Genomic DNA, 72089 nt, shown 5'->3' with positions numbered 1-72089 from the left:
AAAAATATTAGTAGGCAGATAAAAAAAATCTTAGGACTCAATATTGTGTAATTTTATTGTCAAATGTAATAAATAAAAACGCTTTTATAACAATGGGTGAATTTTTAAATTGTTGTTAAAAATTGTTTACAGACAATCTGAGCTATTAAGTATAAAGCTCAACTGTAAACAAACAAGTTCGCCCTTTTTATTTAAAATATTTTCTTTGAGTTAGTGATTTTTCAGCAATCAAACATGTTCTTATATCAACAAAATTTATTAGCATTATCAATAAATTATTTATTTTTGTAACTTAAGTTTTTTTATGAATTTAAATTTTTGATAAATTAATACTAATTTGTGTCAATTTTATGTCCTTGTAACCATATGAGTTTTACGACTAATTAATAGTATTCCTTACGTTTCCTGTAAAATCGAGAAAAACACAAAAAAAAAAGCAACCACAAATGAAACTTCAATTTTGTTTGTGTTAGTAGTCAAGGATAAAATAGTTGTGCTTTTTTCATTGTTAGATATAAGAAATAAACAATAGAGTACATAAACTAATTTTAAAAACTGGATATTATTTTTATATGTACACAAAGGTTAAAAAAAATATTTAGTTAACAAAGATCTAACAAAATCAACAAACTCCAATTTTGAAGTTTTCTTAAAAGACTTTTTGTTGAAAAAAGTGAGAGTAGGCTAAACTTTGAACAAAGTTATAATAGCATATTTTTAGTTTGCTTGAAATTGACACACACAATACACCAATCGATAAAGTTTTTTAAAGTACAATTTTTTTATTTTTTTACTCCGACATTAACTAAAATAGTTTAATATTAATAAAACAATAATATACCATGAAATTGCAGTACAATAGTCAAAAATTTCGTATTGTTTTTGTTTGTAACTTTTTGAAAAGAGAAAGAAAGATAGAAAATGGTCAAGTATGATTAAAGTTAAAACGTTTATTAAAGTGTTTAAATAACACTTTTAGATAATTGATTTTCTTGCATTCATTCTACTTTGTATATACATTTATTTTTGTATTTTATCATATGTTTTTTTTTGCTAAATTAAACAAACAAACGTTTACATCGTTTTGAATACTAATGTATCAACTCTTCTCAAAATATTCGTTCCAGTCTTTTTTGACCTGTTGTGGACTTAACTTCTGTTGTTGGACTTAAATTATAAAATAATTTTCGAACTAATTTCTAAAACTCTTTTATAATACTAATGAGCCTTTGTTACCTGCTAAAAAATAAAATAAAAATCCTAATAGAATTCATGGGATATTGACTGCAAATTATAATATTATACTTCAAAAAATTAATTTGACTAACTTGCAGACAACACTTTTATGCTATTTTTATTGTTACTGTTTAATAATAAAAAATTTTGCTCAAAAAGCTTAATTTTAGCATCTGTAATATTACTTATTTTAAAATGTATTAAAATAGAAGAAGCTACTACATATTAGATAATTAATAGTTTTATATTCATATAAACTTTTTATTAAATTAATTGATTCTAAATTTAGAAGAAATGGTTAGCTTTTTTTTTAAGAATATAGTAAAACAATATCGATAAACGATTAACTTTAAAAATAATTTTAAAGATGTTTTTGCATCTTATTTATTTTTTATACTTTTTTGAGTAGGCGTTTTATATTATTTAGATAAGTTTATTTAATTCAGTTTAATAATAATTAAATTTAAATCATAAATAACTAATAAACAAACTACAAACTAAAAAAAGAACAAAAATATTTTAAAGAGTGCGAAATTTCAAAATCATATTTGAAACTTAATGTTTTTAATAACATATAGTGTGATTATATGTTGATTTTTTTCGTAAATATGAAAACGATTTAGCTAGTTAAAACCTCTAAACTAGCGGTTCATAACCTATTTTTACCACCTTTTGGAAGGTCATTACCAAATTTACTTCAAATTTATTATTATATTGTTTATTGTGCAATGTTGGACTCAGGCATCAAAACCTGAGCCACTTAAACAGGACACACAAAAAGAGAAAAAGAAAATAAACTTATATTCAAAACTTTAAGATAAATTATATATATATACAAACATAATTTAAATGAAAACACAAAGTTAAACACTATATGATAAACAAATGATCTAAATTGAAAATTCAGTTCAAAAAATTCAAATTTATATATTACTTAGTACACACAGTAAAGAAGTTTGTCTAAAATCATGGCTTATAAAACAAAATTCATAACTACAAAATATATAAGTAAACTAATAGTTTGTAGGGGGGAGGCGTAGGGAAACGAATATTTTTTCTTTTGTTACAGTGTAAAATTAATGAATTTTACTGGTATTTATCGTATTTAAATCAAATCTTTTTAGCTTTAAACGAAATTGTTCTACCCTCTCACAAGATACTATATCCTGAGGTAGTCTGTTCCACATAGCTTTTGCTCTGTGAAAAAATGCGCCTTGCCACTGACTGTTTTGAAAATCATGTTTACATTTTATTTTCAAATTATTTCCTCTTAGTTGATATTTATTTTGGGAAAAATTAAAAAACTGTTTAAAAAAACTTTTATATTTGCCATTGATAATTTTGTAAACAATTAGTAAATCAAATTCCCATCTTCTATATTCCAGTGGTTTCAAGCCAAATTTAATCATTCTATCATTATATGACGTGTAAGATATGTTGCAACGACTACAAATATGACGGGTAAAACTCCTTTGCACAGATTCAATTTTGTTAATATCTTTTTTTAAATGGGTTGACCAAATTTGGGTACTAAACTCAAGTTTAGGGCGAACGTATGTTTTAAATAGTTTTGTCAGAATTGAAGCAGAATTAGTTTTAAAACTTTTCAATATTTGATAACATGTAGTTTTTGCAATCTTATATAAATAGTTGATATGTTCATTCCATTTCAAATCTTTGGAAATTTAAATTCCTAAATCTTTAAAAACTTTAATTTCTGGTAACTTGATGTTATTGATTAAGAGGTCAGTTGGAGAAGATTCTTTTTTGTTAATGGTTAGAATTTTACATTTGCTAGGATTTAAGTTTAGTTTTCTTGTTTTTAACCATATGTAAATATTATCTAAAGATAGTTGTAACGAAGTATTTGACTGACTAAAGATTTTGGCATCATCTGCAAATAAGCTTAACTCACTTTTAATATTAATGTTTGAACAAATATCATTAATATAAATTAAAAAGAGAAGGGGACCAACTACACCACCTTGTGGTACTATACTGTAGATTGTTAAAGAGTCAGAAAGCGTATTATTGATGAGTACTCTTTGTGATTTATTATTTAAAAAGTTATCAAACCAATCAATTAAGCTTTCATGTAGCCCATACTGATTTAAAAATTTTAATAATCTTTTGTGTGATACTGAATCAAAGGCTTTTTGAATATCCGTATAAACTACTTTAGTAAATTTATTTTCGAGGTAAGGAAGTAACCAAGAATGTAAGCATGTTAACAGTTGAATGGTTGATGAGCGGTTTGGAACAAAACCAAACTGTTTGTTAGTTAATAATTTGTTATCAAAGAGGTGATTGAGAATTTTTACAGATACAATATGTTCATAAATTCTTGAAAAGCCACTTGTTAGAGATATGGGTCTGTAATTTAATGCATCGTGTATACTACCTTTCTTGTGCACAGGAATAATAAAAGATGTTTTCCATTGTTTAGGAACAGCAGATAGTTCTAGAGAGCAATTAAATATTAATGAAAGTGGAAAAATTATTGATTGGATAACATGCTTGATATAATAGGGTGGAATGTTTTCTGGCGTTCTTATGATTTTATCTTTTAAGTGGTTAATTGAACTTATAATGTCTTCATAGGTTATGAAAAAATTTTGCATCTTACTGCAATTCTTTTGGGGTAGCTTAAAAGACTGGTAACTCTCGTCTTTTTTAAAAACTTTTTGAAAATTTATGTTAAAAAGTGTTGCTATTTCAAAATCTGAGGTTACTGTTTTGTTTTTATCATTATCATATAAGAGATGTATGGAATTATTTAACTTAAGTTTAGATTTCACGTAGCTATAAAGCTTTTTTAAATTTGGGTTTTTGCAGAATTTGTTTTCATATTCAAAGTTGTATTTTTTAACAGCTAATTGATATTCTTTAGACTTGTTTTTGTATTTTATCAAAAGTGATTTATTTGTCTTAATTTTTTTGTATAGATTCGCTTTTTCTTTTAATAACTTTTTAATATGAGATGGATATTTTTTACTTTTGTTATTTTTAGAAAAAATTGGAACAAAACGTTTGACTGAGATTTGGATTGAGCTAATGAATTGATCGTAGAAATGCTGAGATTTTCTGAATTTTTAAATAAAGAGGTCCAATCAATTTTTGACAGGAAATCATTGATGCTTTCAAAATCTGCTTTTTTATAGTCATATGAGACTTCTTTAGCAATAGGTATTATTTTGTTTTCAATTTTAATTGTTAGTGAAAGCAAGTTATGATCACAAGTGTTTGTTAATGGAAAATTAGTTGAGTGTGATATGATTCTATCTAGACCAAAATAATTGCAAATTATGAGATCGAGAATGTTACCATTCTTATGGGTTGGATTTTCAATTACTTGGGTTAAAAAATTGTCTGTACAAAAATCAAGAAAACACTCATGGGGTTTATTGAAATCTGTGCTAGGAATCCTCCAATCTATATTTGGCATATTAAAATCATCAAGAACATAAAAAGAACACTCTTTTGGAAAAACCATTTTAATCATTTTGATTACATTTTGAACAGTCAGTGCGCATCTCGCAGACAGTGGAGGAAGGTAGACACAACAAAATTTTAATTTCATCTTTTTTAAAATTACATCTACACATAGGTATTCAAAATTGATGTTGCTAGTAGAGATAGAATCGTTTTTAACTTTAATAACTTTAAGCGAATTTTTGAAAAGGATAGCAACACCTCCACCCCTACTAGACCTATCACTTCGGTAAATGTTATAGTTAAAAGGACACACTGTGGCATCGTTGACCTTATTAGTCAACCATGTTTCAGTCAAAAATAATAAATCAATGTTATTTAAATTTATATAGTTCTCTAGAATATAAAATTTATTTAAAACAGATCTTATATTAGTGTAACAAACTTTTAAAAAGTTGTTGTTACAATTTATATAGGAAAACTTGTTAGTGTTAAAATTAATCCTATCACTTAATAAGTTTATACCCGTTGACTCACGATTTCCTCCACTAATCCCAGATGTCCTGGGAGCGGTAACGAAAGGGCTGTTTTGTCAGTTCAACTATCTTGTTGTTCCTTATAACATATTTTATGTCCAATTTATTCTCATCAGCGATGGCTTGCTTTATTTTAACTTCTTTTCTCAATGTTCTGAAAGCTTCAATTTCCAAGAGAGTTCTGTCAGGGTTGATGTAGATTTTTGATTCAATTTCACCATTAAACATTTTCAAATCTCTCAGTCTTAACAGTCTGTGTTTGGATGCTAAATTGTTTAATTTGACTATAATTGGTCTGATTTTGTTAGCTGCAATTTTACCAACTCGATAAAGTGACTTAAACTCTTCTTTTTTCATTTTATTTTCTCCTAATACTTGTTGAATAATTTTTAGATCATTTTTGCAACTTTCTAGTGCATTATGAGTTGGATTTTTACTTTCTGGAATGTTAAATATTATTACATTTAAAGCCTTTTTTTCTTTCAGTTTTTGTTCATTTTCAGCATCTATTTTTTCTGCTACTAAATTTAATTTGGTACTAATGTTTGTGATAATTTCTGTTGGTTCACTTTTCTGCATAGCATCAGCATATTTGGAGAATTTAGTTACTTTTTAAATTTAGAAGAAAAATCAGACTTAAATTCTGAGTAACTTTTTTGTAATTCTGTAATTCTATTTTCTATATTGTCTATTCTCTTACTGCTGAATTCATCTTTTTGAATCTGATCAGTTTTATTTTCAATAATTCTACTTTTTTCATTATAATCTTCCTTCAATTTAAGCATCTCAGCTTGAAAACAACTAAATTCGTTGTCCTTCTTACTTCCAATGGCAATCAGTTTTTCTTCCAGCTGTTTCCCAATTTTGGAGGACTCAACCAATGCTTTAATTTCAGCTTCAACAGACATTTACTTTTTTATATTACAAAACCTTATTCAATATATTTGAAATTTAGAAAATTGTGTTTAACTTAGACTATGTTTTTGGGACTTTAATAAATATTAAAAATTGTAAAAATTAAAGAGTTTATTAAACTTTAAGAAAACTACAGTTAAACACTACTTAGCTAAAAACTTATAGTCAAAGTTATTTATCTCTTAAATTTACCCAAGGTTGCGAATCGCTGCACTAAACCCCCTATGTTTAAAAAACGTACTACAAGCCTAAATATTTCCTATAATTTTAGAATTTGTTACATGGCATTTTTATATCAAGGCTCTAGAAACAGCCTTGATATAAAAATGTTGATCTTATAAAAGGGTATTTCTCTGTAGGCAGCTACGAATTTGCAATTGACCTTATAAAACAGTTGATTAAGATCGACCAGCCCTTGAATTTCGAAGAACGAGATATTCTGTTTAAAATTAATTTTGGTCTAAATAGTTCTTTATACAGTCAATACCAAATGTTATCAATTGCAAATCTGAGTGAAAAGATGCGTTTTGACCTGAAAGAAAAAACTAAATTAGCAGTTTACGGGATTATGAACGAGGCACTTGAGCTTGTTAACAGTTGTTGGATTGAGAAAGATGAAGACCCAAAATCAATCCTTGATTACAAATATTTCTGAGGGTTGCAACACTTTTGGAGATATATGGTTTCACAGCATAACCAAAAGCAACACGAAAGTGAAAGAAAAAAGGCGCTGAAATACTTTGAAGAAATTTCACAAACTCCAGATGATGTGTTAGAAGCAGCACATCCAACAAGACTCAGAGCAGCGGCATATGAAGCACTTTTGCTCCCAACTTTCAATGACAAGTTTTTAAAATCCAAAGAAGCTCATATTAAAGGCATGCAAGGATTTCAATGTTTAACAAAAGACTTGAAGGGTTACGCAAACCGTGATCTAGATCGTTTGTTGAATGATATGGAGTTTTATAAAGCGCAAAAAGAAGATAATTTTTTGTGAATGGTTGTATTTTTATGTTTAATAATTTACCCTTTTTTTATTACTAAAATTCTTTGTTTGTGATGTGACCTGAGTTCTATGAAAAATAATCTTTATACAAAATCAATGTCGTTATAGACTATTTTAGTTTGAGTTTAATCTTATTACTACCCTAACAACTAATTTGGTTGTTAATGATAATATACTACTTTAAATACCGTTTTAATATAAACTGGACTGACACTACTCAGCTAACAATAGATTAACATTAATGTTTTATCTGGTCTAGAAACTAACATTTATTTTGACTTGTTCCTTTACAGCATTTTTACAACTACACGAAATTTACACAAAACTTCAATGTAGACAAGTTTTAGTCTGTTGATATATAATTAAGTTAATAGCTTACTTATATAACAAAACATTTCAGCCATAGTTTACATTATTACTATGCAACCTTGTTTTAAATTACTTTCTTGTATTTTACTTAAAAGGTAAGTTTTTCGACAATTTTTATGTTAATCTTCACTTATTAAGTTTGATATTACTTGAACTCAAGATAATGAATGTTTGCAAATTTTATTTGGTATTGTCGATTTAGAACGACTTTAAAACAGAAGCAATATGCTAAATTAAGATAAAAAAAATGAAGGTATGTTAGACTTAAACATTCGACAGTATTTGGAGCATAAAATACGAAAACAATTAAAATGAAAATTCCAGTAGACGTGATTTGTGTTGAATTTTTTACAATGATTCTTTTTTTAGGGCAAAAAACAGGGGTTCCCAACCAGGGGTGCTCGCACCCCTTGGGGGTGCGAGGCAGCATTCCAGAGGGTGCGAGATGGCTTTTCATTTATGTATGATAAATAAGGAGACTTTCACTATCTAATAAAGTTTACAAAGTTAAAAAGTACATTGTATTATGAAAAGAAGTTGGCGCTAATTTTCTGAATAAATTAATTTTAGTTATATATCATAGAGCAAGAGCGCTTTTCTAGAAGTTAATTCATTTTATTAATTTCATATAATAGCTGTTAGTTTAGAATTAACATTTCAGTAAAGCTTTCTTAGAGTTTTACACCTGTGAATTTTAATCATCTATTATTTAAATATTTTATTTTCTTAACTGACCATTAGTTGTTTAAAACAGTTTATGAGCTAGCATCTATTTTAATTGAAATACTTTATTAAAAATTAGTATCTTAAGCAGGTTTTTTATTAGCTGTTAAGAACAGGTTCTGTTAAGTCTATTACATTTATAATGTAATCTTCATTAAAGTAACTTCTAATAATTTTAAGTATTTTTTAAAACAGTTACTTCGAACTTATTTTACTTAATGAATTATTTTCAATTATATTACTTATAAAAAGATCTTTTTATAGCTAATTACAAAAGTTTTAATTTAGGGAATTTTTTTGACCGAAATATGATGCTACGCCACTGTTGTAAGCATGCAAACTTTTTTAGTATTTGCTTATATACATATATTTTTCAATTTAAGACTTTTAAATATTTTAACTTTAAAAAATCTTAACTCAAACTCTTATTATTTTGAAATCTCCTAGCTGCTAGTTCTGAAAATAAAACATCACATAAGCTTAACTTAAAACAGATGATTTTTACTTTTTAAGTACACATATTCATAACAAAATGTATAAAAAGTTTATTTTTAATTTTAAGCCTAATATTTTAAAATCCAGTGCTTTTTCCTCACTTCTAATATATTTTTAAATCTTAAAAAACTGAATGAAAAAGACATAGGCTGAAGCATTTTTTTTGTATAAATTAAAAAATAGATAAAACTTGTTCGAATATAGTTTATTATATTTCTAAATTTCCAAGTATTTTGTTTTTGTTAATATAGTACACTATCATAAAAATTAAAATACAAATTATTAATTAATAAAAACAATGATTTTATAATCAAATTATTAATAAATAATAATAGCATACAGTACTAGGGGTGCGAGATCAAATGAAGAGACTTTAAGGGTGCGGGGCATCAAAAAGGTTGGGAACCACTGGCTTAAAAGATTGTTTTTCATTTCGAACATTCTGTATAGTTTTTTTTTTACTGTGCTCAGTTTACAAGATAACTGTAAGCTAAAAAATACCAAATAAGTTGGTAACATTTTTCGTGCATTTACAAACAGTAAAATTTAAAAAATACAAATTAGATCGGTAAGAGATAAGATGAATAAATTATTACTGTAAAAAAAACAAAATGTTTTGCTATAAGTATTAAATTTACACAACTATAAAAAATTTAATTAAGAAGTAATTTAAAAGTTTTTGGTTTTTAATAAAAAAAGTTAAGTTGGTACAGCAAACACTGACCCTTTGAACTTATGATACTATAAGTAAGATATGGTGTTTTGCCTGCTACTATCTTTAATTAAATTTTGATTTTCTAAATTGTTATTTATATTTAAAGCTATGAACAGCATCATATAAAGTACATGAACATTTAAGTAAAAAACTAAGTAACTAAACTAAAAGTTTTTGTTGTCAGCTTAGTATGTAACTATTTTGTTTGTATATAGTATATTAAAATGTTCCTAGAGTCTAGTTAGAGGCATAAATACTCATTTAGTTTATGTTATGAGGCATAGTTTTTTAAACATAGTAATTATAAGTTTATAATAGTTTGATGTAACCTAATTATGTATATTTTGTTGAAATTTAGTTTTAAAGTTTGTAACAACTTGAGTACTTTTTCTCACGTACAAAACTAACTCAGTAGGAATAGTTCAAAAGAATTGGTCGTTTATTTTTATGTTAACCATTAACTTGTTTCATAAATCAATTGAACTAAAGGTTTCAACAAACAAGTAAAATTTAAAAATTAAAATGACATAATTAATTTATAAAATACTATAAATTTGAAAACTTAAAACAGAAAAACAAAAAGTCATTAGTATACTCAAAAGTTTTTAATTTGTATAACTTTTACAACATTATTAATATTTTAGTAATAATTATCTTAGTATTTTACTATGTTTATACCAAGGCCGTAGCGTGGAAGGGATACTAGAGCATGCATGCATCCTAAAAAAAGTATAGAATGTATATTTTAAATATTAAGCATTTAGTTTCTATGCTTTACTTATTTTTTACTTCTCAGATGTATGTAGTGAAAAAAAAATTAAACGAAATTTTAATTACCAAGTATATATAGCCATTGCGTAGAAATAAATGGTTTTGATGAAAAACTCCATAAGGTTTTTTTTTGATTACATAAACTCCATCCAAATTAATATTTAGAAGTGCTGACCGATGTTTGTGCACTGTTATAGTATTACAGTTATAATCGACTTTTTAAAATAATATAATACATAACTCTAGTAAAATTAAATTAAACTTTAAAAAAAGGAATAATAAAAAAAAAACAACAATAAATTAACAAAATAATAAAACAAAATTAATATAATTAAATAAACAAAGATTAAACAGTGAATACTGTGAACATCATATTAACCTCACTCATAATGACTAAGTTACACTTTAGTAAAATTAAAATTTTAATAAAAGTAGTTTTTTATTTACTTATAAAGTAGACAAAAACTATAAATGTTTCAACTACTAGAGTGATAAGCTCATTAAGTTTTTTATAAAATTATTCTACTAGTTTTTTTACTAATTTACATAAAAATTATCTTTAAAACTTATAATTTCTATCAGTTAGTTTTTTTATTACAAGCAGTTATGAAAAAAAGTTTAACTACAGCATTACTAGTTAAAGGATCAAAATTTTAGTAAGTTTAAATGAAGTTAAAATAATATTTTTTAATAATTAAAAAAGTATTTGGTTATTAATATTTACTGTTACAAAAGAAAGGTCTCAGAATTCAATATAAATAAAAATATCATCTAAAACAAAAAAAAAAGATTTATTTTTATTTTGGTAATAAATTTTCGATAGGTGATATTTTTAAACGTTTGCTTTCTAAAAACTGCTTAGAACGTTAAAAAAAATGTCTAAAAACTTTAAATAATTTGATTTTAGAATAAAGGTAAAAGTAGATTAGTTGTACTTTTTAAGAAATTCTGAAGAAAAAAAACTGACCAGTAAAAATTTGCATTTTTTATAGATTTCTTGTTAAAGAAACTTTAATAAAACTAGTTTTATCTCAAGATTGCCACATACTTAAGATTCTCAGGACACTCAGGATATATATTGATGTTTTTTGAAAATATCAGATGACTTAGTAAAGCTTAAGATAACACAGGATATTTTTTGTTGTTTTTATTTTTAACTTGAGCCTATTAAGGGTTGATATGTTTAATAAAAACAATTAAGACAGTTAAACACTTTTTAAAAATTTCAGGACTTTTTTTAAATAGATATAATGAGATTGATTTGTATTTTTTGTTGTTTTCTAACTAATAAAGTCAATTTTTTTTAATTACGAAAATATCTTTAAAAAACTTAAAAATAGTCTTAAAGTTGGGCAACCCTAATATCTTGAGTATTAATTTATTTTTATTTTTTATAAAAAGTTTGTTATGGTATTTGAAGAATTAAATAAAAAACTACTTTGATTATCTTAAAGATTTCGATATAAAAAGCATAAAAAGTAGTATCCGTAATAATATATAGAAAGTAGCAAATTAAAAGAATAAAACTAATAAGCTATTTGTCGAAGGTTTAAAAGATTAAGTTCTAAAATAGCATACCAACACCAAAGGTTTCTATTACTTAAGAATGCAGTTTAAAGGTTAAAAAACTCTTGTTCATTTCTAGTACAATATTGTTTCTATTATATCTTTGCTTCTTCAAGTTTTTACAGATCTATAAATTAAAAAAGCTTAAATATTTACACAATTAAGTAAACAAAAAATCCATTAATTCTAATATTTCTTAAATTTTTCTAACATATAATTACCATTTTTCAATTAAACATTTTATTTTCTTTAAATGTTAATTGTTATAGTCTTTTTTAATATAGTATTGATTTATTAGGTTTTTTACAAATATTAGTTTTTTAAGTTTACAAATAAGGAATTATTATACATTTTTTAGTTAACTAGTATAATCAAAGTATTAAAAGCTAAATCTGACTAAATTTTACATTCTGTTTTTCTATTTATTTAAAATAATTTTATTTTTTAGACTAAAATTTAGATTTAAATAAATAAAATTGAATATATTATTATGAAATTTTTTTTACAAATTTTCTAAAACCTTTAAAATTCTTAATATGCAATTAGTGAACTATTAAATATATTAAATAAATAAATATTTTTTAATTTTACCTATTCAAAGCAAAGTCTGACAAAACTCTATATTTTATATTTTTTTGTATTGAATACTGTTTGGATTTTTTTAAAGATATAACATGTTTTATAGAAGTATCTTTTTGACAGGTATTATTACCTGTAGTTTATTTTGCAAAGCTTTTCTAGATCTGATTAAAGTTTGTTTTTATTTTGCAATTTATCTGAAATAATATTTAATTATTTGTTATATAAAAAAGTATTCATAAAACATAATAATTTTGATAGTGCTTTTTTAGTTACTTGCAAAAATATTTTTGAGTATAAAATTTGATGTTTATTAATAATTATTGAGTGTTGATTCTATATTAGTTAGTGTATATCTGTGCAAAAACAGAAAACTATAACCGAATTTAATTTTAAAATAGTAGCTATACTTGTTCAAAAAATGCTATGTTTTGAACTGTAGCTTTATAATATAATAAAATAACTTTAATTGAAGTACTTAAAATAAGGTTTTTATATAGCTTATATAGATCATACTCTAATAAACATAATTTGCAGTAGCAATATATATATTTTTTAATTATAATATCATTTACTTTTAGTTAAAAACTTAATGTTCTTTTCACGATCTAGTAAGTTAAATAACTGCACTACAATTTCAATCTATATAAACTTTTTTATGCTGTTTTGAACCTATACAATGAGTAAACATAATTCCTGACGTTTTGAAAAATTACTGATTTTTTAAATTAATTAAAACATTGCTAGTAGTATTCTAATTGTCAAAATAAATATTTAGCTAGCTTTATATCCATTTCGACTTATTAAGTTTTGTTAACTACACAAATTAACCAGCTAAATTAACGTAACTATTAACAAACACCGGCACTGGTTTTTGGTCAACTAGTGTTTATAACAATTAATCTAACTTTTAAAAGCTTATAAATGAAACTAAACAAATATAAAGTACTAGTTAAATTTAGATTTTTAAAAACTGCAAATTATAATAACTTTTTCAAAAACATTGTCAAAAATTTATATCATCAACATTCAAATAAACATAATCAAAAAAATGACAGACGAAATTTAGATCCATTTCCATTAATTTAATAATTAATGAACTTTATCGCAAGATCAACAACAACAGCATCCGAGACAACCTACGACCAATTTCGTCCTAATTAGAACTCATCAGTCTCAGATGCTGTTGTTGTTGATCTTGCAGTAAAGCTCAAGAATTATTATTTATGGCGCAAATCATCTCAACTCTGTTAATGATGACCGAAACAACTACTCATTAATTCTATTAAAATGTGCAATTAAAAATCTGAATTAAAATTCTAAAACATTTGAATTGATTTAGAAAAACCTAGTTTAAATATAATAAATTTTTAAAACTAAATTAAAAAAAAAATTACAAATAGTTGTGAAAATAAGACTAATACTATATAGTAGATCGCAAAATAAAACTATCAAAGTAGATCACAACAATAAAACTATCACATCACAGTAGATTGCAACAATACAACTATCACATCACAGTAGATCACAGCAATACAACTATCACATCACAGTAGATCTAAACACTACAACTATCACATCACAGTAGATCTAAAACTACAACCATCACATCACATTAGGTTGCAACAATACAACTATCACATTACAGTAGATCACAATACTACAACCATCATATCACAGTAGGTTGCAACACTACAACTATCACATTACAGTAGATCACAATACTACAACTATCTCATCACAGTAGGTTGCAACATTACAACTATCACATCACAGTAGATCACAACAATACAACTATCACATCACAGTAGATTGCAACACTACAACTATCACATCACAGTAGATCGCAATACTACATCTATTACATCACAGTATGCAGCAACGACAGAATAAACTTAAACAAAGTTGAAATTTTTTCTTTATATATTTATATCGAAACGTTGTAATCTATTTAAATGGTTACTTATATCTTATTACATAACAAGCAGCATATTAAAAAGAATTGGTGTTGTTTTTAGTATTCAAAAAGATCTTTACCCTTATAAAAAATTAAAATGTAGTAACTACTAATAAAAAACTTTAAACAGATTTCAGAATTACAATGTTTATATTAACTATTACTTAATTATCTTTACAACAGTTGAATTTTCTATATTTAAATTTATCAAAAAAGAGATTGTACGCAAAGTTTAGCGAGGTTTAATACAAATTAAAGTTTATTTTAATTGACCGTTAAAGTCATAGAAGGCTGGGTATTTTTTTATATATGTACAACAATTTAAAAACTATATTTAAAGTAAAATTTTAAAAATAAAAATTTAGTGAAAACTAAACCGAACTATACATTAAGTTCAAAACATATTAAAAAACATAATTATAAAAAGCACAACTTAATTTGCAGAGTACATATTATTTTTCATGATAAAAATTACTTAGCGCGCCAAAGACTTCTGTTGAGGCTATCAAAATATTCTCGATATATGCTCAAAAGTAGTTCTAAATCAACTCTGGATAAGTAAGTTTAATCATAATTTAAAAAAAAATACTAACGTTTTTAATTTTAATATACTCTAAAAAGTCACAAAATATTATAGGTTGCAGGTTTTAATTAATTTTTTTTTCTGAGATTGATATTTCGGCAATAGTTGACCAATAGCTTTTTTTTTCGACAAATATAAAAAAAGCTTAAACGAGTTCCAAACTTTAGTAATTTCTAATTTTTCTTAATATAATGATACTCTACAAACTTATATGCCTTAATTATTCCTGAAGCGTTATATTTTGACCGTATTTAAAAATAATTGACTTTAAATAATAATACTGAATTTCATTTCGATTAAATTAAATGATATTATAGATCAGTGGTTGGCACGTTACTTCGATTCCGTGAACCCAAAATCACAAACTTAAAATTCGGTGCGTCCCAGTTTGCATTCTTTAGCGCCGCTAGTGTTTAAGATTATGTAAACAATTTTAATCGTTTTTTTTTACTATTAATTCGGTAACACCCAGTTAATTTTTACACGCTAATTTTAAATCTACCAGTTTACCCTATCCATTTCAATAAACTCTTAATATCGATAATCTAATTTTTACAACAATGTTCTATTTGTATCACCAAGGCCTAAAATACTGACTAGAGTTTTTACATAATGTAACAGAATAGAACTAGGAAAGTACAAAAATGATAATTTTATTGACCACAAAGTGGTCAATTAGATATCAAGGTTAATATGTCTCAATTGTAAAAAGATTTTGAAAACTTTAATTTACTTTCTGTGCATAAAATAAATCGTGTACCCCAAAATAAGTTTAATGCATCAATTAAGTCTTGTGCACCTAAAAGAAATTTCATGTACACTAGTGTGCACCAGTGTACATCGTGCTGACAACTGTTATGGATATTGACTTACCTAAATACATACAAATATATTTAAAGATGGTTTTAAAATTAAGAACTACAAGTTTGGAAAATAGAGAATTTCTTAGATTTTACTTTATAGCGTAGAATCTGACTTAAATTATAAAAAATTTTTGACTAGATAGTTGTATCGTTGCGATCTACTGTTATGTGATAGTTAGATTTTTTCAACTTACCGTAATGTGATAGTTGTAGTTTTGAAATCTACAGTCAAGAGATAGTTGTAGTGATGCAATCTACAATGATGTGATGGTTGTTCTATTACTATCTATTGTGATGTGATAGTTGTAGTGTTGTAATCTATTGTGATGTGTTAGTTGTAGTGCTTAAATCTACTGTGATGAGATAGTTGCATTGTTGCTATCTACGGTAATGTACTAGTTCTATCGTTGCAATATAATTTTATGTGATAGTTGGGATTTAATATATATAAATTAAAATTTAAACTATTTTCATAATATAGAAACTTTTGAAAAAATATTACAAATATTTAACATACAAAATTAATGTAATTATTAAGTTTTTTTCTTTTTAATCAAAAGAAAGTTAATAAGATTATATTAAAAATCATAATACTTAATCTTAAGCTACTCTTAATTTTGAACTTTAGATTCGTTTATTTGAAATTTTTTTTAAGAATGTCATCAAAAAATTCAGCATTAAAACTTTTTAAATATGTTACGATATTAGTAGTTTTGTGTCTATGACTTGTTGTTTTTAATTTTTTTCTAACTTCTACGGAAAACAAGTGTTTATTTTTTTTCCAATAACTTGATATGACTGACTTGAACTTTTATATCAAATTAGAAAAAGCCTGTTTTAAATAATTTACAAATTTTGAAATTTATTATTTTAAATCTTTTAGTAAAATAGAAAAAGATCGATACAAACTTTTTTCAAAGAGTAATTTTGATGTAACTATTATAGTTATTTTGTTAGTCAAAGTTTTATAAACGTAAGTAAATACCTTTAAACCCGAACATACTTTTAAATAAGCTTTTTTTAATTTACACTAAAAGTAAATTTTGGTTAACTATGTATTACTTAGCTTTACTCATGTACAAAGCAAATCATACTTTTAGTGATTATACTTTAATAAATAAAATTTGCAGCAGTAATATAAATATATTTTTTAATTACAAGATCATTTATTATTAGTTAACAACTCAATATTCTACTCACGATCTAGTAAATTAATTAACTGCTGTACAATTTCAATCTATATACACTTTTTTATGCTGTTTAGAACCTTTATAATAATTAAACCTAATTCTTTACGTTTTAAAAATTAGCTGATTTTTTAAATCAATTAAAACAATGTTAGTAGTATTCTAAATGTCAAAGTAAATATTCAGCTAGCTTTATATCCATTTCGACTTATTAAGTTTTGTTAACTACATTAATTAACCAGCTTAATAAACGTAACTACTAGTATACTTATAAACAGACGCAAAGGTTTTTGGTCAAAAAATGTTTATAAAAAAAGGTCTATATTTTAATATTTTTATAACTGAAACTAAACAAAATAAAATTCAAATTTTTAAACTAAAATTCATAAAAAAAAACAAATAGTTGTAAAAATACGACTGCTACAACACAGTAGATCGCAAAATAACACTATTGAAGTAGATCACAACAATAAAACTATCACATCACAGTAGATTGCAACAATCCAACTATCACGTCACAGTAGATCACAATACTACAACTATCACATCACAGTAGATCTAAACACTACAACTATAACATCACAGTAGATCTAAACACTACAACTATCACATCATAGTATTTCGCAATATTACAACTATCACATCACAGTAGATTGTAACACTGCACATATCACATCACAGTATCTAAACAATACAACATTTAAGTAGATTACAACAATACAACTATCACATCACAGTAGATTGCAATATTACAACTATCACATCACAGTAGATCTAAACACTACAACTATCACATCACAGTAGATTGTAACACTACAACTAAATTATCACAGTATATCACAACAATACAACTATCACATCACAGTAGATCGCAATACTACATCTATCACATCAAAGTAGATAGCAATGACCCAATAAACTTTAACAAAGTTTTAATATTTTCTTTTTTTACTTATATCCATAAGTGTAATCTATTTAAACGGTTACTTATATCATATTACATATTAAGCAGCATATTAAAAAGAACTAGTCTTGGTGTTAGTATTCAAAAGGTCGTCACCCTTATAAATAGTTAAAATGTAGTGACTACTCAAACAATACTTCGTGCAGATCAAAAAATTTTGATGTTTAAGTTAACTATTACTTAATTATCTTTTACAATAGTTAATTTTTCTATATTCAAGTATATCAAAAAAGAGTTTGTGCGCAAAGTTTAACGAGGTTTAATAGAAAATAAAGTAAATTGTATTTGACCATTGCAAAATGATACAATCTCTTTTTTGATAAATTTATATATAGAAAAATCAACTGTTGTAAAAGTAATTGAGTAATAGTAAACTTAAACAATATAATTCTGAAATCTGTTTAAAGTTTATTATTAGTAGTTACTACATTTTAATTATTTAAAAGGGTTAAGACCTTTTTGAACACTAAAAACGAGACCAATTCTTTTTAATATGTTGCTTGTTATGTAATATGATACAAGTGACCATTTAAATAGATTACAACGTTTGGATATAAGTAAATGAAGAAAAAAATACAACTTTGTTTGAGTTTATTGTGTCGTTGCTGTATACTGTGATGTGATATATGTAGTATTGCGATCTACTGTGATGTGATAGTTGTAGTAATTAGATCTACTGTGATGTGATAGTTGTAATGTTGCGACCTACTGTGATGTGATACTTGCAATATTGCGATCTACTGTGATGTGATAGTTGTAGTGTTTAGATCTACTGTGATGTGATACTTGTAGTGTTTAGATCTACTGTGATGTGATAGTTGTAATGTTGCGATCTACTGTGATGTGATAGTTGTAGTATTGAGATCTACTGTGATGTGATAGTTGTAGTATTTAGATCTACTGTGATGTGATAGTTGTAGTATTTAGATCTACCTCGATGTGATAGTTGTAATATTGCTATCTACTGTGATGTGATAATTGTAGTACTAAGATTAGGGGTGGACATCCTTTTAAATTAACGGGCCGGATCCGGAAAAACGTAGTCTTTTGCGGGCCGGAACATTTCAAATTATCGATTTACCGGATCCAGTAGCCGTTTTAGCCGAATAATAACTTTTTATATCCGAAACCTACTGGTAAATAATTTTAAGTCGTGATACGGAGCCTGTCGGATTCTAATTTAAATAAAATTTTTGGATCCGACCGGAGTCTAGTTTTGTGGTTACAGTTAACCATTTTTTTGAACCTTTCAAGTTCACAACTTAAGTCTGACAGCTTAAGATGTTGATTAAGACATGTCAGATGTTTAAATAGTATTTATAAATAGATTTGACATTTTAATTGACAAATATACGTATGTGAAGTATCGTACTTAAAAAAATACTTTGTTTAAGATAACTTGACAAAAAGATATGTCAACTAAGTTAAAACAACACAAAATATTACGACAAAATGGTGCATTTATAAGTACACATTAATTTATAATTAAGTTTTTTAGCATGTTTTTAAAGTCAAATTCTTAAAGTTTTGTTTTGTAAAAAACTATACAAAGTTTCATTAAATATTAATAATATTGACCCTTTGCGGGCCTGTCACTTTGCTGCGGGCCGTACGTTGCCCACCCCTAGTTTAGATCTACTGTGATGTGGTAGTTGTACTGCTGCGATCTACTGTGATGTGACAGTTGTAATGTTACGATCTACTGTGATGTGATAGTTGTATTGTTTCGATCTACTGTAATGTGATAGTTGTAATTTTACGATCTACTGTGATGTGATAGTTGTAGTGTTTAGATCTACTGTAATGTGATAGTTGTAGTGTTTAGATCTACTGTTATGTGGTAGTTGTATTGTTGTGATTTACTGTGATGTGATAGTTGTAGTGATGCAATCTACTGTGATGTGATAGTTGTAATGATGCGATCTACTGTTATGTGACAGTTGTATTCTTGCAATCTACAGTGACGTACAGCTTTAAACTTGTAAATAAAGAAAAAAATAAATTAAAAAACTTTTGTGTTCATTTGTTTTGTGTTCACTTGTTTATTGTATATTAAAAGATATAAAGCACATAATTAAGAATAAAAAAAATTGTAAACTTTTTATATAAAACTAAAAAACAAAAACTTTTTTTTGTTATAAACGTCGACAGAAATGTTAATTATTTTTATATCATAATAATTTATATACTAAATATATTTTAAAAATAGGTGCACTTGTTTTAGTTTTATTAGTAATTAATAATAACAAGTTGATTTTATCGAAAAAATATTATTTTCATTTATAATCTGATATAAACAAATCATAAAAGTAGAGAAAATTTTAGCTCAACTTCTCTTTATATAATTCCTTTTACAAATTGTAAGATTTTAATAACTTGATTAACGAACTTAACAGATAACCCATTAATTACTATAAGTAGTATCTGTTGTTATAAAATGTATCAAAATTCTAATAGCTATACTTATTTTGATAGTATCAGCAAAATAAAACTATTTATTCGGCTATCAGAAAAGTAATGCTTTTATCAAATAACAAACGTATAATAATATAAAAGAAATTTAAAGAAAAAAAACGGCACTTAAAACCTAACTACTAGTTTTAGAAAAACTTCGAATTTTATCATTAATTTTCAACATTCTTTTATCTTGAGCTGGTTGTTCAGTATAATAATAATAATATAACATAAACAATTTTTCTGTAAGTATATGTAGGAATATAAACGATAAAAAGTTAACTCATTTGTGTACTTCACAACTATAAAACACTCTAGTATAATTTTAAATAGTCTATATTTGTTTATTAGTTATATTAAAAATATAAAAAAGAACTTGATTAATCACAAAAAGATTCGAAACCTTTTGTTTTGTTAAAACATTTTTAGAAACAGGAAATATATTCACAAAATAATAGTCAAACAACTAAACATAACTGAAAAGTAGGTGAACTTGTTTTAATTTTATTTATTTAGTTAGTCAATTTAGATCTGTTTAAATTTATTATTTTTTTATAAATTGATTTATGCTACTCATAAAAATAAGGAAAAAGTTTAGATCAACTTTTTTTTATCTAATTTCTTTTACAAAGTGTTAGATTTTATAATACCGTTAGCATACTCAACGGATGAAACCCATCAAATACTATAACTAGTATATGATCTTTTATAATCCATCAGAATTCTAATAGTTATACTTATTTGACTAGTATCAACAAAGTAAAACTACTTATCTGAGTAGCAAAAATAATATTACGTTTTTCAAATAACAAAATGTGTAAAGTAACATCATAAAGATTTTTCATTTTGATCGTGTTGTTTAGTATAGTCTAAAATATGGAAACTTATTTATCAAGATTTTTGTAGCTATTTAAATTTTCATACCTCTATTATTCTGTGATTGTTTTTTTTGTTTTAGCCGTATGTATTTTAACTAAATTAATTTTTTAGCTTTTTTGTCTTCCACACATTCATCAGATTGATAAATTTCACCACAAGCTATAACATCTAAATCTATTATAAAATAGAACACCTTAAGTAAAATAAAACCAACTTTTTTTACAATTTACAAAAAGTTTAGGAACTGTAACAAACACTGTTTTTGTATAAACTGATTTATTTTAAACTATACAGTAAACTAGTCGCTTTTATTAGTGTTAAATAAATTCTCAGCGCTAAAAATGTAATTCAACTATATTAAGTATTTACAGATCTAAAGTTCTTTTACATAATATTCATACTCATTTAAATTAAGTCGAAAAAGTAGAAATAAGCCATAATGCATATACATAATTATCAACTTACTATTTTTTGAAGTAGAAGGTATATCGATAGGTTTTACAGTTTCATCGTCAGGAGATGAAAGTCTAACTTGATCTAATTTTTCATCATCCTTGTTTTTATTCTCACTTAATTTGTTGATCAAGGGAAATTAAAACTAAATGAAAAATACTTAAACTTTGAAAAATAACCTAACTAAACAATTAAAATTATCCTAAAAATTAAAACCAAATTTTTAACTTACAATGAAATGTTTTTTCGAAAGTTTTTTTAAAACATATTTACTTTATTAGTGAAACTTTAATTTAAAACAGTAAGTCTTCTTTTCTCAATTTCTAGTATTTCTACTTCACTTTCAAAATGTACTTTTTCAGATAATATTTTTCCATCATTCTTTTAATTTTTTTTAATAATACGATTAATGTGTTTTATATATATAAATAAGTATTAGATTCAAGTTATTGATATCATACGAAAATCATTGCCAGATAACTTTTGTTAATTAGCTTTTACTTGTTTCTTTTTGTAGTAGAACATTTTGTACAACTTTACTAACTTTTATCTGTAGTAGTGATTGTCATATGAACTCCATAAAAATAATAATTTTGTAATTTATTTATATTATTTTAAACCTGTACTAGTTAACAATCTCTAGTAAATTTAAACAAGAAAAGTATTATTTTTTAATAAAATAACTGAGTAAAAAAAATACTATACACTATCAATTGTTTATGTACATCAGTAATTAGCTTTGATTTGTATTGTATTTTTTAAAAACTGAAATTTCATAGCTTTGATAAACATAATTAATAAATGACACAAGCAATAAAAAATTAAAATATCCATGCACTAGTATTTTAAGCTGAGAATTAAAATAACAAAGATAAAATTAACTTAATTTAAATTAGCAGTTTTTATGGTAATCTACAAAAGTCATTAGCAAAAAAGTTAACAAAAGACATATTTTTATATAAGTGTTTGCATTATGTAATAGAATATTATTAATATAAAACATTATTAAAAAATAAAGTTTACACAACTTTTAATTACTTAAGCTTGCAATTAAAGCAAAATATATGGAATATAAACTGAGATTAAAAAAGCTATTAAAATAAGCAAATACTGAAAGAAATATAATTATACTTACTAAAAGTATTTGACTCTGAAATTGACGTAGTAAAATAACTATTAAATAAAAGAATTAATCAATGCAGCCTGCATTTAAATAAGCTTAATTTTACCCAATGCTTTAGTGTGAAATTTATTATAAGACATAATTAGGAATTTTAAGTTTAGTTGCACTGCAGATTCTTACAAAAAACAAAAAGTATATGACAAGTGGTTTTTGTTTTCTATTGTTCTGAAATTCTTTATGCGTTTTTCAAAACACCTTTAGTGTGCATGCAAAATTTTTGCTTCATAGTAAAATATCATGTGATTTCTTAAACCACCATTTCATTTAAAAATCTACCTTCTAGACAAAAATGCACATAAAACATCATAATATAGTAAAACATAGATAATGGAATGCAAATTATGTCTTATACTTTGTTCTACTCGAATAGCTTGGTTTTGATAAAAAATGTAAAAATAACTACAAATAACCAACGAAAAAATAAGATTTACACAATGAAGTTTAGTATCATGATATTAATCTTCAAAAACTAGCAAAATTTGATAAATGGTCTAATTTCTGTAACTGAACTCATAATTGATACAAAGCAAATTGAAACATTAGTCTTCTTTCCTGCCATGAGTTAGTAGATGTCGTTTTAAATTACTTTTCAAATGACTTTTGTAGTCACAATAACTGCAAGAAAATTTTGGTTCATAATGATATACCATATGATTACTCAACTGAGCTTTTGTTTTGAAATATCTACCTTCTGGACAAATACTGCATTTCAAAGACCTAACTTCACTGTGAGTTGCTTGATGTTGTTTTAAAGTATATTTGTGAGCAAATTTTTTATCACAAACATGGCAAGCAAAAGGTTTTTCTCCAGTATGAGTTCGATAGTGCTGAATTAAGTGTCCTTTTTGCATAAATTTTTTCGAGCAAACATTACATTTTAATGCTTTTGATTCGTCATTAATTCTCATGTGTTCGTTGAGATTTCTCTTGCTTGAATAACTTTTGTTGCAAATTTGACAACTAAACTTCTTTTCTGTAAACATTTAAAGAAAAATCTTTAACAAAATAGCATAATCAAGTAAAATTTATTTAATTTAAGCGTTTAAATTTATTAAATAAACTTAATATTACTAAAAACATTTAGAGAAGTATATAGTGTTTAACGTATCGAACAATAAAACAACTTACTAATAGTTTTAGATGAACTACCAATTGCGTTATTGATTTTCTGAAATTTTTCATCTTTGATTTTTAGTTTGATACAACCTAAAATATAGCAAATCGATATATTAAGTTTGAAGAACTATTTCAAATATAATTTTAAATTTTTCTAGAATTTTAAGCTATCAACTCATTTTTTTTTAGTTTTAAAATTAAAAAAAAAACTAGTAAATTATATATCATTATTAGCTACTTTATAAAGATTTGTCTTAAATAAATAAAATAAGGCAGTAAAAAAATAATTTATTTGAGTTTAGCAATTTTTGAGTGCATTTTTTATAATACTATTAGAATATATTATCAAAATTAAATAAAAATAAAAATGTAATAGACTATGAAATAAGAATTTCTTAATTAATAAACTAAAAAATACAAAGTTTTCATTTAAGGGTAATACTGTAATACTTGGACTTGAAATTTTTTTCTATAAAATACAATTTATATATATTTATTAAAACTAACTAGTAGATTTAGAAAAGCTACCGAGCAGTTGATTATTTTTCTGTAATTTTTCATCAGAAATTTGAGGCTTGTTAAAACTTATATATGTTTATAGTTTTCTTTTTATATTTTTTTAATTAAAGTTTATTATTTTGTTTATATTGTTTATATCTTTACAATTTTGTCTATTTTTTTGTGTTTTCAAACATAATGTATGTCTTTTTCTATTTTACAACTGGTGTTAAAATGACAAATGACTTAAAAAAATTGCTAACACTTTAACGTAGTATAAAACACACTTTAATCAAAAAAAAATTATTTGCTTAAAAAAAAGATCATAGTTTATAAATCACGGCCTGTTTTTAATATTCAACATAATTTATTACTTGAAACCATATAGGTTAAAAGAAAACAATTGGCAATTATAAAAACTTGACGATAACTAAGTAAAGCTTTACTAAATTTTTTAAGTGTTTTAATAAAAAACGTTCCAAATCGTTTATGAAAATTTGTTCTACAAATTAGAGTGATACAGTTTTTATTTTAAATTACCTTCAATTGCTTTATAAAATACCAGATTATTTGAGGTGTTATAAATTTATTTAAAATATTTTCCTTAGATTTAACTTTTATTACTTGCTAAATTCCATAATTTTATAAGAACTTAAATGAAGTGTTATACAATAAACACAATAACATTTAACATAATATATTACTTGAAACCATATAGATTAAAAGAAAACAATTGGCAATTATAAAAACTTGAAGATAACTAAGTAAAGCTTTACTAAATTTTTTAAATGTTTTAATAAAAAACGTTCCAAATCGTTTATGAAAATTTATTCTTCAAATTAGAGTGATACTGTTTTTATTTAAAATTACTTTCAATTGCTTTATAAAATACCAGATTATTTGAAGTGTTATAAATTTATTTAAAACATTTTCCTTAGATTTAAATTTTATTACTTGCTCAATTCCATCAATTTTATAAGAACTTAAATGAAGTGTTATACAATAAAAACGACTTGTGTTAACTTAAAAAAAACATATCCAAACTTATTAACTGTTAAGACCCTAAGTGATAAATAATTAACATAATACTATGTAAATATCTCTGTAATATAATATAACATAGTGAATATTTAAATGTGAAGCTGTAATAATATTTTAAAAAATAATTGTTATTTTAAAGGAACATTGAAAATAATAATATTAAGGGCATATGGAGGAGTAAACACCTTTTTTTAGTTTTTGATCTTATTTTATATAGTTTTTACTAAGCTACAAGTTGCTTTTTACAGATTTAAAAAATTCAAAATAATTTTTGAAATATAGCCGGTCAAAGTCGGAGGCAACAATAGGATCCTTATGGGAGGCGCAAACTAAAACAACAAATAACTAGAAATCACTAAAAATCTATCTACTCCTACTTTTTTCAGATAACTACCTCAAATTTTTAGGAAATGTTTCTTGCAATATTTAAAAATTCTGTCAAAACATAATTCAATAAATAAAAAAATAAAAATTTTAAAACATAAAAACTAAAAAAAAACTGTTTTTTTTGTTTAGTTTTTATATAAAATTTTTATTTTTTTAATTTTTTTTAAATTCCGTTCCATCAGAGTTTTTTAAATATATTAAGGAACATTTCCTGAAAATTTGAGATAGTTATCTCAAAACACGTAGGTGAAGATAGATTTCAGTATAATAGTTTATTTTTGCTGTTTTAGTTTGCTTCCCATATGGATCCTATTGTTGCCTCCGACTTTGACCGGCTATATCTTGAAAATTATTTATAGAGTCTTTTAAATCTGTAAAAAGCATTTTGTAGCTTAGTAAAAACTGTATAAAATAAGATCAAAAACCAAAAAAGGGTGTTTACCCCCCTATGCCCTTAACCAGTATATTTTTCGGCCATCATCAACTAAACCGAGATGGTTCGTGCCATCAATAATAAGTAATGAAGTTCAACACAAACAACAACAAATAGTTATTGTAAAAATGTTGTTCATTATTTTCAAATTTAAGTAAAGTCCTTAAGAAATACTTAATTTACTTTGACTAATAAAAAATAATACCTAAATCTGCATAAAAAATCTTAAAGTTGATAAAACGTAAAATTGAATATTAAGCTAAATGTTAAAGTAGAAACAACGCACATTGTTTATATTAACTCAACTTACTGTTTTGAGAAGTAGAAGATTTTCCGAAACACTTTGAAGTTTCATTATTAACAGATAAAAATTCAACTTGATCTGATTTACTTTGGTTGTTATTCAGATTTTCACTAAATTTTTAGCAAACGTTTTATTAACTTATTAATAAAGAATAGCCAATTTTAATTATAAAAGAAGTATTATGTAAATTAAATAGAAATTTGAAACTCACAATGAAACTTTCTTTTGCAAGTCTTTTTCAAACATTTTGACTTTGTTTGTGAGATTTTTATTTGAAACGATTAGTTGTTTTTTCTCAATCGATAGTTTTTCTACTTGAGCTTTGTAATAAGCTTTTTCAGAGAGTAACTTATCAACTATTTCTTTCAAATTTGTCAATAATACACTTGCTTTGCTTGACACATCTGAATTTTTATAATATTAAAAAGTTTTTTGAGCATGAAAAACTTTTATAAATTAAATTCATTAACTTTAATTTTTTTTTAGTAAACTAATTTGTACGATAGAAATATATTTTATTTGTAAAAAGTGACTAACCTATAAACTCAATTATGATGATAAACTTGCAATTTGTTTTGCCTTAATACAAACCTGTATAATCAGATAATTTATAGTAAGTTTGAACATAAAATAAAACCTATTTACAATGAAATATAACTTAAAACACATTTATTTATAAGTGTTTTCATTTCGTTTTAGTTCCATGTCAATGTATAACACAAATCAAATAATAAATTTAGAAAATCTGCAATTGGGTAAGTAACTTGAAATAAAACGAAATATATTGTAAATTTGCTCGAGTAAATCAGTAGATTTGTTATAAGGACTTATATTTGGTAAATTTGCAACTCTGTATAAAAATCTAAAAATATTTAATCTGTAATATGAGTAAACTCAATACCAGTTGTCAAAATAAAAACTAACACATCGTAATTCTTCGTTGAAATCAATTAAAATATTTAGCAAGTAATAACTACTTCAGTTCTAAATATTTTTTAAACATAAAAACACATGAGTATTGTTTATAATGCAAAAAAGTGAACATTTAATAAACTGGTAAAAAAAAAGTTATTATCGAATATTAATTAGACATTTTTGAATACCTGTAAAAGTGTGAAAAATAATTCAGCTTCCTCTTAATAGAGTATACGACATTGCAAAAACGGAATTAAAAAAAAAACAAGTTTAGATACTTTGCTACTAAATAAGTTTACTTTAATTTAAAAGCTAAGCTAGTAAAATATAACTTATATACTTAAGTATAAAATTTATTTCTTTTGTTAACAAGTACAAGAAGTTATAGAGCAAGTTTAAATGTTTTTCTTTTCATGAGTTTTTTCATGAGTTTCTAGATTACTTTTGTGTGAGATTTATAATCACAATGACTGCAAGCAAACTTTGGTTTATAATGAAATACCATGTGTTGGTTTAACTCACGTTTTGTTTTGAAAGATCTACCTTCTGGACAAATAGAACATTTAAAAGATCTTATTTCACTGTGAGTTGCTTGATGTTGAACTAATGTGGTTTTTCGAGCAAACTTTTTATTACAAACTTCACAAGCAAAAGGTTTTTCTCCGGTATGAGTTCTGAAATGTATTTTAAGATGTGCCTTGCTTGGAAATATTTTAAAGCATACATCACACTTGAATGATTTTGATACATTATGAATTTTCATATGTTGGTTGAGACTTTTAGTGTTTGAATATCTTTTGTCGCAAGTTTTACAACTGAACATTTTCTCTGTAAAATGTGAGTGATCAAAACTAATATTAAAGTATAAAGAATATATTCTGAATGAAACTAAATAGTTCCGAATGTAAAAATATAAATTAAAAACTATAACTGATTTAAAATATAATTAAAATAAAAAATCCAAAAGTGGTATAAAAAAACAATTTATTTTTGAATTCTTAAAAAAAGTAAAAATTAAAAAAAAAAACATATTAAATAAAGCGTTGGAATATTCAAAATAGTTTCGAGTAGTTAACTAGTACTGAAAACCAAAATAAAGAAATATACATCATGAACTCAAAAAAAAAGGATTTCTAGACACTAAACAATAGCCAGAGCGTTTAAGTAATAATTACAGATTATGTATTTAAGTTGTGAAAACTTATCTTATATTACACAAACGACAACAATGTAAAATTTTAACACATTTATAGACTATATTAAAAAAATAAGATAAAAGAATTAATAAAAAAAGTACTAAATATACTTTCAAACAACAATTAAATTCATTATGTTATAAAAATAAATTGTTTTTAGATGTTTTTTTTTTATTTCACTACAGTAAATTAGTGTCTTATTTACAGTAGCAACTGTATCAAAAAAGAAACATACAATTTAGAAAAAAACATTTATGCTATTTAGGTACAGGCAAAAGTACTTATTAACAATTTTGTTTTAAAACAGGGGTCGGCAAACTGCGGCCCGCGGATCAATTGTGGCACTCGAAGATAAAATTTGTGGCCCGCGAGGTTACATTTTAGCTATAAATATACATTTTATAAACAATAGAAAAAACGTTTTGGTTGTAAAATTTTGTAACTAGGGTATAATTTAAGTAACTACGCATCTTTTATAGCTTGTTTTGTCACATTTTTTGGTTTAAAACAGTACTTTTGTATTAATTATTACAATGATTTTCTAAAATCTGGAGACGTTTTTTGTATAAAGCGGCCTGCGAGCAAATTTTGGAAAATAAATTGACCCGCTACTTATATAAGGTGCCGACCCCTGTTTTAAAATATTAACATTAATGAATTTTCGCAACATAAACATGTTATTTTAACATAATAAAAAAAATACTTAAATTATTGCTTATTTACTTAAAAGCTGTACTTATGGTTAAAGTATTCTCGTTATTTAGTTTTTATTTTCTAAAGCTTTATTTATTGAGAAACTTAAGTAAAATATCTTGAAGCATAAATTACAAACAATACATTATTCAAAAAAATGAAATTCTAAAACAAATTACTATAATATTTATTTGAGCTACCAATTTTTTAAATAAACTTGTGCAGCTTTTTACCTTGAATTTGAAATTTATTAAGAACTATAAAATAGAAAACTATTTCATGTTTTTAAAAACTTTGTTACTTTTACAATTTGTTTAAAATACCTTTTTTGGTCTCATTTGTGATAATCTTCTCATTTGTATTTATTTCGTCAAAATCATTTTGTTCAGCTTTTAAGTCTTTCACACCACCATAAGCTCCCGCATTTTTAACAATGGCAGTACTATTGAAATCTGTATTAACTTATTTTCTATGTATAATTAACTTTTGACATATTGACTAGTTATTAATTAAATTACATAATAATCTATTTCTTTTATTAAGTTAGTATTATAAAACATAGAAAACCATATATTATTATAATTATTATATTATATTATTGTTTACATAGTTTTATAAGTAAACGAAAACAAACATAAATTTTTTTAAACTTTTGTATTGTTACAGTTTTAAATGTTTTAATTATTAATTTATGTTTTTATTAAAGAGTACTGAAATCCATAATAAATTAAAAGCACTAAAATAATTTTTGAAAACATTTGTTATATTTTTCTGAAGTTTTATTTTTATCAAACGAAGAAAAAATTAAAGAAGTTGTTTGAAATAGATAAATCCGTCAACTACAACTAAGTTATGTTTTACAATACTGCAGAATAAAACAAATCAACTTACTGTTTTCAGAACTTACAAACTTATTGCTACTGATTATACCTCTACTGTGAGTCAAAAAACTTTCAACTTCATTTGATGTTACTTGATTCTTGCTGTTTATATAATTTTGGTTGTAAATAATAAATATTTTTTTTATTACAACAAAAAACGAAAATAATAACTAACTAAAGTAACTTCAACAAACTTACTTAATATTAATTCTTTTTGAGCTTTCTTTTAAAAAGTTTATTTCGCTTGTAAGACTTTCATTTGAAATTAGCAGTCGCTTATTTTTACTTGTTAATTTATTATTTTCAGTTGTTAAACTTTCTACTTGTGTTTGAAAGTAAACATTTTTAGCTTGTAAATCTTCAATTATTTCTTTCACATTTACCAGAAGCATATTAGCTTGATTTAACACATCTAGAAAATATTAACAATGTTACAATTAAGTTAGTGATGTTTTAAAAAAAAAATTAAAAATACAATATAAAGTGTAAATCTTATACATAGAGTTTAAAATTAAAAGAAAATCTTTTTGAGCTTATTATAGTTATCAAAAAAGTAACATACCGTTATTTGCAAGTACAATTTTAGAAGTAGCGTCCATTATGAATTTTACTTGTCTGTTTAGGATATCTAAACAAAATTAAAAAATATTAACTAAATAAGTCATCACATAAATTTTAAAAGCCATTTAAAACAATCGTAGAAACATAAGCTTACATTTAGCAGTTCTACAAGTAAAATCAAGCATACATTTTAAAAATCACTGAAATTTTAAGATTTACAAGATAAAGCTGTAAAAAAGTTTTATTTTTTGTTTTAATAGTGAAATATTTAGAAAACTGAAAAGTGCTAGCTTTTATGGTAGTCTTAACAAAAACTTTCAGCACTAAAAAGTACAAAAATAATTAAATCTAAAACTTTGATTTTGCTTCAGTTTGTCTATAAAAACTTAATCTTGTTTCAAACTGAAGAAGTACTTAATTTGCATAATTAGCTCAGAAAATAAACAAAACATAAAGACTATATGTCAACACTAAAATATCGTAAAAATTTAACAAACGTTGTAAGAAACATACTTTTAATGTATATTTAAGTAATTCATTTTTTTATTCTGTTGAACTTTTTTTGAAACAAAAGTCAAGAAAAACTTAAAGAAAGGAAATAAATTTGTAAAATTTGCATTTTCATAAAACAATTCTGACTTAACAATATTTAAAGTATTATATGTAGAAATCTACTTTTAAAATATATTATTTTGCGTATACAGTAGAAATCCTTACACGCTAACGAAAATTTATGGTAACCAAAATATAAATTTTGAACGTATAAATATTAGCAATTATTACTTCTGAGGTTGTGTAATGTGTTTTCGCAAACCTATAAAAATATATTACAATACAGTATAATAATTAAATACATACAATCTATTTCTCAATCTTTAAATTGTACAAATGAATTACGCCCTATAAGAAAGATAATAAATTTTTTGATACTGAATACATAAAGTTGAGTTTTTGTGTTATTGTTGTTTATAATATTTAGTTAAAAAAAAAGTTTATAACAATGAAATGTGAAAGGACATAAAGTTACTAAATTTAAGTAGTCATTAAACATTTCGATTTAAACGATATGTTACAGCATATGTGCAAAGTACACAAATAACTAAAAGTTATTAGTCTTTCTATGTTATATGTTTTAAAAAACTAAAATAACTTTAAACATTCTGTTCAGAATATTACCAAACAAAAATAAAAAGCATAAGAAAGAATAACACGTGTACAAACTAAATATATAACATTAAGTCATTTAGTGTTTCTAAGATATACATTTCTAGTAAATGCAGTTGTAACAAGTTTGATACTAAATCTTTCTCTTATGTAGTAGTCAAAAATAAAAGTTAACAAAGTGTAAACTTATTTTTAAATTTTTGAATACCAGAACAATATGAAAATAAAAAAAAATACTATCTTATAATTTTGATTTATTTACATATAAAATACTTACTAAAAAAACGATTAAATTTTACTTATATAATTTTCTACTATATTTTGGTGAACTTCAGTGTATAAAAAAAAATATTACAATTTATGAGAAATTCAAAAGTTTTAACACTAACATTGAGTTTAAGTGAAAAAAAAAATAACTGCACTTATAAAACTCAACTTTTAAACTATTAAAAAGATAGAAATTTTTTACAAATTTTTCATTTCGAACAAGACATTCCGTTCTTTTGAATTCTGTTTATTTAAAAGTAAAAGAAAATACATTTTGGTTTAATTCTATATCTAATGAGTTTTTACAAGCTTCTTTGAATCAGATTTTTGGTGACACTTATAGTAAGAATGAGCATAATGAAATTTTGCATCATAATGAAACTTAATATGACGATTTAAGTTTTTTCTTATCGTGAATTTCTTCATGTCTAACCAAGTTAGCTTTTGTGTGAGTTTTATATTCACAATGACTGCAAGCAAATTTTGGTTCATAATGAAACACCATATGATTGTTTAACTGATCTTTTGTTTTAAAAAAACTACCATCCGGACAAATAGAACATTTAAAAGATCTAACTTCACTGTGAATTGCTTGATGTCGAACTAATTTACTCTTTTCAGCAAACTTTTTATCACAAACTTTACAAGCAAAAGGTTTTTCTCCTGTATGAGTTCTGTAATGAACTTTAAGTTTTGACCTACTCACAAAACTTTTGAAGCAAACATCACATTTAAATACTTTAGATTCGTCATGAATTATCATATGTTGATTGAGACTGTATTTGCTTAAATAGCTTCTGTCACAAACTTGACATTTTAAAACTTCTTCTGTAAACAACGAGTAAGTCATTTTTATAATAGAGTACATAGATACTTTTGTTAAATTTTAAAAATGTGAATAAAATAGTGACTGATTAATGTCCAATTTGAAGATGTTATATGTAAAAAATAATAAGTAGAGATTTTTTGAAACTCATTACAGCATATTTATGAACTGTTTTATATATAGTTTACTTGAATAATACAATGTTTCGTTACCTAAGTATAAGAAAAACAGAATTCATTAAATAACTAAGTATGTATTTCACAAAGGCTTCTAACTAAATTACCAATCTTTTACATTTTTATAATTAGATCAAGACTAAGCACAATTAAAAAAAAAACGTAAACTATAAACCATACTTTTGTTTCGCTCCATAGTGATATTATTTTCAATCGTATTTATGTCATCAAAATTATTCTGTTCAATTTTTACATCTTTCACACAATCATTAAGATAAGTATTTTTGTGAATATAAACATTATTCGAATCTGTTATAATAAATATTTTCCTATAAACTTCAAATAGCATTAAATAACCGTTATTTTATTTTATTAACTGAAAATAAGCAAACAAAAAAAGAAAAAAATGACTAACTGTAAGATTCTTTTAGGTAAATTTACAACTGAAAATTTTTACAGTTTCTATTTATTTAAAATATATTACAAAATGTTTAAACTTAAATGATTATAAATCGCTATAAGATACTGTTTTTACAATTATACAATTATAAACTTACTATAACAGTTATTAATTCTTTTAGAACTCATTATAAAATTCTTAAGTTATAATGTTTTGAAATGTTCTTGAGGTACTGTTTTACTATTTCAAAATTAAATTGTTTTAATACAATTGTGTGAGACTCAAGTTCTAGATAAATTTCATACCTATCATCATTTAAAGCTAAGTAATAAGGTAAAAAGCTCTTATTGTAAATAACATTTTCAACTTACTGTCTTGTGAAGTAGAAGGTTTATCAATATTTTTAACAGTTTCATCATCAGTAAATTCAACTTGGTTTAATTTTACTTTAATGTTGTTTTTATTCTCTCTAAAATTGATAAATAAAGATTATTTTTTATTATAAATAACTTATTTAAAAGACTAAGTAATTTGATAAAAATTTGAAAAATATTTAAAAACTTACAACGAAACTTTTCTTTGGGAATTTTTTTCTAACATAATGATTTTGTTTGTGAGATTTTTATTTGAAATAACTAGTAGTTTCTTCTCAGTTGTAAGTTTTTCTACTTGAGTTTTGAAATATGATTTTTCACTTTGTAACTTATCAATTATTTCTTTCAAATTCATGAGTAACATATTTGCTTTGTTTGACATATCTAAAAACAACATTTTGTTAACATACTTTAACATACAAATTAATATTGTTAGCAATTGTTATTTTATTAACTTCTTTTGCTGGCAAGTTTTTTATTAATGAAATTAAACTTTTTTTTTGATGAAACTAATTCTTTCAGAATATTAGACATAAGTTGTAACATTTACAGTATTAAATACATTTTATAAACAATAAAACGGTTATTTGTTATCAATATCTATTTAAAATTTAATTACTAATATTTGGTAGTACACTTTCATTGAATAAAGTTTAAAAATTTTAGCTTTTGATAATAAATGTTAAGTTTTTCTTTTAGTTTCTACATACTTACTAACCTTCATCTGTAAAAAGTGACTGACCTATGAACTCCATTATGATAACAAAAATTGCAATCTACTGTTATTTATTCAAATCTGTATAATCAGGAATATTAGTAAATTTAGAAAATGAAACAATAGTATCTAAAGTTTGAAAAAATCGTATTAAAACTTACATACAATCGATGGGAGCAAAAATAATAACTTCAGTAGCAGAGTTGGTAAAATGCTAATAGTTACTATGGTAATTCAGCAATGAAGCGTATAAACTTTGGTTTGTTTTAAGTTAGTAATTTCACGCTCGAGTAAACAAAGCAGAGCTTTTTAACATGTCTGTTCAGTAGCATGAACACTAGAACTTGATTTTATACTACCGATCAGGGTTGCCACTCTTTAAGCCAAAAAATCTTCCCTGAGTGACCAAAAATTTCCCTGAGTAACCTTAAATTTCCCTGAGTTTCCCTGAGTATTTTTCAAATCTTAAAAAAAAAATTTCTCTTCTAACACAAATTATTAATACCTCATTCTCATTTTTCTTCTTTAATAATAAAAGGAAGGTTGTATGTGTATGCTTCTGCGTTAAATTTATGAAAAAAACTGTTTTCAAAAACTCAATCTTAAAAGTCTTTAAAATCTGAAACTGGATTAACTAAACCTCATTCTAAATCTAGAAAAAAATTTCCCTGAGATTTTCAAAAACTTCCCTGAAATTTAGAGAAAAAATCAAAACTTCCCTGAGTTTCCCTGAGATTTTCTACAGTTTGAAAATTCCCTGAGTTCCCTGAGTGTGTGGCAACCCTGTACCGATAAACTAAATTAATAAAATCAATAACAAAAACTATATACATAAAGTAAGATTAAAAAAGTGTCAAAAAGGGAAACTGAGAATTTAGTTTTGATTATTTTAATTGTAGTTAAATTAGAACAATCCAAAATATTTAGCTGTTGAAGTAAACTAGATAAATTATTCGAGCAATAAAAAACCTCTAAAATGCACTTAAGTTTGTCTTTTGGTTGTAGTTCTATTTTCATAAATACAAGTCAAAAGTAATAAACAACCTTTTAGCATGAGTAACATTATATAAACTAGTAAGAATTTAAAACAGTCTTACACTTAAGAAACACTTTATAGTTCAAATATTAAATCAAAAAACAAAAGTTAAAGAATATTTAAACTTTATCACTGAAAAATAAGTAAATTGAATGACTAAAACTTCATTATTTACATGAAAACAAAAAATAGGATTTAGATTATTAAAATGACAGAAACTTTTTTTTACCATCAGTTATTATCTTATTTAGAAAAACGTACAACTATTTGAGCGACTATAACAACAGACTATTGTAAAAAGTCCAATGTAACAGAAATTCTTATAAAAAGTGAATACCAAAAGCATTTTATATTAAAACAAAGGTATTTTTCATTAAAAATGTATAACAATTCATTTCTGTACGGTATTTAAACAAAAACAATAAAATAATTATTTGTTATTTAAACATTTTTTAAGCTATTATAGTTTATACACAACAAGTAGTTATTTAATGAAAAATACTGCTTAAAATAAATTGAAAATGCAAATTAAATTATTTAATTTTGGAAAACAATTAAACCTGTATTAATATTACAGAACTATGTTAGTTTTTGTAATATATACTAGAAAAACTGTTTTATAAAAATAATTTGCATTTTATATTTAGTTTTCAATTGTTTTTTTCTTAAAGCAGCAAGTTTATCAGTAGTTTTTACAGACTTTTGTTTTCCTTACTAACATTGATAAAAGAAAACAACAGTTTTTTAATCATAACTAACCTATGTAGTTGATTATAAAAACATCTGAATAAAATTTTATAACTTACTTTGAAGTTTTTTTTTCCCGAGTCTTAATTAAACTTTCAAATTTGTTACTGAAATAATTGGTTGTTCCTTCTTAACTTTTATTTTTTTTACTAAGTTTAAAAACGGCTTTTTTACATTATTATCAACTTTAAGTTGAATATTATTCAGTAGCAAATTAGTTAGGTTTGACACTTCTATAAAAATAAAGCTTTGAAATTTTCGTTAGTAAGTCATATGTTGTCAATTTTTCTTATTTTTTTTAGTACTAAAAATATAATAGAACACTAATATGTAAAAGGGATAAATTTAAAGCAAAACAGTCTAATTATGCCTGTGTTTAATTAACTTAAGAGAAAAATATAATCAAATATGATTCTCGGTGATGAATTTGAAGATTTTAAATTACAAGTACACTTTTGCACAATATCAATCTTACAACTTTACTAACCTTCTTCTTTAAGAAATGAATGACTTATAAGTTTCATTATGATGATAATATTGAAATTTACTGTTATATATTAAAAAATCTGCAAATTTAAACAAGTGAACATATTCAAATATATACAACGTTCAACAAGTTATTTGAATATTAAATGAGAATAGCAAATATAACTAAAACTTGTACTGGTATAAGTATGAAATTTAAGCTTTATTACAACTGCAAAAATAGTTGCTTGTACAACAATAATAATCTAGACTGAAATATTACATAACAAATTAGTTTAAAGTAATTTATGTTATTCAAGATACAACAATTATACTAAACACATTGTTTATAATATTAACTATACACACTTAATTCAGTATTGAAACCGAGTAAAATTTTGCATATTGCTTGTTAAAAAGTTAACATAGTGAGTATGTTATAATAAGTTAGTTTACTAAAATAAATGTACAACAAATTAAAACATAAACAATAAGCACTGCATCAAATGACTATATCAATATTATTATACATTTTTGAACTATATCATGCGTGAGAAAAAGTTTGAAAGAAATGGGTCTAATAATAGTATTAACTGAAAAATCATCTACTTCAAATTATTTGTCTTAGTTCTATATTTGATATTTTAAATAATAACTTTAAAAAATAAGTTTAATAAAATTCAACGTAATAACTTGAATTGTAACAAAGTAAAATATATGCTGTTTTAGATTGCGAAATAAACAAATAAGACTTGTTTTTTTATTTCATTCCGTTATTATATTATAAAAGCGTTTTCTTGTTGTGGTTTTTTTTATGGCGTTTTAGATCACCCTCAGTGTAATTTTTATGATCACAATGACTGCAAGCAAACTTTGGTTCATAATGAAATACCATGTGTTTGTTCAAATTCTTCTTTGTTTTAAAAAATCTACCTTCTGGGCAAATAGAACATTTAAGAGATCTAACTTCACTGTGAGTTGCTTGATGTTGAACTAAATGATATTTTCGAGCAAACTTTCTATAACAAACTTCACAAGCAAAAGGTTTTTCTCCTGTATGAGTTCTATAATGGGTTTCTAAATGTGAATTACTCGAAAACCTTTTCAAGCAAATATCACATTTGAATGCATTTGATTCATCATGTATTTTGATGTGATAATTGAGAATACATTTGCTTGAATAACTTTTATTACAAATTTGACAGTTAAACTGTTTATCTGTAAGACAAAAATGTATAAGTTAGTACTCAGTTACATACTATACAACTACACTATAAAAATAAAAAGAACTAAAATTGTTTGCAACAATGTGTTTAAATCAAAACAAAAAGTAAAACATAGCATAACTGTTAAACACACTAAATGTTTTATAGTTAATTAATTTAGTACTTTAGGATATTAAAAAGTTAAAAAAACTTTTATCTCTAAAACTATAAATATATTTAAAAGTATGTTGTAAGATTCTTATAACAATATGAGAAAAGCTTTATACTATAGACAAAATTTAAATAATTATACAAATTATTTCTTATAAATAAAAACTAAATACAAAAACGCTTAACTATTAAAATCAAGTTTTTTTAAGATAAATGTTTCACATTTATGTTTTTAAGTCATAACAGTAAATAGGTATAATGTATTGTTGTTTAACTTATTAAAATCAATAAAAAAAATTACTACTAGTGTTAGATAAGCAACCAGATTTGTCACGAACTTTCCGAAACTTTTCATCTTGGGTTGCAAACTTGGTATTGTCTTAAACATTTTATATTAACTAAATTAGGTTTTTAAAAACTGTTTTTTTTAGGTTCATACCTTTATATTTCTTATATGTAAGATTATTTCCAGCTGAATGTATTTTGACAAAAACATTCTCTTCAACTTTTATATCTTTCAAAGATTCATAATGTTTACTGTTTTCATCACAAGCATCATTAATCAACTCTGTAATTCATAAGTACAATAATTCATAAGTAAAACAATGCAAACTATTATTTTTCAACAAACATTAAATAAGAATAAGTTACATTCATTGTCATTGTTTAACTATAATATAAACAATGAACTTTACCGCACGATCAACAACAACAGTATCCGAGACAATCCTACGACCGGTTTTGTCCTAATTAGAACTCATCAGGCAGGAATAGTCGCGAGAAACCGCTGTTGTGATCTAACCAAGCGGGCTTAAGTACGAAGTACTGAAGCGACTGTTTGTGGGTAAAGTCCGAAAAATTGACGCAGGCAAATCTTCACAGCACAACGTCTTAGACATTGTCAGCTTAACATTGTTTAACTAGAATTAATTAAGTGTTAATTGATATGATTCTTTAAAAAAAAAAACTTATAAATGTCAGTGACAAGATGTTTAAAGTTATACAGGTGGGTGACTAGATAACCGAAATGTTTTTTGTGTACCAGGTCTTTGGACTAATATTTTGAGCAGTTTTATTTTATTTTTCTTTGAATGAACATTAATAAAAAATATATATATAAGTAAAACTGTACAACTCTAATTAACTAAAAAAAAACATTATTGAATTTTTTTAGTGTAATTTGACTGAAATTTAAAATCTAAGCTTTTTTTATGCCAATGTACAAAACTTATACCCAATTGAGTGTAATTTACTTTTGAATATTTATATAAATTAAAACTTTACTTTTTTCACTATGTTCCGACTTATCACTACTTCTTTCAATATTATTATCAGTCGATGAAAATCTAACTTTATCTGATTTAACTTGATTTTATTGCTTCCATACTTACTCATATTTCTGTTTTAAACGTTTTATATATATAAATATTGAATAATTTTTTATAAGTTATATCTAACATATAAAACATATAAAACCAATAAAATTATAGTATGTCAAATATTTCATTTACCATTTTCAACAATAAACAAATTAATTGTAAAAAATTTGAATAGCTTGTTGTTCAACTAAACTTACTGTATGAATTTTGTTTTTAAATCTTCTTTTAAACAGTTCACTTGTATAGAAAGTTTCTTGTTAGATATCATTAGTTGCTTATTTTCATTTGTTAATTTTTCTACTTGAGCTCGAAAGCAAATAATTTTAGCTTGCAACTTATCCACAATTCCTTTTAAATTTACAAGAAGCAAATTGGCTTGGTTTGATAAATCTAGGAATAATTATAAAAATATATTTTAAACTGCACATTGAATTAAGAAGTCTTACTCTAAAAATTTAGTGTAAACTATATAACTATATTATGAACTCAGATGGTAAACTATTAAATAAATATTTTTTTTAATATTTAAAAGTGATAAAACATAAATATAAATCTCACTTACCTTCATTTATAAGTGAAGCTATGGAAGTAGATTCCATTTTATAGTTTATTGCAAGAATTAAAATACCTGCACAAAAATTATAGTTATCAACAAAATAACGTATTAAAACATAAATTTGTATACAAATCATTTAGTTTTAGCCAACATGCATTTTTCATTTTTACAATTTAAAGAAACATCTAATACTCAAATGTTCAACCAGTTTAAAAGTAACTAATGATGAATAACTTAACAATAGTTACTGAAAATGAGTATTTAGATATTTGTAACATGGAAACCTATAAAAAACTTAATATTTAGCAATTTTACTAACGTAGACACGAAATTTTAGCGTGCAAAAATGTTTTTTACTAAATTTTTATATTCTTTCATTTTAATTTAGTTTTCCAAACTAAAGTTTAAACTGATAATAATTAAAAGACTTTATTTAAAATAGAGTTGTGCATAATTCAAGTGCTTAATTATTAAACTAATAATAATTTTATTAAATTGAATAATTTAATATTTCTTGCCATATTATTGAAAATAAAGCTTGCTTCAAAAAATAGGAAACACAAAAGTCATAATTCAAGCTTTAAAAATATTGTGCATAAAATACTTAAAATAAATGATGTAAACATTACAATAGTAAAACTTAAATTTGAGTAACCAAAATAATTTTATTAATTCTTTAAGTAAAATAAATTTTGAGATATATTCTAAGAATGCAATTTTTTAAATTAGTATTTTCAGTTTTATTAAATAAAATAAATATAAGACTGTATCAAAATTATATGTACATATATACAACTAATACTAAACATCATATGTTAACCACATTGTACAAAAAAATAAATTAATTTTTGATTGTTCAACTCTTATTACTTTTTAAACAAAAAAATGGTATAAACCCTCTAAAAATCTGAATAAAAACATTAGTTTTAAAAACTAGTGTTTAATTCTTTGTCGTTTATAAAAGAAATAGTACTTGTAATACTTCTTAATATATAAGCTTTTAAGTTTCTTTTTGTTTTAAAATATTCATCTTAAAAATTAACATTATATATAAAAATGTGAGGAAACAAATACAACATGCTACTATATTCGTTTACTTAAACTTACAGTTTAAAGCTTTATGCGTAACTAAATAGTTTCAGTATTAATTAAATCTTTTTTGATTTAAGCTACATAATTGTAGTTTTTATTTAAAACATGTTATCACCATGAAATTTTCGTGCTTTTTCAAACTACTTTTTGTGTGAGTTTTATATTCACATTAAATGCAAGGAAATTTTGAATCATAATGATACACCATGTGTTGGTTTAACTGATATTTTGTTTTGAAAAATCTACCTTCTTGACAAAAAGAATACTTAAAAGATCTAATTTCACTGTGAATACGAAATTGTAGTCAGTTGACATTGAAGCGCTTATTTTTAAGTAAATGTAAAGAATAACGCGATCATTAACTTTTAGATACTATACTTTCAATTTTACATTCGAACATAATCTAATTTAAGTGACGATAAAATAGAATCTAAACAGCATGCTTAAACGTTTAACTAAAAGTTAAGAAACAGAACTAAGAAGTTTTAATTTAGTTGCTTACAAGTATAAGGTTTAGAGTGTATATTTAAATTGTTTTCTTAGCGTGAATTTTTTCATGCCTCACCAAGTTAGCTTTTGTGTGAGTTTTATATTCACAACTATTGCAAGCAGATTTTGGTACATAATGATAAACCATGTGATTGTTCAAACCATCTTTTGTTTTAAAATATCTACCTTCCGGAAAAACAGAACATTTAAAAGATCTAACTTCACTGTGAGTTGCTTGATGTCTTACTAAACTAAATTTATCAGCAAATTTTTTATCACAAACTCGACAAGAAAAAGGTTTTTCTCCTGAATGAATTCTAGAATGCTTAGTAAAGTTTGACTTTTTATTAAACAATTTCAAGCAAACATCACATTTATATGCTTTTGATTCGTCATGAACTTTCATGTGTCGATTGAGACTATATTTGCCTGAAAAGCTTTTATGGCATACGGAGCAATTGAATTTCTTATCTGTAAATATGAATACACACATTTCAATCAATCAAAGATTGTTCTTAAACTATAAACTTTTTTTTTATAAGTATAATGTTTAAGTTATAACTCTTACAATACTCATGATTAAACAGTTTAAAAGAAGTAATACATTTTTAGAACACTGAAACATGTTCAAAAATATTAATTAATTTCTATTTTGATAAAACACAATAAACGTTATCATTTTTTTAAAAAACATGTAATATAGTAAAAGAAATTTAAAACTCTACATAAAACAATATTTACTTTAAATCAAATAGTAAGACATATATGTTATTAAGTGGTTGACTTATAAAATAATTTAAACACTTAACTACTTGATTTAGATGAGATTTTAACTTTTTCATTGAATTTCCGCGGTTTTTCATCTTGAATTAGAATATCATTGCGATCTAAAACATTTTAACAAAATTTTAAACTACAGTAACCTCTCACATCTTTACGCAATCGTGACGTTACGCACTCTCGTTTAGTTACGCATTTTAGAGTTCTAAAAAATTCAAAAAATAAAAATTTAAGTTTTTTTAATATTACACAAATTAGGTTAATTGTATATTTTTCTTTTAAATATGTTTTTAAACACTATTTCACCTTTCTATATCTTTAGACTTTGTAACTTATGTTACCTGACTAATTGATAAACATTTACTTATACCTCAGTGTATCAAAAATTATATTAACAATAAGAAATTAAATTAAAATTCTGAAAAAAGTATGACAGTGTTAAATAATGAAAGTATAATTAGACAATGAGAGTTTAAAACACAAATAAATAGTATAACACTCTTGCCCTATATACAAATAAACAAACAGGAATTTTAATATAGAAACCACATAATTTCTAAGTTGTAAACAAATGCTTAATTATTAATTGAAAATGTTTAGTAGACTAGAATATAAATGTTAAGTATTTAATAAGCCACATTTAAATAAAGATTAAGATAAAATATACTTAAAATAAAAAGTAGTAAAACTTTTCTACAAGTATAATAACTTAAAATAAATCTAAATCATTTTTTTTTAATAATATATGTATAGTTTTATCTTTTGTTTTAATATTTATAAATAAAGTATAGAAATTGTTATAAGTAGGAAAGTCCCCAGTCTGCTTTTAACTAAAAACAATATCAAAAAACAGCCATTATAGTAAGTATATTTGCTACCTCTCGTATCTTTACGATCTCTCATATCTTTACGCACTTTTTCTGTGGACACAATGTGCGTAAATAAGCGAGAGGTTACTGTATTGAAAAATTTATATTTTTATTTTATTTGTCGTAGTACTTTTCTAGATGAATGTGATTTCAAAAACTACTAACTTGAATGTCTTCCATAATAATCATTAATTCATTAAATTTGAACACATAAAATAGTATTACTCTAATCTGTAATAAATAATCACACTATAAATATAACATTAAAAGATGTATAAATTTATAAGTTAACATTTGTATAACAACTGTTATATGCAGAATGCTATATAAAATGGTGGATTATAAATAAAATATAAATACATTGTATTGACTAAGAACAAAATAATAAATATTGCTTAAACTAAGTTACAAAGTATTTTAGAAAACATTACTACGTTATATAAAATATATCAAACTCAAAAAATTATATACATTTATCTTAAACTAGTAACAGTATTAGTTTATGTATTTATAACTTAAATGTAAGTAAAAAAATAATTAAGTCTGAGAATTTCAGTTTAAATAAAATCAAAATTTATAATTATCTTATGTTTTTTTTGAGAAAACTATTTAGTTTTTTTAATTTGCTAAATGTTCTGTCGTCTAATATGAATAAAAATATATTTGATATCTTTAATGAAATTACCAATATTAAGGCCATTATAAATGTTAATGTAACCAATTATTAATATTCTTGAAGCTCTGAATAAATTTAATGAAATATTTTTTATGTATATCTGATTGTTTTACTTCTTATAGTTTCTTAGTTATTCAATGATAAATCAAATTGATTTAAATTACTTTTATTTTAAGTTTCTTATCTCAAAGTTCAAATACACATTCATTTATAAAAGTGTAAGTTTTTAAATAAAAATTATAAAACAAACTCACTAGCAATCTTAGTAGAGCTACAAACTTTATCATTCGACTTCTGCAAACTTGCAACTTGAAGTTTTTCAAAGTCTGTAAAAAAAATTTTGTTTTTGATATTTAATTAATTATTTAACTATTAAACTTCTTTAAAGTTCATACTTTTGCTTTTCTCTATACAGATAGCGTTTTCTGTCATATTCACTTCATCCGAATAATTTTGTTTAAGTTTTATGTTATTTACACAATCATAAGATTGGCTAATTTTTTTACTGAAATTGCCCTTAAAACCTGTAATATATCAAATTAAATAAATGGTTAATTAAGAACATTTTATTGCCTTGTTTTTCGTACTAAAAGGTAAAGTATAATCTTTATATTTATTAATTATATACAACTAGTAAGTAAAAACGTTATATTTATACGTCCCCATTTACATTTTATGTCTAAAATGAAAATTTTTGAATAGAACTATATAACAATATAAAAACGATTTAATTTATATAAACGTAATAAAATAATATTTTAGTATAACTTTTTACTAATTTAGTAGATTGTAAAAAACCTTTATCTTAGTTTTATGTTAATTTACTTACTGTTTTCACCATATACAGATTTAGTATTACTTATTAAAACTAGACTGTTTCTAGATGAGGTTTCAGCTTGATCTGATTCAATTTGATTTTCGTTGATTTTATTACTTTTCCTGATAAAATAGTTGGATAAACGATTTCAATTAAAAAAGTATATACAAATAAAACTAAAATATAATAAAACTATAACAACATTTCCTACAAATGAACATTTTCAGCGTTTTTTTAACATATAACAAGTATATTTTAACAAACTTACGTAAGATACTTTCTTTTCAAATCTTCTTTTAAGATATTTAATTCGCTAGAAATATGTTTGTTTGATACAGTCAGGTTCTTATTTTCACTTGTCAATTTTTATTTTCAATTATTAGTTTTTCTACTTGTATTTGAAAACAAATGTTTTTAGTTTGCAATTCCTCAACTATTTCTTTTATATTTAGTAGAAGCATATTCGCTTGGTATAACGCATCTAAAAAGCAATAATCCTGTAAGTATATTTTAATTTCTAATTAAAAAACTTATTATAATTTGATTTCTGAAAGTTCTATAGATATATTTGAATTATCTGTATACTGAAAGCAAGTTTTTGAAACTTTTAAAATAAAATTTCAGTTTGCAAATTGCTTTATAAATACTATTTAACGGTATGAAATTTACTGTGAGTATTATCTTTATAAGTTTAAGTAACATAAATGACCGACAATAAGTAGAAAAATAAACAAACCTTTTTTTTAAATACAGATTTAGATGTAGCTTCCATTATTTACTTCACTATTAGAACATCTAAATGAATAAAAATATTGACTAACTAAATAAGTTACACCGTAAAAATAAAGTAAACTGTTTAAAACCATCCGAATTAATTTCTGAAACTTAAAAAGTTACGTCTTAATAACTAAGTAGAAATGTAATAGTTAAAATGTAAAAATTTAATTAAATATTTTCGATGCAACATTTATTTAAGCATACTTGACTCAATATGTTTGTCTTTTGCTGTAACTTTTCTTAATTTATAACATATGAAACAAAGTAAATAAATAAAGTTCTTTGAATAAATTATTGAAAAAGAAACTACACATTTAGAAGTTATAAAAAAGTTTTTACAGATGAAACAAGCCAAAGATATGTGTTAGATTTGGTCTAAATGAAAATAAAAATTGCGAAATCTTGGTTATTCCTGTTTCAATAAAAAGGTTTTCAAAATAACAAAACTAATAACAAAACTAACTCTAACAAAGATCAGTACGCATGAAAAATTAAATAATTTAAACCCATACTTTACAAAAATATATACACAAATTTTTATTGATACCGAAAAAAACATTATCTAAACAAAAATAGTTTGACACTGTAAACTGTTATGTCATAGATGCTTATTCTTAGATCAAAACTTAACAAGTGTACCTTTTGTATAAACTGAAAAAGAAATTACGATTTACGAACTTTAAAATTTAGAACTTAAACTATACCCTTTCAGTAATAAAAATAAATCTATTCTAAAAATCCTAATGGTTATGCAAGTGTTTACATTTTTTTTATTTACAACTCAGAAGTTAGATTGTAAAACGAGGTTTGATAAGTTTTATATAACAAATTTTTTGTTAATTATACAGTTCAACTAATTTTTAAAATCAAATTTAATTATTGAGCTTATTAGCTTTATGCAGTCGTAACAATGCCAATTAGACACAACTCAATATTAAATATTTGACTATTTTTCTTTTAGTGAGTTTTTTCATTATTTTTCAATTCATCTTTTCTGTAAGTTTTATAATCACAATGACTACATGCAACTTTTGGTTCTAAATGGTATACCATGTTTTGCTTAGTATATCTTTCGTTTTGAAAAATCTTTTTTCTTGACAAATACTACATTTGAAAGATCTTATTATGCTGTAAGTTCCTTAATTTCGATCTAAATTACTTTTTTGAGAAAATCTCTTATAAAAAACTTGACATGCACATGGTTTACGAGTTCTATAATGCCTACAGAGACTAGACAAAGACCATCTTTAAAAATTTTTAAAGCAAAAACTACATTTAAATGCTTTTTATTTTGAAACTAAAAAACACACATGTTAATTATAATAGAAAAAATAAGTAGTTTGTTAAAATAATAAATATGTAAAATCTATTTTACAATTTCCATAACTTTGAAAAACGAAATTAATCTTAAAAGAAATATTTTTCAATTGTAATTTTCATAAAAACTCTTTATAAGGACATACAGTAGCCAATTTTACGTAGTTTTTAAAACATTTCAACTTAAACTACATGCTAGAACAATTAGTTCACAAATGAATATTCAAGACTGAAAAATTAAATTACCAATTCTCTATATTTCATTATAAAAAATTGATAATTTTTTATATACAAATAAACAACTTTAACTATTAACATTAAACAATTATCGATTGGTAATTGTTTTCTAAAAATGTAAAAAACATCTATAAAAACTGTAAATACTAAGTCAATATATTTTACGGTTTCTAAAACATTTTTTTACTTCATTTAAATGTAGCTAACTTATTGTCAAATAATAATGCAATTAAATTAGTTTTAAAATATTTTACTCCGTGTTTAACATTAAACCTAATTGTATATAATTTTTAATTAAGCTTTTATAGCGTTGAACTAACAATTTTTTGAAGACAAAAGTTGAAATTGAAAAACACAACTAAAAATATTCAGAACAGATTCAGTTAAGTTGCGTATAACCAGAAGATATGAGATAAAAACTTAAACTTTTTTCTGCATGTGAGTTTTTTCATGATTATATAAGTTAGCTTTTAGGTGAGTTTTATAATCACAATAACTGCAAGCAAATCTTGGTTCATAATGAAAAACCATGTGGTTAGTTAATCCAGTTTAAGTTTTAAAATAACTACCTTCTGAACAAATAGAACACTTATAAGATCTAACTTCACTGTGAGTTGCTTGATGTTGAACTAAGCTACTTTTTTGAGCAAATGTTTTATCACAAACTTGACAAGCAAAAGGTTTTTCTCCTGTATGTATTCTGTAGTGTCTTTTAAGATCCTTTTGATTTGAAAACAGTTTCAAGCAAACATCACACTTAAATGCTTTAGACTCGTCATGAACTTTCATGTGTTGATTGAGATTTCCTTTGCTTGTATAACTTTTATTGCAAACTAGACAGTTGAATTGCTTTCCTGTTGTTGTTTTAAGTAAAGTATAAGATAACTTTATACTTGTTATTAATTTATAATTTCTTAACACACTTAACAGCATCAGTAAATAGTATAAAATTTAAAGTAAAAATAAAATGTTAAACGAAATCAATAAAATCTAACAGCTAGTTTATAACTTATAACCACAACTAATATTTTTGTTGCTAAATACTAATAAAAGTGCTACCTTAAAAAAAGGAGTATATTTTTTATACTTTATGTAAAACATTATAACTTCTTTAAACACATCATGAAATAAACAAATAAAATTTTAACTTAAAAACATGCAAACAAGATTTTCAATTATTTTACATTCTCAAAATAATAATAAAACTTGTATTAAAGAACTATCAGTTCGATTATAAAACTTCTGAGTTTTTATATCTTAAATATAAAATTTAGTATAATCTAAAGTTTAGTAGTTTTAGTTATTTTTATCAATACTAAAGTATTAAAATTTTTTTGTTTAGTAACTTTAGTTTTATCGTTTGACATACTGGTTTCAGTTGTAGGTATTTCCTCAAAATCATTTTATTTAATTTTTATATCTCTCACATAACTAAAAGATTGATGTATTTCATCATTACCAATGCTTTCTATACCTGTATTAACACAAAAGTTTAAAAATCTAAATATCCATGTGTATTACAATGCTGTCAGAACGTTGTTCGAGAAATAAAAAATAAATTACCTGAGTTTATACAATATAATTTAAGTAACAACTACAGTCATAATTTTATTTTAATTATCGAATCAGCACATATTGCTTTTATTTTATGATTAATGATTGTTTGAAACTTATAATGAAAAACCTTAATATTTTTTTTACATATGATACCACCATGTACATTGAATTTCTGAAGTTATTATTCCTGAATTTTACGTTTTGAAAATGATTAATAAAGCAAAAAATTAAAAGATCACTTAGCTAATATAACTTTTTAAAACTAAACAAAAAAAATATTGTCACTTTGAGTATTTTGGGGTATTTTATATATTTTAAACTTTTATTTTGGTTAAAATTTTCTAAAAAGTCATAGATTTAGAAATTAAAATAAAATAAAATTGTTAAAAATATTGTTTTGGTTTTGTATATGGCTAAGTTAAGATAATAGCTTTGATTCACTTCCAATTAAAATAAAACTTTTGAAAGACGATAAAGTACATATAAAGTCAATTGACTAAGTAAGCACAAGGTGTTATTTATATAAAAATTTTAAATACCGTTTTTGGAAGTAGAATGTCTATCATTACTTTTTACAGTTTCTTCATCAGTAGATGAAATTTTAATTTGATGTGATTGTACTTCATTGTTGTTTCTATTCTGACTAAATTTATTTTTTAAAGAAGTTGTATAACAACTATGAAATAAGTTTTTGTTCGTCATTATAGCGATATATATATTATATTATAAACATAATATGTTATTTTTATACACATACACTTTAGTTTCATCATAGCAACTCAAATAAAATTTTAAAACTTACAATGAATATTTTTTTAAGTGCTTTCCAACAACCCGACTTTGTTTGTGAGAATTTTGTTTAAAATAACTATTTGTTCTTTCTCAATTTTCAGTTTTTCTACTTGAGTTTTGAAGTAAACTTTTTCAGATTGTAACTTATCAACTATTAATTTCAAATTATTCAGTAGTGAATTAGTTTGGTTGTACACTTCTAAAAAATTAAAGCTTTAATTTTTTTAATAGAAAATAATTTGTTAATAACTTATGTTTACTTTAGTTACTTGTCAAAATTTCTAGAATTATTTCTATAAACTTTATTTTTGTAAATAATAAGAGAGCTTCAATTAAAATAAATAAATAAACAAGTATTATAAAAAATGTTTATTTATTTACAGAAAACAATAGTAAAATCTAATACATAAAATATTTAACTTTTGAAATTTTCTTTAGATATTGTTAAAGAAAGGTCAACTTAATATTTTATATGTAAAACAGATTAACCAGTACAGTAACCTCTCGCATCTTTACGCACTCGTGACGTTACGCACTCTCGTTTAGTTACGCATTTAAGAATTCTAAAAAATTATTTAAAAAAACGTCAGTTTTTTCTTTATTGTGTATTTTAATTTAAAATATGTTTTTAAATGGTAACTGACCTCTTTATATCTTTAGACTTTGTAAACTTATGTTCCTTGATTAATTGATAAACATTTAGTTATACCTCAGTATATAAGATATTTTGTTGACAATAAGAGATTAAATCAATTCTGAAAGAAATATGACTGTGTTAAATAATGAAAGTAATATTTTGCAAATGCATAGTTTTATAAAAGGTAATAGAAACAAATTTTATTATAGACACCATATCATTTCTTAATTGTGAAAAAATGCTTAATTATAAGTTGAATTTGCTAAGTAAAATATAATATAAATTTTAATTATCAAATAAGTAACATATAAACAACGATAAAAATAAAACCTGCTTACTATTAAAATTAGTTAAATTTATTTAGAAATATTATTATTTTATATAAATTTAAATCTTTTTATTTTTATATATGTATAGTTTTATCTTTTGTTTTCATACTTATAAATAAAGTAAACAAATTGTTAAAAGTAAAAAAGTCCCCAGTCTGCTTTTAACTAGAAGCAATATTAAAAAACAGCCATCACAGTAAGTATATTTGGTACCTCTTATTACGATCTCTCATATCTTTACGCACTTTTTCTGTGAACACAATGTACGTAAATAAGCGAGAGGTAACTGTACTACAAAAGTGTTTTTTTCTCAAATAAAACTTTAACCAAGTATTACTTTTTACTTTCATCTATGCTATTAATACAATTCAAATAGTTCACTTAGTTTTTTTTTTTTTTGATTAAATCAAATTAAAATATGGTTTAAAAAACATACCTATTGCTAATTAGGCAAAACAAAAAGCATTTGAATTAATTGGAAAAATACTTATCGTAATACTAAGAAAACAATATAGTACAATTATGAAATGTTTTAAATAACTTATAATTGAATCATTAAATAGCTATGTTAAAATGTGCAGCTTATCTAGTACATTTACTACGTAAAATTAATTAAACTTGTTCAAAGAAATACTTAAATGTTTTTTATCTATTTCAGTTAATTTTTCATAATTTTAAAGATATTTACAATAGTATATAAAAACAACTATTAAGAATGATATTAAGTTGACCACTTATAAAGAAAAATGAAAATATTAAACGACCGTTTTAGTATATATATTTTTTATATTATTATATCTGCTCTGAACTAAACTTTACTTAGTAGATTGAAAAAGTACTTTTATTTTAAAATAATCAATAAAGTCTTTCATAGTCTGTAAATATTTTCCAACAAAACATCTCATATATTTTTACTAACCTTCATCTGTAAGAATTGACTGACCTACGAACTCGATTATTATAATAAATTTGCAAGTTCTGTTATTTATTACAAACTTGTATAAAGAGACATTTTATTGAAAATTTAAACAATATAAACTAAGCTATTTTTAGTATAACAAAAATGTTATAGCAATACAAAATAATAAAAATTATACATCTACAACTTGTTCTAATATCTTGTTTTTACATTAAATATTTTATACTACTTACATCTCAATATATGACAAACCTTTGAAGCAATGGTACACTAAATTAGTTATCAAAATTAGGTGACATAAACTTAAACGTTTGCGTGCAACTAACTAAATTATTTATTTTCATATAGTTGTAGAAACTAAATCTTTAAAACATAACTTATTTAGCTATTATGAAATCTTAGAAAAAATAAACTTTTAGTACAAAACGCATTAAGTTGTACTTTTAATGTTTCAAATCTGTTGTAATTTGTTAACAAAACAATATTCTCAACTTATTATTAATAAAAAAAGTAAGTTATGTGTAACTAGGTAAGTTCAATAAAAGTTAAACAAGTAATCAAATTTGTATGTATAACGCACAAAAGTGGTTTAAATATTAAACGATAGCAAACATAAATAAAACTGTTCTAGTACGACAAGAAGTTTGTTAAATTTTTTTTCAAACTGCAAAAACTACTATGTAATTAATAGTAATAATGCAAACTTATAAATAAATTAACAAAAATGATTTAAAGTAGTTTAATTTAATTCAGGTGAATAAAATTAATCTAAACATATTCTGTATAATAGTATTTGTACAAACCTGCTTTAGTATTGAAAATAGTAAAAAAAAATATAGATTATTGGAATAAAAAGTAATATACAGAGAATTCATTAATATGTAAGGTAACTAAAATTATTGTATAAAACATCAAAAGCATTAAACACTATATAAATTAATCCGTCTCCATCAACAAAAATATAGTTTTGAAAAATATCACGCGTGTAAACAACATTGTAAAAATGAGTATAAAATTCTTAACATAATAAATAATAATTTACTTTAGTTTTTCTATGTTAATTTTGTATTTCATACTTTAATATAAACCAAATAAAAAGTTCGAGAACTTATAAAATTGCATTGTACTTAACCAGTACATTTGCCATTGAAATATTACAATATGAAATAAAGTTATTAGATACAGCTTTCATTACTTTTCATTATTAATTACTTAATGTTTTATTCTTGTCGTGTGTTTTTTCATGGCGTTTTAGAGCATCTTTAGTGTGAGTTTTATAATCACAATGACTGCAAGTAAACTTTGGTTCATAATGAAATACCATATGTTGGTTCAAATTCCGCTTTGTTTTGAAATATCTACCTTCTGGGCAAATAGAACACTTAAGAGATCTAATTTCACTGTGAATTGCTTGGTGTTGAACTAAATTACTTTTTACGGAAAACTCTTTATTACAAACTTTACAAGCAAAAGGTTTTTCTCCTGTATGAATTCTATAATGGATTTCTAAATATGATTTACTCGCAAAACTTTTCAAGCAAACATCACACTTAAATGCATTTGATTCATCATGTGTTTTCATGTGGTAATTAAGAGTATAAATGCTTGAATAACTTTTATTACAAGTTTGACAATTGAACTGTTTTTCTGTTAGACAAACAAAATGAACAAGTTATAACTCAACTATTGACTGTACACTTACTTAATATAGTCAAAAATATTAATATTGATTGCGAAACTTGGTTTAAACCAAAGCTCTAAATAAAAAAAGTTTAACAAAATAACATAATAAATATTAAATAGTTAATATTTTAGTATTTCAGAACTTTTGAAGGTTAAGAAAATTTTTATCTCTAAATATATATATATAATAACAGCTGAAAGATCTAAAATATGTTGTCAGACTTTTATCGCAAAAGGGGATAAGCTTGATACTATTAAAAAAAATTTAAAAATTATATAAATTATCTATACGAAAAAGTTAGACAATTAAAATCAAATTTACTAATAAGTTAATATTAATAAATCAAAAAAAGGATAGGTATAATGTATTGTTGTTTAATTTATCAAACTCAATAAAAAACTTCTACTGATTTTATATGAGCTACAAACTTTGTCACTAATTTCCTAAAACTTTTAAACTTTGGTTTGAAACGTGTTAATATCTTTAGTATTGTAAGTTAATTAAATAAGGTCTTAAATACTCCCATAAAGTTCATACCTTTATTTTTCTTATATTTAAGACTTTTTCCAGCTGTTTGTATTTTGACCAAACCATTTTCTTCAACTTTTATGTCTTTCAAAGATTCGAAAAGTTTATTTTTTTCATCACAAACAACATTAATCAATTCTGTAATTTATAAGTACATATCAAGTAAAACAATATATTTCTGCAAATATTATGTAAGCATAGATTACATGTATTATAATAGTATAATATAATATACTTATAAATGTCCTTGACATGATATTAAAAAGTATCCAAGTGGTGCGCAACTGGGAAACTGAATTAAGGATTTCGTGCACCGGGTCTTTGGAACAAATATTTTAAGCGCTTTTTTGTTGTCGTTCAATAAACATTAGAAATAACAAAGAAAATATCAAAGTACAAAAGAACAACACTAGTTAACTCAAGAAAAATAACTGATTTTTTTAAGCAAAAGTATGAATGAATTTTAAAAACTAAGTTTTATTTCATGCCAATTTACACAACTTATACCCTGTTTAATGTAATTTAGTTTTTAAATATTTAAGTAAGTTACCTTTTTTACTTTTTACATTATGTTTAGATTTACTACTACTTCTGACAATTTTATCATCAGTCGATGAAAACTCAACTTTATCTGATTTAACTTGACTTTCATTGCTTTTGCACTTATTCATTTTTCTGTTTAAAACGTTTGATATATATTTTAATCAGTTTTTTGTATGTTATTATTTAAGATATTAATATATTAAATCAATAAGAATATAATATGTCAAATATTTAATAATATTTAATTGACCTTTAGTTTTAACAATAAAAATATCAAATCTAAATTATTTGAATATTCTTTTGTTCAACTAAACTTACTGTATGAATTTTGTTTTTAAATCCTCTTTTAAACAGTTCACTTCTAAAGAGAGTTTCTTGTTTGATGTAATTAGTTGCTGATTTTCATTTTTTAATTTTTCTACTTGAGTTTGAAAGCAAACATTTTTAGCTTGCAACTTATCTACAATTCCTTTTAAATTTACAAGAAGCAAATTGGCTTGGTTTGATAAATCTAGGAAAAATTACAAAAAAAAATCTTTTTAAACAGCACATTAAATATAAGTAGTTTTTCTCTAAAAATTTAGTGTAAGCTATATAACTATATCATGAATTCAGATGATAAACTTTTAAATACATTTTTTTAATATATAAGGTAATAATCATAAATATAAACCTAACTTACCTTCATTTATCAGTGAAGCTATGGAAGTAGATTCCATTTTACAGTTTATAATTTAAATAAATTATCTGTGAATGTTATAAATTTCAAAATAATAACATTAGTAACATATCAAAAATTTAACTCAATTTTTTTATAAATAATTTAGTTTCAGCCAATGTTTTTCATTTTTACAGTTACAATTTAAAGAAACGCCTAAACCACTTTACAAGTGAATAAGGTTGAATAATTTAATAACTATTGAAAATAAGCATGTAGATAATTGTAACATGGAAATCTATAAAAAACTTAAGATTCAGCAATTTAACAAATGTAGAGACAAACTTATAGCACACAAAAATGTAGTTAGTTTAATATTGTGAATCATTTCATTTTGCTTTATTTTTCCAAACTAAAATAAAAACTGAAAAAAATTACTTAATAATAAAACTTGCTTGAAAAATAAACGAAACACAAAAGACATAATTCAAGCTTTAAAAATGTTGCGCTAAACACATTCAAAATAAACAATGTAAATCTCAAAATAGTTAACTTAAGTTTTAGTAACTCCATAACTTTATAAATCCTTCAACATAAAGAAACTTTGAGATATACTCTAACAACGAATGTTTTGAATTGCGAGTTCAATGCTTTAGTATTGAAACAGAGAAACATTTTTGCAGATTGCTTAAATAAAAATTAACATAGTGAGAATGTAATTATAATTACGTTTACTAAATTAGTTGCATAAAACATCAAAAGCATTCGAAACTATTAAAACTAATCCGTCTCCATCAACAAAATTTTAATTTTGAAATATATCATGCGTGTAAACAATTTTGTAAAAACGAGTTTAAAAATTCTAATAATAAATTCAGTATTTCATACTTTGTAAAATCAAACAAATAATTCAATAACTTATTAAATTGCACTGTACTAAACCAGGATATTTGCCATTGCAATACTTCATTATGAAATAAAGTTATTAGACTTAGCTTTCATCACTTTTCATTATTAACTACTGAATGCTTTATTCTTGTTGTGTGCTTTTTCATGGCGATTTAGAGCATCTTTAGTGTGAGTTTTATAATCACAATGACTGCAAGTAAACTTTGGTTCATAATGAAATACCATATGTTGGTTCAAATTCCGCTTTGTTTTAAAAAATCTATCTTCTGAACAAATAGAACATTTATAAGATCTAACTTCACTGTGAGTTGCTTGATGTTGAACTAAATTACTTTTTTGAGCAAACTCTTTATCACAAACTTTACAAGCAAAAGGTTTTTCTCCTGTATGTATTCTGTAGTGTCTTTTAAGATCATTTTGATTTGAAAAAAGTTTCAAGCAAACATCGCATTTAAATGCTTTTGATTCGTCATGAACTTTCATGTGTTGATTGAGATTTCCTTTGTTTGTATAACTTTTATTGCAAACTAGACAGTCGAATTGCTTTCCTGTTGTTGTTTTAAGTAAAGCATAAGATAACTTTATACTTGTTATTAATTTATAATTTTCTAACACACTTAACAGCATCAGTAAATAGTATAAAATTTAAAGTAAAAATAAAATGTAGACGAAATCAATAAAACCTAACAGCTAGTTTATAACTTATAACCACAACTAATACTTTTGTTGCTAAATACTAACAAAAGTGCTACCTTAAAAAAAAGGAGTATATTGTTTTATACTTAATGTAAAACATTATAACTTCTTTAAACACATCATGAAATAAACAAATAAAACTTTATTTTAAAAACATGCAAATAACATTTTCAATTATTTTACATTCACAAAATAATAATAAAACTTGTATTAAAGAACTATCAGTTCGGTTATAAAACTTCTGAGTCTTTATATCTTGAATATAAAATTTAGTATAATCTAAAGTTTAGTAGTTTTAGTTATTTTTATCAATACTAAAGTATTAAAATTTGTTTAGTAACTTTAGTTTTATCGTTTGACATACTGGTTTCAGTTGTAGGTATTTCCTCAAAATCATTTTGTTCAATTTTTATGCCTCTCACATAACCAAACGATTGATATACTTCATCATTACCAATGCTTTCTATACCTGTATTAACACAAAACTTTAAAAATCTAAATATCCATGTGTATTACAATGCTGTCAGAACGTTGTTCAAAAAATAAAAAACTGAATAACCTGAATTTATACAATAATGATTTAAGTAACAACTACAGTCATAATTTTATTTTACTTATCGAATCAGCACATATTGCTTTCATTCTATGATTAATGATTGTTTGAAACTTATAATGAAAAACCTTAATATTTTTTTTACTTATGATATCACCATGCACATTGAATTTCTGAAATTATTATTCCTGAATTTTACGTTTTTAAAATGCTAAATAAAGCACAAAATTAAAAGATCACTTAGCTAATATAACTTTTTAAAACTAAACAAAAAAAATATTGTCACTTTGAGTATTTTGGGATGTATTATATATTTTGAACTTTTATTTTGGTTAAAATTTTCTAAAAAGTCATAGATTTAGAAATTAATATAAAATAAAATTCTTAAAAATATTGTTTTGGTGTTTGTGTATTGCTAATTTAAGATAACAGCCTTGATTCACTTCCAATTATAATAAAACTTTTGAAAGACGATAAAATACATATAAAGTCAATTCACTAAGTAAACACAAGGTATTATTTATATAGAAATTTTAACATACTGTTTTTGGAAGTAGAAGGTCTATCATTACATTTTACAGTTTCTTCATCAGTAGATGAAATTTTAATTTTTTGTAATTGTACTTCATTGCTGTTTCTATTCTGACTAAATTTATTTTTTAAAGAAGTTGTATAACAAAAAATAAGTTTTTGTTCATCAATATACGATACATGTATTATATTATAAATATTGTACATATACTTTTTTTACATACATATACTTTTTTATACATATACTTTAGTTTCATCATAGCAACTCAAATAAAATTTTAAAACTTACAATGAATATTTTTTTAAGTGCTTTTCCAACAACCCGACTTTGTTTGTGAGAATTTTGTTTGAGATAACTAGTTTTTCTTTCTCAATTTTTAGTTTTTCTACTTGAGTTTTGAAGTAAACTTTTTCAGATTGTAACTTATCAACTATTAATTTCAAATTATTCAGTAGTGAATTAGTTTGGTTGTACACATCTAAAAAATTAAAGCTTTAATTTTTTTAATAGAAAATATTTTGTTAATAACTTATGTTTACTTTAGTTACTTGTCAAAATTTCTAAAATTATTTCTATAAACTTTATTTAAGTAAATAATCAGAAAGCTTCAACTAAAAACAAAAAATTAAACAAGTGTTAATAAAAGTATCTAATTACAGAAAACAATAATAAAAACTAATACATGAAATACTTAACTTTTATTTTTTTTTTAGTTATGATTTAAGAAAGGTCAATTTAATATTTTATATGTAAAACAGATTAAGGCCATAGGGGAGGTCCGACTTTTTTTTTACAAAAAATAACTTTGGCTTTTATATGAAAGCTTTAAATACAAACTACATGCCTATTTTTATAGAATTCAAAAATATAATTTAACTTTTGAGATATTTCATTTTTTGTAAAAAGTTTCCGATACAAACGTATGGACCGCAAATTTTTCGGGGTCAAATTTCTTGGAAATTTAAAAATTCACTAAAAACCTATCTCCTCCTTCATTTTTTGACCTAGAGACTTTAAATTTTCAGGAAATGTTCTTTTTAATTTTTTGAAGAATCTGAATGTTGGAATTTTTGAAATTTTGAAAAATAAAATTTTATCCACAAAAAACTAAAAAAAAGGGTAGTTTCTTGATAATATTTTTTTTTTACTCTAAATTAAAAAAATTCCTACAATAGATCTCTTTAAAGTTTAATGATACACATTCTGTAAAAATTTGAGAAAGATTACTCAAAAAATGAAGGAGGAGATAGATTTTTAGTGAAATAGTCTTTTTTCGCCTTCCATAAGGAACCTATTGAACGCCCTTTCTTTGATCGCTTATATCTCAAAAGTTACTCTGATTTTTTTAAGCGGTTAAAAGTGTCTGATAGCTCAGATTAAATTCTACAAAATAAGATCAAGTTGTAAAAAACAAAGTGGACCCCCCCCTATGGCCTTAACCAGTACTACAAAAGAGTTTTTTTCTTAAATAAAACTTTAACCAAGTATTACTTTTTACTTTCATCTATGCTAATAATACAACTCAAATAGTTTATTTAGTATAGTAATGTTAATTTTTTAATTGATTTAAATAAAAAGTATGGTTTAAAAAACATACTATATAAATACACTATGTTTTAAATAACTTATAATTGAACCATTAAATAGCTATGTTAAAATGTGTAGCTTCTCTATTACATTTACTACGTAAAAATAATTAAACTTGTTCAAAGAAATACTTTAATGTTTTTTATCTATTTCAGTTAATTTTTGATAATTTAAGAGAAAATCACAATTATATATAAAATGAAAAAACTGTTAAAAATGATGTTAAGTTGACCACTTAGAAAGAACAATGATAATTTTAAACGTCTGATGTAATATACAGTTTTTTTCGTTTAGTATTTCTGCTCTGAACTAGACTTTACTTAGTAGATTAAAAAAGTACTTTTATCATTAAATAATCAACACAGTTTTTCATGGTCTGTAAATATTTTACAACAAAACATTTTGTATATTTTTACTAACCTTCATCTGTAAGAATTGACTGACCTATGAACTCCATTAGGATAATAAATTTGCAAGTTTCTGTTATTTATTACAAACCTGTATAAACAGACAGTTTATTAAAAATTCAAACAACATAAACATAGCTATTTTTAGTAAAACAAAATTGTTATAGCAACATAAATGATAGAAACTATACATCTACAAAGTGTTGTAATATCGTGTTTGTACAGTTAACTATTTTTTTACTACTTACAGCTAAAATTATGACAATCTTTGAAGCAATGGTACACTAAATTAGTTATCAAAATTAGGTGACATAAACTTAAACATTTGCGTGGAACTAACTAAGTAATCTATTTTCATCTAGTTGTAGAAACTAAAAGCTTTAAAACATATTTAAACATTTAGCTATTATGAAATCTTAGAAAAAAAAACTTTTAGTACAAAACGCATTAAGTTGTATTTTCAATGTTTTAAATCTGCTGTAATTTGTTAACAAAACAATATTCCCAACTTATTATTAATAAAAAAAGTAAGTTATATATAACTAGGTAAGTTTAAGAAAAGTTAAACAAGTAATCAAATTTGTATGTATAACGCATAACAGACATTTAAATATTAAAGAAAAGCAAACATAAATAAAACTGTTCTAGTAAGACAATAAAGTTTTTAATTTTTTTATTCAAACTGCACAAACTACTATGTAGTTAATAGTAATAATACAAACTTATTAATAAGATAAAAAGCATGGTTTAAAGTAGTTTAATTTATTTCAGGTGTAATAAATTAATCTAAACATATTCTATATAATAGTATTTGTACAAACCTGCTTTAGTATTGAAAAATAGTAAATATTTTTTAGATTATTGGAATAAAAAGTAATATATAGAGAATTTATTTATATGTAAGGTAACTAAAATAAGTGTACAAAACATAAAAAGCACTAAACACTATATAAATTAATCCGTCTCCATCAAAAATCTATAGTTTTGAAACATATCATGCGTGTAAACAACTTTGTAAAAATAAATCTAAAATTCTTAATAAAATAAATAATAATTTATTTTAGCTTATTTATGTTTATTTTGTATTTCATACTTTAATATAAACCCTAAAAAAAAAGTTCGAGAACTTATTAAATTGCATTGTACTAAACCAGTACATTTGCCATTGAAATATTACATTATGAAATAAAGTTATTAGACACTTTTCATCACTTTTCATAATTAACTACTTAATGTTTTATTCTTGTCGTGTGTTTTTTCATGGCGTTTTAGAGCATATTTAGTGTGAGTTTTATAATCACAATGAATACATGCAAACTTTGATTCATAATGAAATACCATGTGTTGGTTCAAACTTTGCTTTGTTTTAAAAAATCTACCTTCTGAACAAATAGAACATTTAAAAGATCTAACTTCACTGTGAATTACTTGATGTCGAACTAAATGACCTTTTAGAGCAAACTTTCTATCACAAACTTGACAAGCAAAAGGTTTTTCTCCTGTATGAGTTCTATAATGGGTTTCTAAATGTGAATTGCTCACAAAACTTTTCAGGCAAACATTACATTTGAATGCACTTGATTTATCATGTATTTTCATGTGACGACTTAGATTATATTTGCTTGAATAAATTTTATTACAAGTTTGACAATTGAACTGTTTTTCTGTGAGTCAAACAAAATGAATAAGTTAGTACTCAATATAGACTGTACTTAAGAAACTCTAAAAAATTAATATTGTTTACAAAAATTTGCTTAAACCAAAGCCGTTAGTAAAAAAGTTAACAATAAAACATACTAAATATTAAATAGTTAATTATTTTAGTATTTCAGAAAGTTTGAAGGTTAAGAAAACGTTTATATCTACGTGTATAAATATAATTACAGTTGAAAGACCTAATTATGTTGTTAGACTTTTATAACAATAGGGGCTAAGCTTGATACTATAAAAAGAAATAATAAAATTATATAACTTATTAATACGAAAAGGCTAGACAATTAAATTCAAATTTATTAATAAATTTATATTAAAATAATAGGATAGGTATAATGTATTGTTGTTTAAGTTATCAAATTCAATTAAAAAAATTACTACTAGTTTTGGTATACTATCAAAATCCACCCGCGTTCAAAATCCACCCGATCAAAATCCACCCGCATTCAAAATCCACCCGATCAAAATCCACCCGGTTCAAAATCCACCCGATCAAAATCAACCCAAGTCAAAATCCACCCGATCAAAATCAACCCGGTTCAAAATCCATCCGATCAAAATCCACCCGATCAAAATCCACCCGAGTCAAAATCCACCCGATTAAAATCCACCCGGTTCAAAATCCACCCGATCAAAATCAACCCGACTCTAAATCCACCCGTTTCAAAATCCACCCGATCAAAATCCACCCGATCAAAATCCACCCGGTTCAAAACCCACCCGATCAAAATCCACCCGGTTCAAAATCCACCCGATCAAAATCAACCCAACTCTAAATCCATACGTTTCAAAATCCACCCGATCAAAATCCACCCGATCAAAATCCATCCGAGTCAAAATCCACCCGATCAAAATTCATCCGAGTTAAAATCAACCCGAGTCAAAATCCTACCGACACAAAATCAACCAAAGTCAAAATCCAACCGAATCGAAACAAGCACCTTGTTTATTTATTTCTTTTTAAATCAAGTATCATTTAAAAAAATCTCACCAATCTTAAACAAGTTTTATTTAAAAAACACTTATAAAATCTTGTATTTTTGTCCCTTATAAATTGACTTAAGAATATAAAAACTGTACTACAGATTGAACTTATTTTGTGAGGTTTTTTGAGTTGTTATTTGGTATTTTTGCTTATTATAAGGAATTTTTGACAAAAATATTTTTGTTTTTTTGATTACTGAATATAATTTTGAATAGCTACAGCCGGCAAGCAGCTTTTAAAGGTACTGTTGTTTTTGATATAAGTATAACTATAAGATCTAATAAAAGTTTAACAACGTCAGGATAAATAAATTAAAGTTTTACTATACAAATATGACTATGTTAAAACTTTTAGAAAACTAAAGAATGTGCCAGAAAAAATAATCTTGTATTATCTCAATCACAATTACACTACAATCAATTATAATTTACTGTTTCTAGGTATAAAATTTAATAATTTAGAACTGTTAAGTTAAACTAGTAATTTTTAAACAAATTCTTCACACGATATAATTTTTATAAAAACTGAGTATTACAAGTGAAAGCTACCATTTACACTACAAATTAATCCATTTAATTTAGGGGTCAGCAAACTGCAGCCCTCGAAGTGTAAATATGTGGCCCTCGAGCATGTAAATTTGGTCAACTAAACAAAACAAAATTTAAATTAAAATTTTCAAAAAAGAAAAAGAAATTATAATACTTTGTTTTTAAGTTTCTGAATATCATTTAAAAACTATTTATTATGCTTAAGCCTTAGATGTGAAAAAAGACAGATAGTAAATCTAGAAGTTTTTCTTTAAAGTTTAGACTTTACTTTTCCTTTTAAACAACAAAAGCTTACGTACTTGGATAAATTACTTATATAATATTGCAAAGTTTTTTTAATTGGCAATTTTACATGTTTTAAACTTTTAAAAACACGGTGACTGAGTTGAAGTAACTGTTGTACTTTTTTTGTTTCAAAAAGTTGCAACCCGAAAAACTTTAGATAGATTATTAAGGTATTTAAAGGTTTTAAAAGAAAAACTTACACTGTTTAAAATGAAAGTATTAATATTTGTTTATATTTTAACTAGTTTAACAAAATCACTAAAATTTTAAATACGTGATATGCTGTGCATTAAATAAAAAAAGATTTTTTTTAACTACTAAAAAGAAAATACAAATAAAATAATAGAAATTGATTATAAAAAGTGTACATAATGATCTACACCTGTTTTTAATGATCTACACCTTGTAAATAATGATAGAAATAATAACATGACACAAGTTTTTAAAAAAAATAGTTTTCGACTATAGAAAAAAATATACATTTTAAATATGCCAGGCCTGATCCCTTTAAGTAGATAAACGTGACTAAAACAGATTAAAAACAAAAATTGAATAAAACAACGGCTCGCGGAAAAATTGAAACATGAAATTTGGCCCGAGATAAACAATTGTCTGCCGACTCTGATTAAATCCAACTGCATCTTCGTTACTTTTAATTACAAGAAAGTAAAAGGCAAACGTTTAAAATTCATTTAGTTTGTGTTTTTTTTTAGTATAATTTTTTTATGTGAAAGGTCTTAACAAGATATTTATCTATAAAAGTTCTCTTTGTTAAGAAAAGGTCACTAATTTACTTTAGATAGTTAGTTACCTTTACTGTATTGCCATTTAAAGATTTTTCAATATTAACTTTAAATTAAATATTTATTAATTTTCGGTTTTATTTGTTAGACAAAATTTTCACGCTTTTAGAGTTAATTTGTCTACTAAACAATTTTTTATAACAATAGTTGTCTTTACCGTTTAAATTCATTATAACCAATATAAAATTTTGTTCAATTTTAATATTGTTTCATTTTTAATTAAATTACTTAAAATTTCTTAAGTTTTAACAAATGGACTTTTTTTTATATGAAGATTATATTTAAAAAAATAGTGGTAAATAATAACATTTCCATTTCTATGAATTAAAAAATATCAATTAACAATATAATATTGAACAGTAAATAATAATTTATCTTACTTAATTACAATTTCTATGCAACTTTATATTTATAAAAAAACATAAAACGTTTACAACTAATTAATTAAAAACATGCAGTTATAGCTTTTAACTTAAATTGTCGGAAATTAATTCAAGAAAATTTATCGCATGTAAATTAAAAGTTTTAGATTAGAAAATTTAAAATTTAAACGTTAACCAAAAGAGATTAAATTTTATAAAACCACTCAATTAATCACTTTCAAAACTGGCCTTAACCTATTAATAAAATTAATAATACGATTGTTTAAGTTGATACAGTCTGGTACAAAAATTCATAAAAATAACTTATACTTAAATTTAAACTCTCTTGTCTGAAATACATACTTTTTTTAATGAACCTATGTAAAAATAGAACATTTTAATAATAAATTAAAAATGTTATAAGTTTTTTTTTTCGTAATATTTGTTAAAAATATAGTGTCATTTCTAAAAAACTCAACTTATTTGTTTACTACTACAATTCTAAAGTATATAATTTCCCTAGCTCAAATCTAACTACTAACTTTTTTAGTTGTAATTTACAAGCTATTTGAGCAAACTCAATGAATTGTAGAGTCGATATTTGTTTTATGTAAAGGACTTTAGAATTCATAGAAGAATGTTTAGCTTTTTAATTTGTACTATTAGTTAAAAACTAGCAAATTAAGTTGTTATCTAATTAAAAATAACTTATAACTTTAGTTACTTTAGACCAGTGGTCGGCACGGTGTACACTGGTGCACACTAGTGTACATGAAATTTCTTTTAGGGTGCACGAGACTTTTGGGGTACATGAAACTTGTTTTGGGGTACATGATTTTTTTTTTCGCGCAGAAACTAAATTAAAGTTTTTTTTAATCTTTCTACATTTAAGACACATTAAACCTTGATATCTAATTGACCATTTTGTTGTCAATAAAACGACCATTTTTGTACTCTTCTAGTTCTATTCTGTTACATTATGTAAAAATTCTTCCACCCTTAGCTGCCCAAAGAAAAACCGAATTGAGCAAATCTCTTAGATTCTTAACGATTTTGTTATTTGAACGTGGCAATACCTTTGTTAAACACAGATAGCAATCGCTTAATAAAAAATTATTAAGTTAACTTAACTAAATATTTAAATTTACCATTCAATAAAAAGTACTAAGACTACTGATTGTTAATTGGAGAAGTGGAAATGTAATAAATTAATCTAGTTAGTATTTTAGACCTTGGTGATACAAGTAAAATATTGTTGTAAAAATTAGATCATCGATATCAAAAGTATATTGAAATGGATAGGGTAAATCAGTAAATTTAAAGTTTGCATGTAAAAATTAACTGGGTGTTACCGAATTACTAGTAAAAAAAACGATTAAAAGTGTTTACATACTCTTAAACACTAGCGGCGCTAAAGAATGCAAACTGGGGTGCACAGAATTTTAATTTTGTGATTTAGGGTTCACGAATTCAAAGTAGCGTGCCGACCACTGCTTTAGACGAAACAATTTTTAGTTTTTTTTAAAAATAGATGGTTTATAAAAGAAACATTTAATAAAATAAAATTCAATTAACTTAAACACTTTGAAAAAACGATAATAGCAGCTAAAATTATTGTATAAATTTAAAAAAATAACTAAAAAATATTTGTAACAAAAATTAGATAGAAAACAATAAAATTCAACAATAAAAAAATCAAAAAACAGTTATTGATTTCTTACATATTCTTCATTTATATTTTTAGTAAATTAGTTTTCGTATTTTTATATTAAAATTTATGTTCTGTTTTTAAAAATTACTAATAAAAGAAACGTCAATAAATTGTTTACTAAACGACAAATAAAAGCGCTCAAAATATTTGGTCCTAAGTCCTCTTGCACGAACATACCTTAAAGTTATCGAGTCGCACACCAAAAATATCTTTTAACGTCTTTTCCACGTCGAAAACAATAATGTTTAAAATATAATTAATAGGTGATAGTTTTTCCAAATTTAACAAAGGATTTTTATTTTATTATCACGTAGCAATTTTATATTATTCTTTATCTATACTTTATTTTTTATAAACACTGTTAGTTGAAATTTTTTATATAATAAAATATTGTATGTAATACTATTTTGAAATTTAAGTAAAGCACAAAACACAAAACTTTTTACATCAAAAAAAAAAAGCTCAAACATTTTAGATTAATATTTTAATTTTCTTTTTGTAACATTTAATTAACATTTTCCATAAATTACATTATTTGGTATTTGATTTTTGTAATTTTTTTTAGCTTAATAAATGTTATTAAAGATTCTTCTAATTTATAAACTTCTATAGTTTTGATATTTTAATTTACTATGAGTTATCCTTAGTAAATATTTTTATTTAATTATGATTGACTTTGGGAAATTAAATTAGAAGGAAGTTTAAATGGATTGAAACTGAGCGTAATTCTTTTTTTATTTTTTTTTAACTTCTTTTTTTAAAAGTAACACCAACACTACTAACATTAATAAATTATAAACATTTTAAATACTTGTAAAGCTACTATGAATTTTTTTTTAATGCTGTTTAATTATATTGTTTAACTTATTTTTTTAATTATTTTATAAATATCTTAAAATTTCTTTCTTTATAAATACTTACTCTTTTTTATACCAATAGTTGTTTAAACATATAACTTTATTCAATATTACAAAATTCTATTAGAAATTAATTCTTATTTCGAAAAAAAATGAACTCGGGTTGATTTTGATCGGGTAGATTTTGAACCGGGTTGATTTTGATCGGGTGGATTTTGACTCGGGTGGATTTTGACTCGGGTTGATTTTGATCGGGTTGATTTTAATCGGGTGGATTTTGAAACGGGTTGATTTTGATCGGGTGGATTTTGAACCGGGTTGATTTTGATCGGGTGGATTTTGACTCGGGTGGATTTTGACTCGGGTTGATTTTGATCGGGTTGATTTTAATCGGGTGGATTTTGAACCGGGTTGATTTTGATCGGGTGGATTTTGAACCGGGTTGATTTTGAACGGGTGGATTTTGACTCGGGTGGATTTTGACTCGGATGGATTTTGATCGGGTGGATTTTGACCCGGGTGGATTTTGATCGGGTGGATTTTGAACCGGGTAGATTTTGATCGGGTGGATTTTGATCGCGGGTGGATTTTGATTGCGGGTTGATTTTGAACGTGTCCCACTAGTTTTATATGAGTTACCACCTTTGTTACTAATTTCCTAAAACTTTTCAACTTGAATTTTGTTTGGTTTGAAATTATTTTTATTATCTTTAGTGTTGTAACTTAATTAAACTAGGTTTTTAAATACTCTCATAAAGTCCATACCTTTATTTTTATCATATGTAAGATTATTTCCAGATGTTTGTATTTTGACCAAACCATTTTTTTCAACTTCTATGTCTCCCAAAGATTCATAATGTTTACTGTTTTCATCACAAACAACACTAATCAGTTCTGTAATTCATAAGTACATTTCAAGTAAAACAATATATTTCTGCAAACACTATGTAAGCACAAATTACATGTATTATAATAGTATAATATTATATACATATAAATGTCTTGGACAACATGTTAAAAAGTATCGAAGTGGTGCGCGACTGGAAAACTGAATTAAAGTTTTTTTGTGCACCAGGTCTTTGGAACAAATATTTTGAGCGCTTTTTTAGTCGTTCAATAAACATTACTAATTACAAAGAAAAAATTTAAGCACAAAAGTACGACACTAGTTAACTCAAAAAAAATTACTGATTTTTTTAAGGTGAAAAATGACTGAATTTAAAAAACCAAGTTTTAATTTATGCCAATTTACACAACTTTTACCCTATTTAATGTAATTTAGTTCTTTATATTTAAACAATTTACCATTTTTACTTTTTACATTATGTTCAGATTTACTACTACTTCTGACAATTTTATCATCAGTCGATGAAAATCCAACTTTATTTGAATTAACTTGATTTTCATTGCTTTTGCACTTATTCATTTTGCTGTTTTAAACATTTGACATATACTTTAATCAGTTTTTTGTATGTTATTATTTAAGATATAAACATATAAAATCAATAAGAATATAGTATGTCAAACATTTAATAATATTTAGTTTGTCTTTAATTTTAACATCAAAAACATTAAATCTAAATTTTTTGAATATTCTTTTGTTCAACCAAACTTACTGTATGAATTTTGTTTTCAAATCTTCTTTTAAACAGTTTACCTCTATAGAGAGTTTCTTGTTAGATATAATTAGTTGCTTATTTTCATTTGTTAGTTGTTCTACTTGAGTTTGAAAGCAAATATTTTTAGCTTGCAACTTATCCACAATTCCTTTTAAATTTTCAAGAAGCAAATTCGCTTGGTTTGATAAATCTAGTAGTAATTGCAAAAAAAATCTTTTTAAACTGCACATTAAATATAAGTAGTTTTACTCTAAAAATTTATTGTAGGCTATATAACTATATCATGAAGTCAGATGAAAAACTATTAAATACATTTTTTTTAAATATAAAAGTAATAATCATAAATATAAATTAACTTACCTTCATTTATCAGTGAAGCTATGGAAGTAGATTCCATTATAAAGTTTATTGATATAATTAAACTATCTAACAAATACTACAATTATTAACAAAATAACATACTAAAAATTTAGTTTAATTTTAATAACAATCATTTAGTCTAAGCCAAAATTTTTTATTTTTACAATAACAATTTAAAGAAACAACCGATACTCAAATATTAAAACAATTTAAATGTAACTAAGCTTGAATAATTTAATAACAATAACTGAAATTATGTAGAAGTATGTAGATAATTGTAACATGGAAATCTATAAAAAACTCAAGATTCAGCAGTTTAACAAATGTACACATAAAATTTTAGCAAACCAAAATGTAGTTAATTAAAAATTCTGAATCCTTTCATTTTGCTTTATATTTCCAAACTAAAATTAAAACTGATAAATAATTAAAAGACACTTATATTATATTTAATACTAAAACTTGCTTGAAAATAAACGAAACACAAAATACATAGTTCAAGCTTTTAAAATATTGTGCAAAAAATACTTGAAAGAAATGATGCAAATCTTACAATAGTTAACTAAAATTTGAGAACTCCGGAACTTTATAAATCCTTTAACAAAAAGAAAATTTGAGATATACTCTAACAACGCAAGTTTTAAATTAGTATAAATTTTTTTGTATTAAACGAAATAATTCAAACTATAAGAACATTTTAAAGTTATATGTACAAAAATACAGTTAATACTAACTAAACATTTTATACCCAACTTTCCAAAATAAAAAGTAAATAACAATTGTTTAACTTTTATCATTTTTTAAATTAAAAAAACTGTAAACCTTTTAGAATCTTAATAAAAACATTGATTTTAAAAATGCACAATTAAATTCATTGTCGTTTATAAAAGAAATAGTACTTGTAAAGATTATGTAAAAAAACATTTTTTAAGCTTCTTACTACGTAAGTTTTAAAAAATGGTTAAGTTTCTATTTACTTAAAAACTTCAACTTAAAGATAAATATTGTTAATGAAAATAAAACTTCAGAAATACAAAATACAAAATGCTACTTTGTTTGTTTATTTTAACTTACAGTTTAATGATATATGCATAATTTAACAGCTTCAGTATTAATTTAAGTTTTTTTTGCTTTAACTACAAATTGTTAGTTTATATTTAAATATTTTTATTACCACGGGTTTTTTCGTGAATTTTCAAATTACTTTTTGTGTGAGTTTTATATACACAATGACTTCAAGCAAATTTTGGTTCATAATAATAAACCATGTGTCGATTTAACTAATTTTTTGTTTTGAAAAATCTTCTTTCTGGACAAATAGAACATTCGAAAGACCTAAGATCACTGTGAGTTGCTTGATGTCGAACTAAACTACTTTTTTCAGCAATTTACTTATCACAAATGTTTCAAGAAAATGGTTTTTCTCCTGTATGAGTTTTATAATGCTTAGTCAAGTTTGACTTTCTGTCAAAGACTTTCAAGCAAACATCATATTTATATGCTTTTGATTCGTCATGAACTTTCATATGTCGATTGAGACTATATTTGCTTAAATAGCTTTTATAACACACTTGACAAGTAAAATGTGTTTCTAATAATATTGATAATTAAGTTTAACTTTCTCAAGGTATAGTACTATATCAAAAAAAAAAATTCTAAGTTAGATTTGTCACACACGAGTGTTAATTGCTTTAGCTAAAGTAAATTGTTTGAAATATTTTAATGATATGTATATATAGTTTTATACATAAATCAGTACTAGGTAGTAAGCAACTAATGTTAGAAACAATCGTATTAGACATAAGTTGTAATATTTACAGTATTGAATATATTTTATAATAAAAAAACAAACAGTTTTTTGTTATCAATATCCATTTAAAATTCAAATACTAATGTTTGGTAGTATACCATTATTGTATAAAGTTTGAAAATTTAGTATTTGATAATTAATGTTAAGTTTTTCTTTTAGTTTGTACATATTTACTAACCTTCATCTGTAAAAAGTAACTGACCTATGAACTCCATTATAATAAAAAAAAATTGCAATTTACTGTTATCTAATTAATACTATATAATCAGGAATATTCAGCAAGTTTAGAAAATAAAACAACAGTATCTAAAGTTTATACAAATCGTATTAAAACTTACATACAATTGATGGGAGCAAAAATAACAACTTCAGTAGCATGAACACTAGAATTTGATTTTATACTACTGATAAACTAAATTAATAAAATCAATAACAAAAACTATATACATGAAAAAAGTTTTAATAAGTGTCAAAAAGAGAAACTGAGAATTTAGTTTCGATTATTTAAATTGTAGTAAAATTAGAACAATTCAAAATGTATAGCTGATATGGTAGACTAGATAAATTATTCGAGCAATAAAAAACATCCAAAATACACTCAAGTTTGTCTTTTGGTTGTAGTTCCATTCTAATAAAATACAAGTCAAAAGTAATAAGCAACATTTCATTTCGCTTAAGGGGAAAAGGCTAGAAACTGAACATAATAAATATTTTTTTTTTACTGTTGTTTAACATCCAAAAAATTTGGTTAAACATATTAAAAATATGTATAGTTGAAACAACAACTTAAGTAATTCACTTGTATCTAACAATAAAACTTATTTCAAAATGAAACATTTTATGAAAACTCTAAAAAATTGTATTTTAGTTTTATTTAATTTAAGTAATATTAACTAAAACAAGCTTTTACAGTAGTCTTTGGACTATTGTGTCATATAAACTAAACAGAAAAAAGTTATTATATCTAAATAAGTTTAAATTAGCTACCTACAATAACTACAATCTGGTCAATTATGAAAAAAAAAATTAAACATAAACGTTGTTATCTGTAGAAAATGTATATGCTTTATGATTTAAACATCAGTCATTATCAAATAGGAATTTATCAAGTAATACGATAGTGAAGGCATATTATATTTAAACGGTTATTTTTGAGTGAATTTGAAAAAATAATGCAATTTTCATTTACTTTAAAATACTAACTCTGTACTAGACTTTTTTAAATTAAATCATTAAAAGTGAGATGAAACTAAATATAAACTGCTTGCTACTTAATCAT

The sequence above is a fragment of the Thalia democratica genome, chromosome 3 (genome assembly GCF_965202585.1).
Source record: "Thalia democratica chromosome 3, ktThaDemo2.hap1.1, whole genome shotgun sequence".
In the NCBI taxonomy this organism is placed as follows: domain Eukaryota; kingdom Metazoa; phylum Chordata; class Thaliacea; order Salpida; family Salpidae; genus Thalia; species Thalia democratica.
This window is presented reverse-complemented; position numbering follows the sequence as displayed.